General features: G+C 42.3%; 2 protein-coding genes across 3 annotated transcripts; one reads left to right on the top strand and one right to left on the bottom strand.

The window, feature by feature from the left end:
- The first annotated feature begins 16,217 nt into the window (after positions 1 to 16,217).
- Positions 16,218 to 71,492, top strand: LOC121281122 (olfactomedin-like protein 2A). Of its 2 annotated transcripts, none has more exons than XM_041193829.1 (8): positions 16,218 to 16,709; positions 40,789 to 41,052; positions 44,312 to 44,413; positions 48,740 to 48,919; positions 50,350 to 50,623; positions 59,770 to 60,006; positions 60,913 to 61,098; positions 68,818 to 71,492. In XM_041193829.1, exons 1-8 carry the CDS (start codon positions 16,626 to 16,628, stop codon positions 69,417 to 69,419), a joined length of 1,929 nt encoding a protein of 642 aa, XP_041049763.1. In that variant the 5' UTR covers positions 16,218 to 16,625; the 3' UTR covers positions 69,420 to 71,492. The 2 variants fall into 2 exon arrangements, with proteins under 2 accessions (XP_041049763.1, XP_041049762.1); XM_041193828.1 differs by having other exon boundaries at positions 16,222 to 16,709; positions 44,306 to 44,413.
- Positions 22,677 to 23,037, bottom strand: LOC121281124 (60S ribosomal protein L36a-like). The gene has a single exon (XM_041193830.1). It carries the CDS (start codon positions 23,021 to 23,023, stop codon positions 22,703 to 22,705), a length of 321 nt encoding a protein of 106 aa, XP_041049764.1. The 5' UTR covers positions 23,024 to 23,037; the 3' UTR covers positions 22,677 to 22,702.
- Positions 71,493 to 72,089: the final 597 nt, after the last annotated feature.

Below are 72,089 nucleotides of genomic sequence, written 5' to 3'. Positions count from 1 at the left end.
CACTCATTCAAAGGAGCTTCCAGTAGGCTTCCAAAGTTCCCATTCCATATCATTAAAAAACTGCAGACACATCATTGCTCAGACCACATGAACCCCTCCTGACATCCTCTTGGACCTACATCTCCACCGAAAAATACTTTTGTCATGCTCAATTACTTTTTGGAATTGAGTTGCAGGCATCCAACTTTCATGCCACTCATAGCACAAGAAGAACATGTAATATGAAATATCAATTTATCAAGGGGACATAGAACAACAAAACACAAGTTACATAGCTAAATATATCACCCATGATTGCCCTTCTGCGTTTAGTAAGATTTCTTAAACTGTTTATGCGTGCTTCGTCTTGGTGCTCCCCCATTTCTGGCAGCTGCATTGGAGGCAGACTGCTGACTCAGGTGCCCCTTTGGCCTGGATGACCTTGGCAGTCACCCTCTATTTACCAGAATCTGTGAGGGTGCCAACTGTGTGGGAGAGTCCTGCACAGTGGCAGGACATTTCTCAGTCATCGCAGAATCCTGAGGCAATACTGTCACTGGCAGAGGGGCGGAGGAGCTGCTGTTGCTATCAAGAGTGCCTTGAGAGGACCCCCCAGATGCAGAAAGCTGCCACTCATCCGCTAACAAGAGGCTTGCTTGGACTTCCCTGCTCACCATAGATGGACATGAAGCTAGCAGAAACATCAGGCACCTCATCCATATCTCACACTGGCAATGCCCTGTTGGGGTCACTGCCAGTGTGTAAGCTTACAGTTCTGAATGCAACCCCAGAAACCCTGGACTGAGCTGCTAGAGTTGGCTTTCCATGAGAATCGTCAATCTCTTGATGGAAGATGCTGTGCATTCAGAGGAGAGGGTGACCACAGTGCTCATGCCATGGATGGACTCCTCCATTTTACAGACCAGGACACACATATCCTCTGGAAGCGCTGCCAGATCTCCATGTACTTCCTGCTGGACTTCCAGCATTTGCCGCCTGATGGACAACTCCAGAGAGTTATCGTCTGACTGGGGCTCAGCATCTTCCTGGTCTCCAACATTCCCCGGACTGTCATAACACTCAAGCTCTGATAGCTGATCAAGCGATTGTGAAGTGCTGCACCCAGTCAGTGCTGCTGTCTGGATGGATGTGCTCAAACCCACCGAGGTGCCGGTATTGGAGGTGGTGCAAGGTGCGGGGTGAGAATGTGATGCGGCAGTATCTCAGGGACCCTCCTCTTCTGATGTTAATGGTGGACTGTCTAGATTCTGGTTTGATCTGGATGATGATCCACCTGATGGATGAAAACAGCAGTGAGTATACATGAGCATTAAGGAGGCAGACTAAGTAGCTGTTGCAGCTTCCTACATATAGGCATGGCACACTTCACGAATATAAGATACAGGATATCAAAAGACCAATCACCATCAGCTTGCATTCCCTGTCCCTGAGTCCCTCAAATCTAATGCCCCCCCACCCCTCAACGTGTATCCCCTTCACTCTCATCTTCCTCAAAGATCCCTGCCTCTCCTCAACCAGCAGATCTTGCCCTCTGCTCATATGCTAATTCTAGAATGTCCTCATCCATCGGCGTCAGTACTACCAGATTTGAAACTCCACCACCTGTACAGTTGTGTTCCTGAGCATTGTGCTTCCTCTTCTCCTGTGAAGGCCCATAACTATGTACATATATGCAGGGTATAGCCCAAGCTATGAGCTAACTCCATGCTTGCTTCTACACAGTTGTCTGTCAAGTTCACAACAGACCCTAGTATCAGGTGATGTGTCTCTTTACATCACACTGTGGGCGGTACTGTTTCCTATTCCCACATTAATCCTTGCAATGCCAGATACCCTTATACTACACCTCCCTCAAGTTTTTACCCAATGTATTTACATTACAATCATGCTACCTCTTCTCCTCCCTTCAAGTCTTTGAATTTATAAATTCAGGTGGTCTGGAGGCTTGGCCAGGTTTGTTCAGGTCACATTTGGAGGATTGGTCGGCTCTGTTAATTGGGCAACATTTGTTGATTTGGAGTTTGAGTTGTAGTCAGTGTTTCTTGCACTTGGTTGTCTTCTTCTAATTCGATCAATTGTATAGTAGAAGGTTCGCCTCAAGGGATGGAGAGGAGGTTCTTCCTGTTCATCCTGATTGTATCTTCTGGTGTATGGATGAGGAATGACCTTGGCTGGTCATTGTCTCTCCAGACAATGATGCCCTCTCTTTCAAGGTCCTTGATCCACACCCTGTCCCCTTTGTGTAACTGGGGCAGCTTTCTAGTGCGGTACCTTCTATTGTAGGCGGAAACCAATCACTGCCTGTAGGACTGTTCTCAGTCCTGAATGTTTTGGTAGTCCTTGACTGCCAAGCCTGCGATTAGTTTCTTTGGCAGAATTGGGAGTTGGATGTGGAGTTTTCTGCCCATCAGGAACTCTGATGGGTCTAATTGACATTGCAGCGGGGTGGATCTATAAGTTAAAAGCACCATAGAGAAGTCATCGTTCTTTCTCAGAAGTGAAATGATATGGACTCCCCTTTCCACCTCATTGTTCGATTGTGGATAACCTGGGAAGCTACACGGTGTTGAAAGCCGTAGCCAATGGCAAATTGGGTGAGGTATTCATTTGTGAATTGCGGGCTAATATCGGACACCACCTGGTCCGGGATCCCTTGGCTCGCAAACCTTTTCTTCAAAGGTCTCCCGACCGCCTCGGTGGTCGTCGTGTGTAATTGATTCACCGCGATTCATCAGGAGAAGTAGTAAACTGCGATGAGAAAGGACTTGTCATTAAAGACAAGTAGATCGATTCCCAAATGTTCCCATGGCCTGGTAGGGAACTGTGTGGGGATTAGGGGTTCTCTCTGATCCGGCTTGTGCAGTGCATACAACTGGCAGGTTTGCGATCATTTCTTCAATGGCCCTTGATATGCCCGGCCACTATACCACAGATTGGGCACACGCTGTGCACTTTGTAATGCCCAGGTGGCCTTGGTGAATTTTTTGGAGAATCTCCAGCTGAAGGAGAACAGGAATGACCAACCACTCATTGTTTACGAGCAGATCATCTATCAGGGTGAAGTGTTTCAGCTGTTCAAACCAAATTTTCATGATGCTGCCGCCTGGTCTCTGCTGTGACCGGCCTTGTTGACAGGATTGGTGGATGGGGAAACACTCGTCTTGTATCTGCTCCTGGAGGATTAGCTGAAGTTTCCGAGCTAGCTGGCAGTTGTCTCCTCACCAATTGGGACTGTGACTTGAGCTCCTCAACCAGGTTGACATCATGTGTCGCAGGAAGGTCAACCGTGGTCCTCGATAGCGTAGCTGCAGTTGCTTGATGTTTCCCTTGAACATACACCGTCTCATATGCAAATTTCATGAGATGCAAATAGAATCTCTGAATTCTGGAAGGGGGATTTTTGCATGTTCCTTCTCAGCTAGCAGTGACCGGTGGTCTATGATCTGTTTCAACCCTGACTTTCAGGCCAATAATGTAGTCAGAAAACTCCTCACAAGCCCACATGACTGTGAGAGCTTCTCTTTCGAGAATGGCATACTGTACCGCCGTGCCTGACCTCAAGATGCATAATATACTGGTCAGCGACATCCATCCAGATGTTACTGAAATAAAACTGCCCCTAGGCCTGTGGACAAGGCATCTGCTGCTACAGTTGTGGGCAGGGATAGATCATAATGAGCCAGGATATCGGGTGAGAGCAGTGTGGCTTTGAAGTGTCCAAATGCTTGCTCCTGGTGCACATCCCAGCACCAAGCCTGGCCTTTTTGAGAAGGTATCGTAGGGGCTCTGTGAACTGGGCCAGGTTGGGTAGAAATTTCGCCAACTGGTTCACCATGCCCAGAAATCTCTGTAGGTCTGGAATAGATGAAGGGGTTGGGAACACTCTGGTAGATTTTGTTTTTTTGTGATCCAGCTAGCTGCCTTTGCTTCTGACAATGTGCCCTAAGAACCGAATAGAGGTCTTGAAGAAATCCCATTTCTTGTTTAGTGTCAGCACTGCTTCCTGCAAACATTCTAAGACAGCCACGAGCCTCCTGTCGTGTTCCTCCACAGTTGTGCTGTGGACCAAAAGGTCATCCACCCAGCAGATGACACCCTCCAGGCCTTGCAAGACGGCCAACATCGTGCGTTCAAAAATCTCAGGTGCCAAGGCGATGCTGAATGGCAAGCAGTTGAAACAGGATCTGCCAAAAGGGGTGATAAATGTAGTTATCAAACTGGATTTCTTGTCTTGTGGAAGTTGCCAGAGCTGCTGTTAGCACCGAGCTTTGAAAACAATGTGCTTTTGGGGAGCTTGGTCAGGCTGTCGTCTACTGAGGGCACTGGCTGGACACCTCGCGCCACTGCCTTTTTGAGTTGTGTCAGGTCGACACAGAAACGGATAGACTTGTTTGGCTTTGGAACTGGGGCCATCCCAGAACACCGTTTGGTTGTCTGAGTGATGAGGGAGATGGCCCCCATTTTGGTCATGTCGTCCAGTTATTGCTGCACTTGCTTTATGAGTGGGCATGGTATTTTTTGTGGTGTGAACACACACAAGGGCTTGCCATCCTCCCTTAATGTAATACTGTATGCGGTCCTCAGTCACCCCAACCCAGTGTAGAGTTTGGGATACTTGTTTTCAAATTTGGAACCAGACCCTTGCTGGTTGACCTCATCAATTTTCTTAAGGAGGTTGAGGTCAAAACAGGCCTTTCTGCTTAGAAAGGAAAATCCTTGATTGTGGACTACAAATAATGTCTTCCTTATCGTTTATTTTTGTGCTGGAGTGTCGCCTGCAATATACATTTAACTGGGAGCTTGATGCCAACTGCTTTATATGGTTGTGTTGTGGGTGGCATCAGGCATTGTGTCACCAGCCACACTTCCCTGTCCGAGACCAGCGTAACACTGGCACTTGCACACAATTTGAAGTTGGCGAGGGTTCACTGAGTTTACTGAGATGTCCACATTCCAAAAAGAGAATCCAGGATCCTTGACCTCACCTAAGAAGCACGGTTGTGTCTCTTCCTGGTGTGGTGTCTCAATCTCATGGATTGTCTTGGGATCCTCTGCCCATCTCGGGTGTCTTATCTTTGTATAGCTTTCCGAAGTCTCCCAAGCGGCTGCAGTTGAAACACTGCACTGAGATTATTGGACATTGCTGTCGCCTTTGAGGTTGTCATCCATGAGGATGACATGGTTGCCCACTCTCCTGTGGTCAGTTTGGGTATTGACTACCCAGGCCTAGAATCTCTCTTCCCTTTATTGCTTTACAAGCTGGATAGTTTGGGTTGCTCTGTACTATGGCTTGCTTTCATCCTGTAAATAAGATCAGTGCTGACGGATTTCAGAGTGCCTACTTGGATGGCCTTTTCTAGAGTCAAATCTTCCTTGGCCTGTTTTGTCTAAAAGGGCATTGTCAGCCACTCCAACAACATTTCTGTCCCTTATGCATTCTGACTTAAGGTCACCATACTCACAGCCTTCAGCCAAACTGTATAATTCATTTATAGAAGAGTCAACCGGTTCTCCAGGCTGTTGGACATGTTTGTTGAATTTTGGTCTCTCTAAAATTTTGTTGCTTCTTAGATTAAAATATGTATTGAATTATTTTAAAATTTAATCAAATTTACCTGAGGATTTGTTTATTCCTTACCTTGTAATAATATCATTGGCTATCGGACCTACTGAATAAAGCAATGCATTCACTTGTTCACTTATTCACTTGTTCAGCTTCTGTCTTTTTATCTAATCCTGAAGTTCTCATGTACCTTAAGAATCTTTTCCAACAAGCCCCCAATTTTGTGCTTGGTCTGGCCCTTGGATCAGGCCAAATTGGTTTGGTCATGTTGATTTGTCTATGGTTGCTTTAAAGGTCAGGGAAGCACATCTTTAAATGATGTGTAGGTTTTAAAAGTGGCACCATAGTAACCATTTTTTCAAAGAGTCTTCCCGCGCTTGTCACGTTTTGGTGGGCTTCCATGGCGATTGTGGTCCTGACCGCTTTGTCTTTAGTTTTGTGCAGCGATTTACCCAGTCACTATCCTGAGCCTTCCCTGCGATATTGGAGGATTTTCCAGTGTTTTTACAATCGATTCCCAGCTTTGGCTGAGGTTTTTAAACTGCCACTTCTTTCTTAACCCCTTCAACAAGCTCGGCCCATGGTGTGGGGCCGATTCTGAACCTGGCTGGCCGCGATGCTTTTGGAAAAGGACTGTAGGTGTAAGGTCAGTAGGTCTCATGAAGAGGTTTTGAGTCTTGTACGGTTGAACATTAAGTGTTTACTGGTAACACAATAACCATGTATGTATACACAGGCTGTAACCCAAGCCATGAGCTAACTCCATGCTTGCTTCTACACTGGTCTCTGTCCAGTCCACAGATAACCCTAAGATAAAAGCAAAAAACTGCGGATGTTAGAAATCCAAAACAAAAATAAAAATACCTGGAAAAACTCAGCAGGTCTGGCAGCATCTGCGGAGAGGGGCACAGTTACCATTTCGAGTCCATATGGCTCTTCAACAGACCTAGGTAAAAATAGAAAAGAGGTGAAATATAAGCTGGTTTAAGGGGAGGGGGTGGGACAGGTGGAGCTGGATAGAGGGCCAGTGATAGGTGGAGATAGCCAAAAGACGTCATAGACAAAAGGACAAAGAGGTGTTGAAGGTAGTGATATTATCTAAGGAATGTGCTAATTAAGGGTAGAAAGCAGGACAAGCAAGGTACAGATAGCCCTAGTGGGGGTGGAGTGGGGTGAAGGGAAGGGATCGAAATAGGCTAAAAGTAGAGATAAAACAATGGATGGAAATACATTTAAAAATAATGGAAATAGGTGGGAAAAGAAAAAATATATAAATTATTGGGAAAGAAAAAGAAGGGGGTTTCAGAAAGGGGGTGGGGATGGAGGAGAGAGTTCATGATCTAAAATTGTTGAACTCAATATTCAGTCCGGAAGGCTGTAAAGTGCCTAGTCGGAAGATGAGGTGCTGTTCCTCCAGTCTGCATTGTTTCAGTGAATAATTTATATATATTTTTCTTTTCCCACCTATTTCCATTATTTTTAAATACATTTCCATCCATTGTTTTATCTCTACCTTTTAGCCTATTTTGATCCCTTCCCTTCACCCCACCCCCACTAGGGTTATCTGTACCTTGCTTGTCCTGCTTTCTACCTTTAATTAGCACATTCCTTAGATAATATCACCACCTTCAACACCTCTTTGTAATTTTGTCTATGACATCTTTTGGCTATCTCCACCTATCACTGGCCCTCTATCCAGCTCTACCTGTCCCAACCCCCATTCCCCCCCCCACCTTAAACCAGCTTATATTTCACCTCTTTTCTATTTTTCCTTAGTTCTGCTGAAGAGTCATACGGACTCGAAACGTTAACTGTGTTTCTCTCCGCAGATGCTGGCAGACCTGCTGAGTTTTTCCAGGTATTTTTATTTTTGTCACAGATGACCCTAGTCTCTACATCGGTACTGTTTCCCAATCCCACATTAACCCTTGCTATGTCAGATACCCTTATCCTACAGAGGCAGAACTCTGGGAAAGTGGAAATTCAATGAAAGGTATTGTAAGATTGAAATAACAAGAATGGAGATCATAGACAAAGATTTGGAAGGAGAAATAAAGGTAAGAAGGGGGATATGGAGGAAGTGAGAGGAAGTAGAAAAATAAGTAATTGGAAATGAAAACAAAAAATGGGTAAAGGACGAACAGAACAGAAAAAATATACAGATGAGGTGAATTTTTGTGATTAGTTTCATACACGATCATCACTGAACATAAATTCAACTAAGCTTGAGGGAAGGGAATGGAAGACCAGTAGTTGGAGGGAAGACAATAGGTGATCAGGAAAGTGAGGGAGGGGAGTGTCAGTCTAAAAGCTTAAAACAATGGTGCAGTGGGCTGGAAACCTGAGAGAGTGTAGCAGCAGACTAGGAGCTGAGAGAGGGGAGTGGTACACCGGCATTAAGTGAGCAGGAGCTCGGTGCCACAGAAATAGCGATAATAGCCCAATAAAGCACGAGCATACATTGGGACGTGAGAAAACTTGAATCAAGAAAAGATTATTTGGTCCATCAAGAGACAAATTTTATGAAAGATTTGTGAAAGATCTCTTTCACAATTAAAAGTTCATGCAACTAACTCATTCAGTTCTGAAGAAGAGTCACATTCAACTCAAAACAAGACACGTTCCTCTCTCCACAGATGCTGCCTGACCTGCTGAGTGTTTCCAGCATTTTCTGTCTTTTTTCAAATAAACCTCAGTGCAAGTTTGAATTTTTTTGCGAACATGTTATTCTTCTCTCCCTTTATGTGTTCCCAAGGCATACATGATCCACTGGTGACGTGGGAAACAATGCTTCAGTTAGTCACCAGATGATGCACTAGGATGCGTTGGGCTGACACTCCTCTGATTTTTCAATTCCTTCTTACAGCCATGTTGTTCACTGCTCGGTGGCTCCCCCTTGTGACACAACTGCAATCAGGAACACATCTTATGTGGGATTGTGTCTATGAATCTATGTCCTCCAATTTTGTTGAATGTGCTGCGCCACAGAATTAGAATGATTTGGAATTGCTGTAAACAATGTTTACAGTTTAAAACATTATATCACCATCCAGAAAGTCATTCTCATCCTTTTAGCATTCAAAAATAAAACAAATTGTCTCATTTGTCGATACAAATGATTTCTGGACATGTTATTAAAGTGTTGGTTATTATTAATTTATATTACACATGATAAACAATGAATCATACAGGCAAGATCATTTCAAGGTCTTTTGGGATTTGTGTGTGAATATCCACTTAATGCTGCCACATAATTACTTTGGCACATGATCCCACATAAATAATTAGGTATAGCATATTAAAATTTAATACCTCCACTGAATAACTGAAATAACAAGCTTGTATTATTTTCTAATAGAGTTGAAAAATCGTCAAATTGTTCATCATTAAGTTATCCATTATTAAACATTAGCAATCAAAAACTTTAAATGAACTACCTTACATTAGCGCTTAATCAAAATTATGATATGCAGATGATTTGTTTTATTTGTTTATTGCAAATAATTTTTCCTTTAATTATATTTCAATTTGTAGTAATCCATTGTTTATCTAGAGGATGCACATCAATAACAATCATGTACAGAGGATGCATAATTTACTCCAGGTACAGCGGAGACCTCATAGCAGATCAGTGGGGAACACAATACTGAGTTATGAAGAGCTTACTCATTGGTGTTAATGCTTAATTAGTGTCATATTCTTTCCCACTGCTTATTCAGTTTATGCCATCAATAAATACTAAACTCATTATGTGGCCCAAGAAATCAGTTAAGATGTTCTTTATGGTTAGACTGTGTAACACAGTGTCATCACACTCTGGTTTACATCTGGTCTCACCTAAGATAAAGTATGGAGACAATCAAACTGTTCCCAGAATTTTCTTGGGCATTCTAATGTTTTTGTGCATGCAGAAAGAATATTGATGTAAAGTTCAATGTTCGTTTTATTCATTCATGGGATAAGGGTGTTGCTTGGCTAGGCCAGCATTTATGGCCCTTCCATAATTTCCCTTGAGAAGGTGGTGGTGAGCTGGCTTCCTGAACTGCTGCAGTTCATGTGGTGTAGGGACACCCACAGTGCAGTTAGGGAGGGAGTTCCGTGTAGTGGTGTACTCATGTGTCTGCTGTCCTTGTTCTTCTAGATGGTAGTGGTCATGGGTTTGGAAGGCGCTATCTAAGGAGCCTTGGTGAGTTCCTGCAGTGCATCATGTAGATTGTACACACTGCTGCCGCTGTTTGTCGGTGGTGGAGGGAGGGAATGGGATGCCAAATAAGCGGGCTGCTTTGTCCTGGAAGGTGTCAAGCTTCTTGAGTGTTGTGGGAGCTGCACTCATCCAGCCAAGTGGGGAGTATTCCATCACATTCCTGACTTGTGCCCTGTAAATGGTGGACAGGTTTTGGGGAGTCAGGAGCTGAATTACTCACCACAGGATTCCTAGCTCTTGTAGCCATAGTATTTAGATGGCTAGTCCAGTTCAGTTTCTGGTCAATGGTAACCCCCAGGATGTTGATAGTGGGGGATGCAGCGATGGTAATGCCATTGAATGTCAAGTGGCGATGGTTAGATTCTGTCTTGTTGGAGATGGTCATTGCCTGGTACTTGTGTGGCACAAATGTTACTTGCCACTTGGATATTGTCCAGGTCTTGCTGCATTTGGACGTGGATTCCTTCAGTATCTGAGGAGTCACGAATGTTGTTGAACATTGTGCAATCATCAGCGAACAGCCCCACTCCTGACCTTATGATGGAAAGAAGATCATTGATGAAGCAGCTAAAGATTGTTGGGCCTAGGACACTACCCTGAGGAACTTGTGCGGTGAACTGCTTTGCCCTGGATGGTGTCAAGCTTCTGTCCTGGAACTGAAATGGTTGACCTCCTACAACTACAACCAGCTTCCTTTGTGCTCGGTATGACTCCAAGCAGCGATAAGTTTTCCCCCTGATTTCCATTGACTTACTAGTTCTTTCTCTCTCTCTGATTTTCTGTGTTTTTACTATTTTTCATTTTACTTTTTTGATTTAATTTCATGTTCTTTTTATTCCACTCTCATTGCCCATTATTTAGTTATTCTCTTACCCCTTTCTTTCTATTTCCTCTCCACCAAGTCACAAGAGATGACCAATCATTGCACACATCAAGGTCCACATCAAACGGAAAACATTAATTGAAAAGAAAATATGAAAGTTAGTTAACTGCAGGGTAGCCTCTCACCTGCTGGGTTTGTCATCAATCCACATGCACACTGCTTGAAACCTCCAAACCCAGCTATATATACATTGTTCCTCAAGATGGAATAATAGTTTTGGCACATTCATGCAGCAGACCCAATGCTTACTTGGTCAATTGGGTACCTCAGCTATATAATCTAGCTTGTTGTGCTATTCCATCATTGTAACTTTCAAACACATTCAATGGGATTTGCACAATATTTCCAGAACAATTATAAGCAGCAACAGCTTTGAGGAAATACCTGGCCTTAATCTCTATGATGGCATCAGACAGACGGTTTAATTTGAAACATGATAGACTGAGAAGTAATTTCCAAATTTCATTGGAAATTTCAATATATAGTTCTTAAGCTCAAATAAAGTTGCCAATAACACTGTCCAACACTGCACGTGTATTTGAATTGAATGGCTTGGGCCTTTCCCTTGAATGTTTTTGGATCTTTTGTCATTTGTTGTACTGGAATGAGGGCTGGTCAAAAGATCTCCTTGTTGATCTGCTCCTGAACCTGACCAAAACAGGTCCAAGATACATGAGATCCATGGTGGATGTCGTTCTGATGGACTGCCTCTCTTTTTTTGAATGCTGTCAGACCTGCTGAGTTTTTCCAGCATTTTCTGTTTCTATCTCTTTCTCAGTCTTGTCCATGCCTGGGTGGTCTCAGAGAAGGACCATGAGATGCCCACCAGTACACCTGAGGCCCTCCTCAACTGGAGGGGCACCCCTTGGGTATTAAATGTCTTATTGATTATGATGATGAGAATGTAACATAGTTTTAGTTTGATCTTCTAGTTTGATTGGACCAGTTGTAAAACTGCTGCCTCCAGATTGAGGAGACACTTACGTTGTTTTCTGCTTTATCCCTCCATCTCTGGCCTGTACATTTCCCACACCCTTCCTTTAATTTACCATCAGTAGCAGCAGTATCAGCTGTCTTGCCCTAAACTCAGAGGGTAGAATTTAATCCAGGCGAGGAGGGCCTTGCCTGTTGATAGAGAGCTGTCAAGAACCCTGTGTTGCTTCCTTTGGGGAAGGCCCACTGTATTAAGCACCAGTCAGGCGCTTAAGTGGCCAGTGGCCAGTTTTCCCCAGGATCAAGGATCCCAGAGGAAGAAATCCCTCCCCCCTGGTTAATCTGAGGCCAGCAGCTCCTCTTTGCTGTCAGTGCCGGTGGGGGAGCAGTGGTGGTTGCCAGAAGACCAGGATTGAGGGGCCCATGCCACAGGTGAGTGAGGGTAGGATGGGGGGGGTGGCGGCGAGGGAACCACTGGCTAGAGGGCAGCGGGGGGGGTGGGGGAGTGGGGATCGGAAGAAAGGAAAGGGGAATGGCTCTCAACAGTGGCTCTCAATGACTCCCTTCCCAATGCTGGGTCCCTTGACCAAGCACTGAGTGTTCCCCACATGGCGACTGCCCCACCTGCCACTGTTTGAATCCCAGTGGAGACGGGATGAGGCCCTCAAGTGGGCATTAGTGGGGCATCCATGAGCCTTCCTGCTTCAGATGTAATTAGGGCTGAAGGGGAAAGGTGCCATGATCCCCAACTGGGCATCCTCCTGCCTGATTACATGCCCCCCACCCCCTCCCCCCCCACCCCCCTTCCCACCCCCCACCCCCACCCCCCACGACCCGCTTCCAAACCTACCTCAGGGTTGGGCTTCAAACTCCGCACATAGAGTCAGAGTCTTAGCTATTATGGTACAGATGGAGGCCATTTGGCCCTTCAAGTCCAAGCCAGCTCTCTGTAGAAGAACGTAGTGAGTCTCATTCCCGAGCTCTATCTATATAGCCCTGCAAGTTTATTTCCCTCAAATGCACATCCAATTTCCTTTGAAGTCATGGATCACCTTCGCTTCCACCACCCTCATAGGGAGTTAGTTCCAGGTCATTGCCACTCACTGTGGTAAACATGTTCTTCCTCACATCACCCCTGCACATCTTTCCCAAAACCTTAAATCTGTGTCCCCTAGTCCTTGTACCACCAACTAACGGGAACAGCTTTTCTCTGGCGACTTTATCTAAACCTATTATAATTTTGTACACCTCTATATCTCCTCTCAATCTCCTTTGTTCCAAGGGAAACAACCCTAGCTTCTACCAACCTAACCCTGTGGCTAAAATCCCCCATCCCTGAAGCTACTCTAGTAAATCTCCTTTTCACCCTCTCAAGGACCCTTTCATCCTTCCTAAAGTGTGGTGACCGGAACTGGAAACAATTCTCTAGTTGTGGCCTAAATGGAGCTCTATAAAGGATCAGCATAGCCTCCCTGCTTTTGTATTCAATACCTCTATTTATGAAGTTTGATCTGATATGTTTTGCTAACAACACTTTCAATATGTCCTACCATATTTAAAGATCTATGCACCTGACCCCTCTCTTCCTGCGCACACTTTACAATGGTGCCATTAAGTATGTGATGCCTCAATCCCTGTCTTTTCTGTCAAAATTTATCATCTCACACTTCTCTGTATGAAATTCCACCTGCCCCATGTCTGCCCATTCTGCTAGTCTACCTATTTGCAATTGATTGGTGTCATCTTCACTGTCCACCACACTTCCAAGCTTGATGTGATCAGCAAATTCTGAAATTTTATTCTGTACCCCAATATCCAAGTAATTAATTTTATGGCTGTGTTTGCTGCCGACATCATGCATGCTCAGTTGTACAGGCTGCCACCATCTATATGGAAGGTAATGTGCAGCAGGGTGCATGTGTGGCTGCCATCTTTATAGGGGCAATGCACAACATGTACCCAGTTTATTTACTTTCAAGCACTATGTACCATGAAGCAAAATAAAGTGGCTGTTAGTACTTTGCAAAATCATATTTAGTTCTGCAACGGCATTAATTCATTGACCCTGCTTAAACTGAAGAGATTTGAGAACGTGACTAAATATGCAAGCATTTTAAGGCTGGATTCTGACCCTTCGCTAAAACGCTAGAATTAGTGAGCTCAGTACAACATTGCAAGTTTTCTTTCCTGTCTTGACTGAATCTTCCTGATCACTGAACACTTAGCAACATACGTTCACAGTGCCTATAAGTTACGAGATGGCAGAAGTAATTAAAACGAGTTGAAGCATCGGCACTCAGTAACGTTTCAATACTGTAACACTTTCTCCAAGTGTCAATAAAATGCTGGTGAGCTACATATTCCGAGCAACCTGCCAAAAACTAAGTGATGTGTAGGATCCACGGAACCCACAAACTAAGAGCATATTACAATAACTGAGTTAGAAAACAAAATGAGTTGGTGGTGTACTGGGTAAACTGATGCGCGCACATCATTGGGTTTCTGTGCATACGTGGACCAGTGCACACATGCAGAAGGGTATTGGTGGCCATCTTGCGTTGGCAGGAGACACAGTATGTATAGACATTTTTAAAAAGTGGTCTGAGCTCTGAACCTTGGGGAACACCACTGTTCACCACTTCTCATTCTGAAAAACAACCATTCACCATGACTTTCTGTTTTCTGACCATAAGTCAATTTTTAATCCAAGCTGACATTGACCCTCCCATTCCATTAGCCTCAGTTTTGGTAACCAGCCTTTTTTGTGGTACTTAGTTAAACATTTTCTTAAAATCCATATGGACAACAGATCTGCTGAGTATTTCCAACACTTTCTGTTTTATTCCATTTCATTCCCATCATCAGTCTTCTCTGTTACTTCACCAAAAAATTCAATTAGATTAGTCAAGCATGATCTGCCTTTTACAAATCCTTGTTGGCTCTCCTTAATTAACTCAAAGCTCTCCAAGTGCCTGCTGATCTTTTCCCTGATTATAGTTTTGAAAACCTTATCCACTACTGCTGGTAAGTTGACTGGCCTATTGACTGGCCTATAGTTGCTACGAATGTCCTTACCCTCTTTCTTGAATAAAAGTGTCATATTTGCAACTTTCCAATCATCTGGCACCTTCCCTGCTACTGCCCCACACAAAAAAAAAATTGGAAGATTCTGGCAAGCCCTTCTGCTATGTCCACTCCCACCTCCTATAAGAAACAGTCCATGTCCAAATGCAGCAAGATTTGGACAATATCTAGGCTTGGGCTGACAAGTGGCAAGTAACATTCACGCCACACAAGTGCCAGGTAATGACCATCTCCAACAAGAGAGAATCTAACCATCACCCCTTGACATTCAATGGCATTACCATCACTGAATCCCCCACTATCAATATCCTGGCTGTTACCATTGACCAGAAATTGAACTGAGGTAAATATAAATACTGTGGCTACAAGAGCAGGTCAGAAGCTAGGAATTCTGCAATGAGTAACTCACCTCATGTCTCTTCAAAGCTTGTCTACCATCTACAAGGCACAAATCAGCAGTGTGAAGGAATATTCTCCTCTTGCCTGGATGAGTGCAGCTCCAACAGCACCCAAGAAGCTTGACACCATCCAGGACAAAGCAGCCCCACTTGATTGACACCCCATCCACAAATAATCACTCCCTCCACCACCTATGCACAGTAGCAGCAGTGTGTACCATTTACAAGATGCACTGCAGGAACTCACCAAGGCTCCTTAGACAGCACCTTCCAAGCCCACAACCACTACCATCTAGAAGAACAGATAGATGGGAACAACAGCACCACCTGGAAGTTCCCCTCCAAGCCACTCACCATCCTGACTTGGAAACATATCGCTGTTCATTCACTGTCACTGGGTCAAAATCCTGGAACTCCCTCCCTAACAGCACTCTGGATGCACCTACACCACAGGAATCCAAGAAGGCAGCTCACCAAGACCTTCTCAAGAACGATTAGGGAAGGGCAATTAGGGATGGGCAATAAATACTGGCCCAGCCAGCGATGCCCACATTCCGTAAATGAACAAAAGATAAACCGGACGCAAGACATCCGGATCAGGTGATGCATCCATTCCACCGCATTTCTTTCGCCCCATCTTCAAACACCTTTTGTAAACCAATCTTGCCTTTAGTCACCTCTTGACACTCTGTAAATGATTAACGGGGTCATTATTTCCAATGTTGTGTCCCTGAACCATGCAGTTTCAGCAGCCCACAACAGCCTAAAGAAGGCATAACTGTTATCCCCCGCTGAGAATGTAAGCATTTTTTTTTAAAAAAAGACACCTTCTTGAAATGTAAATTTAACAATTGAAATGGGGGATCCAGTAATAATTTAGTTCCAAAGCGTAAATATATTCTCACTTCGGCCCATCTCCAGGCCGGTGGGTGGTGGGTGGCGATGGGGATTCTCGCCATCAGATGGCGCAGTCACATCAGAAAACAAATACAGGAACATTGGTTAGATTGGACAGCATTGATAAATTAGGAAGTGGACACATACACGTGCTGTTTCACCGTTTTAAACCCCTCCCTTTGACTCCATGTAGCACACTGAAATGAACGGGCAAACCAATAATATCAGTCATTTCTACATTCAGATGAAACACTTCTTTATGTTACGTATATTTTCCGATAAATTGCCTTTTGGAGACTTGAACGCCAATGATTTCGCGGCTGATCGCTCGTCCTCTTTGCGTGGACACAGGGTTGGCACGATCTGCAGTTGGTAGTCATTATTGACCCTCCCTCGCATTCAATACACAGTGGGAATTTAAAAAAAAAGTTATTCCTGCAAGTAAACCGAAAGCTGCACTGCACAGCCGCGGTTGTCCCAGTTTCAGAGGAGGAGTTGTATGAAGATCATGCAAAGTGCAAGCCTGTGTAGAGAACCAAAGACATTTCTTGTTAAAGGATTGATGCAGTGACTTTGGTACTCATTGTCACCGAATTCCTGCTGAAGTTCCAGCATTTCTGCTCAGCTTGTCTTCTCCAAGCACCGAGGAGATAGGAGGCATTTATGCACTCAATCAACATGTGGAGGCTTCCCAAATTTATTATTTCTCTTTTTATCCTATCACGAGCAGTTAATGCAACTAGTAAGGTAAGTTTTTCATGATCTTTTGAATAATTGTTGATAGGTTAAACGCTTTAAAATTAAACTTTTGTGTGAAATAATTTCTCCCCACATTCAAATAATCACCAAGTTTACCAAACTTCTGTTATGGAGCTGGCCATTTTCTTGAAGTGTTTCGGAATGTCACAGGGCTTCAATACAAAGCGGGTCCCTTGATTGTCAGGTTTCCGTTGCAAGCCTTGTATGAGTTTTATCCCCCAAAAATACTTTATTCGTAAAATTTATAGAAGTACATTACATGACTGTTGACATTACATAAAATACAAAACTACTCAGTTTCTTCCAATACTGCATGTTACTTACTACATTTCAAATTACAGTCAATATTTACCTTATTCATTACATGTCAAACATACAGCCTGAGGGATTTTTCAGTTTCCAACCTCTCAGTCTGCTATGGCTGAAGGGCCTTCTTCGCCAGTGGCCTTTCCCCATTCTGTGCTCAATCACAGAACTCAACCTTGTGTTGTTATGAACAAATTTTGAGAGTTTCCCCCTGAACATCTGGATTGGATTCAGTAGTCACAGCAGGTGGGTCAGAATAACTGTTCAGTGCTGTTTCCTGACACATGGCTTTTTCATGATCTTTGTTTACTGCTAATATACCCCAAGTGCCCCAATTGCATTTGCTTTGATAGTTGAAGTAAAGTAGTTGCCTTTTCTTTCTGTAGCACAAATCGAACATGTGTCTGTGGTGCCGATTCTTGAAAACTTCAGGACAGAATCTGCTGTTGTGTTGAAACTATTTGAATTAGGACAACTGCGATTTCCAGTTGCCTCCTAAAAACAGAAAATGATACAAATGCCTCAAATCCCTCAACACCGGAATAAGTGTGTTATTTTGAGTGTAATCTGTTTTTTTCCAGATGCTGACTAGTCGGTTGTTCTCAGCATTTTCTAATTTTTAGATTTTCAGCATTCACAAATTTATTTTTGACTCAGACAAAATCCTACTCAAATAAATATAGTTAGCATAAGATTTTAAGTCAGGTCAGCCAAGGACTTGTAACTGTTATATGATTTTCATCAGAAGATTTTTCTGTAATGATTCACAGTGTTCTGTCGCACTCATTTATTGTTTGTATGTTGTTTTGGACATATTTCCAAGGGGGGGGGGGGGGGTGGGGGGGAGGGTTGATCACAAATTCCAAAACCTGCAATATTTGAATAAGTATGACAGCTTCCACGGTTTCACATTAATTGTCAAGACTCATGTATTTCACATATCGGCACACCATTGCCCAGTGAAATTATCAGGATAAAAATTACACCCTGCTTTACCATTGTTATGTAAGAAGTGGGAGCAGGAGTAAGCCATATGACCCCTCGAGTCTGCATTCAGTAGGATGGCTGATCTTTGACCTCAAATCCACTTTGCTGCCTGATCCCCAAATCCATGGATTCCCTTACAATCCGAAAAATCTATTGATTTCAGCCTTGAACATACTCGACGAAAGAAGACTATGGTAAAGAATTCCAAAGATTCACAAGCCTCTAGTGAAGAAATTTCTCCTCATCACAGTCCTAAATGGCTGACCCTTTATACTGAGTTTATGACCACTAGTTCTAGACTTTCTAGCCAAGGAAAATAGCCTCTCAGCATCTTCCCAGTCACTCAAGCCTTCTCAGTGTTCAACAAGATCAATCTTATTCTGCTCAACTCCAGAGAATATAGGCCCATTCTATTTGATTTGTCTTCATAAGACAGCCCCTCTCATACCAGAAATCAATCTAGTGAACCTTTGTTCCACCACCCCTAAGGCAATATGTCCTTAGGTGCGGGGACCACAGCTTTACAAATAAAACTGTTTTTCTCAAATGAAGAAAATACTGTATCAGCTGGTTTCTTCAATACAATTCCTTTCCATCTGCCTAAAGCAAGGTGAATGATAGTACTGGGAGTTACAGCATAGGTGATATAGTGTAGTGAGCACTGGGTAAAATTAAATGCATTTCTGATAATGATTCATCATAAACATGCCTCCATTTAATGAACCTGCTACTTTGCTCTAGGTAATGAACATTTTGGAAATCTGCCTCTGCTTGGTATTAATCTAGAATGATGTTTCAATCACATTTCTTTGAGGGAGACTTTCTCAATTGTTTGGTATCTGGTCAGTTTTATCAATGTTGGATGTCAGATTGAAAAATATAAATAGGAAATTCATTAGTTTTGATAATATTAGAAACAATCAGATGATGCAGAGTGTTCATCTTCTGATAAATAGACTAAGCTTCTATCCCCTTGAGTATAGTATATTGAGGGTGATTTAATGGAGGTATTTAAAATGGTTAAAGAATTTGATAAGGTGGATAGAGTGAGGCTATCTCCTATGATGGGGGGAATGCAGAACAAGGTTGCATAACCTTAAAATTCGAGGCAGATAGAGGTGACATCAGGAAGCTCTTTTCATACAAAGGCCAATGGAAATCTAAAACTGCCTCCTCCAGAAAGCTGTTGAAGCCAGATCAGTTGGAAACTTAGAATCATTGAATGGTTACTGCATAGAAGGAAGCCATTCAGTCTGTCATTATCCATGTTGGCCCTTGCAAGAGCAACCTGAGCTCGACTCCTCTTTCACTGTAGCCCAGCATTTTATTTTTCTCTTCAGGTGCTTATCCAATGTAATTTTGAGAGCTATAATTGAATTTGCCTTCGTTCCAGATCCTAACCACTCACTGATTTAAAAAGTTTTTCCTCGTATTCTGTTGCTTCTTTTGCTCATCACCTTAAACCAGTGTCCACTGGTTCTCGACCCCGCTGTTAATGGGAACAGTTTCTCCCATCTACTCTGTCTGGACCCCTCATGATCTCGAATACCTCTATCAAATCTCCTCTCACCCTTTTCTTCTTTAAGGGAAACAACTTCACCATCTCTGGTTTATCCTTGTAACTGAAGCCTCTCATCACTGGAACAATGCTTGTAAACCTTTTTTGCACTCTCTCCTTCCCAGTGCCCAGAATTAGCCTCAATACTGCAGTGAGGGCCAAACTGGTGTTTTATAAAAGTTCATCATCATCAAATGTAGAACTATAGCTGATAGACTTTTGTTAGGCAAGGGTTTTAAGGGAGCTAAGGAGTTTATATGGAGTTAAGATACAGAACAGCCATGATCTAATTCAATGATGGAACAGGCTCGAGGGGCTGAATCACCCAGTTCTGTTCTTATGTTCTAATGGGAAGGGGTGCAATAGGAAAGGTTTTGTACCTTTTGATTCCTCAGAGAATCTCTGAAGGATGAGATGCAAAGCAGAGGCTAGTCATTGGCCACCAGGAATATTTGAGAGTGAATCACTTAGGCTGGTCTTGTTGATCTTCCAGCAGTTAGTGATGCTGCAGGATTTATGCAAGGTTTGGAGCAGTATACCTGCCCATCCATTTAGTTATGACAATCATAAAGAGGAAAGAATGATCAAAATGTGCCCTGGTCTGCTATTATTTCAGCTGCACAAAATGTGAAGATCAGTGCAGATTTAAAAGATAGATTGTATTTTAATAATGTTGTTTTTAAACCAACAGCATGCTTGAAGCTTGGAGGCTGAGGGATTACTTTTAAGTGCAAAACAAAAATCCATAATTTTATTTTTCTGTCACAAGTAAAACATCAGCTAAGCAATTTAATCTTCAAAGGCTTGCATTACTGAGCATTTAGCATTTCACAATTTTCACAACATATTACGTAATACATTACAAAAACAGTTCATAGGAACCCAGACTGTTCCTTAGAAGGTATCACTGTTGCCTGGACTTCTTAACCCGCTTTGGATTGTTAGCATCTGGGTAAGGCTTTCTAAATAAACATGTTCTACAGATTGGCAGTGGTACAGACTATCATTCCAGTAGCAAAACCAAATGATTACAGTTTACAACCATCAGCACTACAGGAAGATTTTATTTGACTTTCTGTGCACAAAATGCCGGGGACTGAAAAAAAATGTTGCCATGCAGCGTTTTAAGCTTTCTGGGATCTCATTTGACTTTCACTTTTATATTTATATATTTATCTATATTTATATATACATTTAAAGAATAAAAATCTAATGGAAATCTAAAATAAAAACAAATTATTAGAAAAGCACAGCAGGTGGATGAAATCAAAAGGTGTAACTGTGAGCCATCATCAGAATTGTAATGGGATTAATTCTACTGTTTCAATATCTTCATTTATATCATTAACATTCAAAATTGGAGTGTGAAACCTTCCAAGTTCCTGCACCACAGGAAGGGTATTCCAGGCAGTGGGTGGCAAATCAAAAAATCTTGAGTGTATTGGAAATGATTTTTCATCTAGCAATTTAATTCTAAAATTGCTGACAGTTCACCCACCATTTTCTGAAAAGCCGTTTACTTTATACAAAGTCCTTTTGGTACCACAGGGTCTTGGGAAATGCCACGCAGCATGTTGCCATTAACATTTTTTAAATAAAGCTCAGTCCTCAGAAACTTCATAAGAACATAGACAGGCTGGTGGAATGGGCAGACAAATGGCAGATGAACGTTAATGCAGAGAAATGTGAAATGATTCATTTTGGTGGGAATAACGTGAAGAGACAATATAAGTAAAGGGTACATTTCCAAATGGGGTACAGGAGCAGAAGAACCTGAATATATATGTGCATAAATCATTGAAGGTGGTAGGACAGGTTGAGAAAGCAGTTAATAAAGCTTACAGATCCTGGGATTTATGAATAGGGGCATAGAGTACAAAAGCAAGGAAGTTATGTTAAACATGCATAAAACACTGGTTCGGCTTCAACTGAAGTATTGTGTCCAGTTCTGGGCACCAAGCTTTAGGAAGGATGTGAAGGTATTAGAAGGGAGCAGAAAAAATTTACAAAGAATAGTTCCAGAGATGAGGAACATCAATTACATAGATGGATCGAAGGAGTTAGGACTGTTCTCCTTGAAGAAGAGAAGGTTGAAAGGAGATTTGATAGAGGTATTCAAAATCACGAGGGGTCTGGATCGAGTTGAAAGGGGGAAACTTCCTATTAGTGGAAGCATCGAGAACCAGATGGCACAGATTTAAGATAATCAGCCAAAGAAGCAACGGCGACATGAAGAAAAACTTATTTTATGCAGCAAGTGGCTAGGATCTGGAATGCACTGTCTGAGATTATGGTGGAGGCAGGTTCGATTAAGGCATTCAAGAGGAAATTGGATTATTATCTGAAAAGGAAGAATACACAGGGCAATGGGGAGAAGGCTGGATGTGGCATTAGATGAATTGCTCATTTGGAAAGCTGGCGCTGTCGTGACAGGCTGAGTGGCCACCTTCTGTGCTGTAACCATTCTGTGGCTCGGTGTTTCTATGAATGGAGGACTGGCTTGGCAGAATTAATGATCATTGTACTATAGGGAAGCTGGATTAAAATCAAAGAGTTTTTGTCATTAACCCAGAAGCATTTCTAAAGACCAGGAGAAGACCAATAGGGCCTTTGCTCTTTCTCAACACAATCCAAAAGGACTGAGTCTAGTCTGAAGTTGAAATCTGTCTTTTGGATGAGATGAGATGAGTTAATAGAATACATAGCGCAGGAACATGGCATTTGTCCCTACAAGTCCATGCTGGTGTTCATCTCCATTCGAGCTTCCTTCTATCTTGTTTCATCTAAGTCTACTATTGCAACCATCCATTCCCTCCTCATATGCTTATCTAATTTCCCTTTAACTGTACCATTTACTTCAAACACTCCCTGTGGTAGCGAGTTCTACATTCTCATCTCTCTCCGGGTAAAGAAGTTTCTTTTGAATTCTGAATTGGATTTCTTAGTGACTATCTTATATTGATGGTTTCTGGTTATGTGCTTCCTCCCAAGAGGAAACATTCTGTATCCACTCTATTAAAACATTTTGTAATTTTAAAGATCTCTATTAGGCTACCTCTCAGGCTTTTTTTTTAAACTTTAATTAATTTTATTGTGAATGTGTACTCCAAAAAAAATCAAAGGATGCAGCTTAGAACTGGATGACTTGGCCCTTCCTCTTCTTGTCTCCACCCAGCTCAAAGTGCTTGCACCTCTTGATGGCCAACATTCTCTTTGATCGACAGTTGGGCTCCACACACTCCAGTCTCAGCACAATCTTCTTTGTGGTCTTAGCCTTTTTCCGAAATATAGGCTTTGTCTGTCTACCATAACCACTCTGCTTTCTGTCATAACGCCTCTTACCCTGTGCGTATAAGGAATCCTTTCCCTTCTTATATTGGGTAACCTTATGGGACTGGTGCCTACAACCTTTCTTGCAGTATGTCCTCCGGGTCTTTGGTACGTTAACCATTTTCCCAACCCCGGCAGTGAGTGGAGAGAGAGCTCAGGCTTCTTTTTCAAGAGCAAACAGACCCAGCCTGTCAATCTTTTCCTGATCTGTATACCCACACATTTCTGGTATCACTTTTGCAAATCTTCTCTGCACCCTTTCCAGTGCCTTTGTATCCTTTTCATAATATGGTGACCAGGTCTCCATGCAGTACTCTAAGTGTAATGTAACCAAGATTCAACACAGGCTTATCATAACTTCCCTACTTTTCAATTCTATCTCTCTAGACATTAAGCTGAGTGCTTGGTTTGCTTTTTTTATGGACTTGCTAACCTGTGGCACAACCCCTGGTGGTTAATGTAATTGTATCCTTTGTTGTAGCATGTTGGATACTGTTCAGTAGGTCTTAATGACGCCTTTTAGTCTTAAGTAGGTAACTATGTGCATTTATTAACTACAGGAACTGTGTGTGTATATATATATATATCCCTCCCCCAAGTCTTTATCCAATGTATTTCAAGTTATTCTGGTTTACCCCTTGTATTTACATTGTTATTACTACCCCATCTCCCTCCTTCAAGTCTCTGAATTCATAGGTTAAGGTGGTTTGGAGGCCTTATAACCTTTCCATATCTTGTTCGTACTACTATCGGAAAAGTGGTAGGCTCTGTCATTGCAGGTAAATTCTGTTGATTTGGATGTTGTTCAGGCATCTGGGTGTCTTCTTATCCTCTTTTTCCATTCCTTGGTATTGAACCACTTTTGTTGATTCAGCAGTTGTGGTGATAGGTGATGGTTGTTCCATCCTGTTTCATGTGGGGTGAATGAACATTGTGCTCACCTCCATGTCATTTTTTCCTCTTCTTCCTTTATCGCGTGGGTCACGTGATACCCTCTGTGATGGAAGATGTCCATCCTTGTTATTAGGATGTGTTTTATTTTAGGAAGCTCACCTTTGCGTTTGGCTGTGTGGTGTACTGTCAGGAATGGACTGCTGCTACTCACTTGCAGCATCGTCCGTGGCACTGTCATGCTGGCCAGGAGTTGCAGCATTTGCTTTGTGGCCACAGTGTTGACCTCACCAATAGTTGTCAGACCCGGAGGTTGATGTTCTTCTGGTGTGGTTAGGGTATTGTTTCCCTTGGCCTGGAGTGTCCCTGTTTCTGTCCTGTTTAAGTAACTGAACTGTGGGGTTTCCTTTGTACCACAGTTTACTTTCACCTCTTAAAATAGACCTGAGTTCAGACTGCCTACCAATCAGGATAGTTTTCTCAAGGGTTAGATCTTCTTTCACTTGTAGCATGTCTGAGAGTGCATCATCTGCTATTCCTACAACTATCCTATCCCTGATAAGTTCAAATTTAGGTCTCAGTATTCGCAGCCTTCAGCCAACAATATGGTGGCAGCGAATGGGAAAGCCCTAAACCTCACAAAAAATGCAGTGAACCACAAACTTGCAAGACTAAAAAAAAATACCGTTAATGAATGAATCAACAGGTTCTCCTGGTTGCTGGACATGCTTATTAAATTTAGCTCTTTCAAGGATTTTGTTACTTCCTAGGTTAAAATAACCATTGAATGATTTCATTACTTCTTCAAATTTAGCAGGTGATTCCTTGTCTAGAAATAATGTTGTCCATATTGGGCCTACTGAATAAAGAGTGTGTTGACTTATTCAGCTTCCCCCTTTTTATCCAGACCTGAAGCAATCATGTAGCTAAGGAATCTTTTCTCCAAAGTTCCCAATTATGTGATTGATCTGGGCCTTGGATAAGTCCAAAATGATCTGGAAGAGTGGATTTTTGATCCATGGTTAAAAGATTTTTAGGTGTAGGTTCAGTTTTAAGGAGTTGCTGAAATTCAAGATGGCACCACTGATTGTTTGCAGACTTCTCCATTTCGGAGCTATGCTTTCGGGTCACGAGAGCATCAAATCCTGGCCTTCACTGCTCTTTAGTCACAATTCCTCCAAATTAATTAATTATATAATTCCATTTTTTGGGAGCGAGCTGGGATGCCACTTCTTCCACCTCCGACTTGGGAATCTGTTTTTTCCCAACTGAGTTTTTAAACAGAAATTCCTGACCACTGAGCTATTTAAAAGTTTATCAGGACTTGCTTTGTGTTGGAATTTAAAAGTTTTTAGCTCAGTCTACTAGGCCTGCCTCCTTTGCACTCTGGGAATTGAAGCTGGACTTCCAAAAGATCCTATGGATATTTCTGCTGCCGTGAGGAATTTTTAACATCTGCCTTCAGCTTCTAAGTTTTTCTCTGGAGCTTTTGCTTGGCGATTTTCCTGCTTTGTGTCTGCTTCTTGAGCTTTTCTTCAGGTTAGAATGCTGCTTCGTATTTTTTTTTTAGTTTGTGTTTCACTGCATTTTTTGTGAGGTTTCGGGCTTTCCCATTCGCTGCCACCATGTTGTTGGGCGGGTTTGTCCAACCTTTTCACTCGGGGAGGGGCACATTTTCAATTTTCTCCTCACTCAAGGGGCTGTTGAGCAAATTTTAGAAAGATAAAGTTTGGCACAACAACAAACTGAATTTCAAAAAGAAAAAGAGGTATTAAGAAAGGAAACAATTACTGAGCAAAAGTAAAGCAACGTCATAACAATAAATTGTTAAATTAAAAAAAGAGTAATTAATAAAAATGACCAGAGTCTGTGTGTGTGTCCGCCTCATTGCTCACACACTCACCCTCAACCATAGTGAGTGTGAGGTGGTGAGAGTGAGTGAGAAACCCGAGACTGGGAGTAAGGCAGACACCCACTTTCCACTGTGCCCCTCCCACCAACAAACACACACACACTCTCACTGCCGCCCCTCCCCTCCCACAGACACACACTCTCTCACTGCCGCCCCTCCCCTCCCACAGACACACACTCTCTCACTGCCGCCCCTCCCCTCCCACAGACACACACTCTTTCACTGCCGCCCCTCCCCTCCCACAGACACACACTCTCACTGCCACCCCTCCCCTCCCACAGACACACACTCTCTCACTGCTGCATCCCACACACACGCACTCTTTCACTGCCTCCCCCCTCTCTCTCTCTCTCTCACACACACACACACACACACACACTCTCTCACTACCCCACACACACACACTTTCTCTCACTCTCACTCCCCACACACACACTCTCTGTCACTGCCTCCCCACCCAAACATGTACTCTCTCTCTCACTGTTCGCTACACACACACACACTCTCTCTCTCAGTCCCCACCCCACATACACACACACTCCCCCTCTCTCGCTGCTCACCCCTTACACACGTTCTCTTAGTGCCCACCACACACACACACACACACTCCCCCTCTCTCGCTGCTCACCCCCTACACACACTCTCTCTCACTGCATCCCCCACACAGATACTCTCTGTCACTGCCCCCCCCTCACAAACACATACTCTATCTCTCACTGTCCCCCATGCACACGCATGCACATACCGGCACACTGTCTCTCACTGCACCTCCCCCCCGCTACCACCCCCCTCCACAACACACACATATATACTGGCAGGCAGACATGTGCCCGACACGATCAGGCATAAAATAATGTGAGAGGACATCAGGTGAGCGTCCTGACATCATCCTGCACGCACGCAACCTTCCGTTCGGTGGGTGCGCGTGGTTTTGGAGCCATGCCTGTCATCAATTAAGAGGCCACTTTAGGCTATTAAAAACCCAATTGAACCTGATTTTTACGTTACCCACGAGACTTTGCGCTCATTGCATGGGCAAAATGGGCAGACAGGCAGCCCATATTTTGCAAAACCTCATCCAAAGGTGGGATAAAAAGGGTCAGCAGCATTGCCAGTGTGATTAGCGTGGAGTTTTGGAGATTGGTTGCTTATTTGAACATGTCAGCTTCATCTCTGTTCTGACCTTCATTCTTAGCATTTCCAGGCTTCACTTCAGGACTCATTGGTGTCTCCAAGGCCCCCAAAGGATTTTGACTGTGTGGACCCTTCCAGGTATCAGACAACCTTTCTGTTACCCTGATAACGGGGATTGTGGTCTCCGCTGGAGGAACCTCCCCTGAGGAAGAAGAGAGGGGCAGAAGGGAGAGAAGGCCACATGTCCCAATGCAGCTTCCAGGAGCGGGACCTGAGGCTCAATGGGTGTGGGGCCAGCAGGTAATCCAAAGCGGAAGGGGCCGCAGAAGATGCCACTATCCTGCTGCCAGGGTTTACAGACAGTGGTGCAGCTACCTCAGTATGTCTGAGGTGCAATGCCAAAGGAAGCTCCGCCTCTCAAGGGAGACTGTGACCTCCATTTGTCAGATTATTAGCTAAATGCCTTTTCTCATGATCTCATTTGGTACATTATTCTGATCCTTCCAGCAGTAACATTTGTCTTTGGATGCTGTCTTCCTTTCATTGAAATGTGGAGGGAGGGGGATTTTAATAAGTAGGGTTTGGATTGAGCAGGGCAAGCAACAAAATTGAGGCCCAGGAATCAGGGGAGCAGTGAAGGCAGTAACAATGATTGTTAATGTAGAGGAGCTTTGTCTAACTTTTGAAGGAGGGAACTGAGAATGTCACCAGAAGTAGATTTATTTCAGATTTCCAGCATCCACAGTATTTTGCTTTTGCATGTCACCAGTAGTGCTGTGCTACCAACTGATCCATGGCACCTCTGACTGCAAGGCATTGTTAAAGCTCTCCTCCTTCTGCATCCAACTTGTCTTCACCTAAGTCTTTCCCATTAGATGATAACAGTTGCTGTCCCTTTGCCTCCTCCAAATGCAATACCCTCTGTATGGCAAGATTGTGCGACGTGCAATCAACGGAAGCCACTGACCTGAGCCTTTGCTTAAGAGCCCTGTAATGTGTTCAGAGATTTTCCTGCTGGTTTTATGGCTGTGGTCATACCTAAGCTGTCTGCCATGGTGAGGTTGTGTAGGAGTTTCAGCAGCCAAGGTAGCCCGTCTCCCCAACCAGCCATCCTCTAATTTTACTTGTCGGGTGGGTTATTGGAGGTTGGTTGGCTGTCAAATAATAGGGTGTTATAACAGCTGGCTGTGAAACTGGCACAGACTTGTATAATTCTTTTTGTGTTGATCACAGACCAGTTGGAAATTAATGGAGTGAAAGATCTTTCTTTTGATGAATGCTGCTGCCTGGTCCTCACTTGCCTTCATTTATACATGAGTGCAGTCTATAACCTCCTGGGCACGAGGGAAGTCAATCACTGCATCAAGTATTTTCTGTTATTCATTGGCTTAGAATTGAAGCTAGAATAATGATGCATTATATCTCTGCACTATTAGGAACTCCAGACGCTAGCTGTGGAGAATGAATAGCAGAGTAATATTTCAGTATTTTCTACAAGATTTTTTTTCCTCTACAGACCAAACTCAATTAGCACCTTTGCAATGATGGACCACAGTTCTGGTGTAGAATGTGAGTGTACACTGTCCACATCTGCGAAATCTGGAAGCAATTTGTTTTGCAGGTTAAAATTTTAATTACTGTGCCTTGCTCAGTTGGTAGTTCTGCAACCTTTTAATGACTTAAAAATTAAAAAAAAAAAAACTGTAGATTCTTTCAAAACTGTATACAAAGAATCTGTGCCTGATTTTTGGTATAAAAATCATATGCAGGGTCCAATTTCTTTGTATGTGCTCACACACTGGGTATACCCCCTGGAAAAATGGCAGCTGCCAATAGAATTCTGAGTGCCTGGGTTGGCCACTTAAAGCACACATTAGACCAAATTTGACAAAAAAAAAACTGGGATCAGGTTCTGTCAGTTTTTCTGGGTCTAAAGTGGTCTAATCAGTGATCCTTTAAGCTGCTGCTAGAGACCATCGAAGTGTGGCAAGTAGTTGCTTTTTCATGCTTGCTTTTTACACTGTCTGAACTCAATGTGCTTCTGACACTGGGTGCAGGGCGCTGGCTTTCTAAACTGGAAGTTTTTGCATCCATTTCGCACCCAGTCCAATTTCAGCCCTAACAATATTGTTTTCCCATTTTTAGATATAATTATTGTTGGGGTCTCAGCTACTATTTGCATGGAAAGTCTGTTATTAAAGCAGGTGATATACAGTACAGTACAATACAAGAAGGGCAAAGAGCTGAAGGGAGCAGGTCAGGACCGTGAATATTCATGGCAAAGAATGAAGATGTTAGCTTACCTCTGAATTTCATTTAAGTTTCCAGTAGGTGAAAATCCACTGCACAATTCACCTGTAAAGCTGTAATTTCATTCAGAGAGGACAGCACTTATTATTGGGAATGGAAATACAGCATTGGACTGGTGAACTAAGGAAGCTTCATTCTGAAATTGAAGTTAAGCATTGTCATATCACATTTGCAGCAATGAGTAGCAGAAAAAAAATAATTTAAGTAATATGTCATTCACAAGGAAAGTAAAGTCAGAGTTATACATGAGGCAGACATCCATCTGACTGAATTGACATCCTGTAATTATATTGATGTAACACCTCCATATGAGGATAAAACATATAACAGATAAAAAGTAATAGTTACCTGTGCCCAAAATAGCCCTTGTCTAATGTCAAATTTATGAAGAGGGGAATATCATTTCAATACTTAGGTGATAGCAGTCTGAGACTGCCTCCAGAATTTACAGATGCCTACCTCTATGACTGATCATTTCATTTGGAAAGTGCTGTAGCATATTCAATTCTCCTCAAGGAACTTTCACACTAAAATGAGGGGCCTTTGCATTCCAGCTATTACATTCATTAAAAATGAAATATTTTTTACAAATTAGAATGTAAACATGAAAGTCATAAACAAAAGTCATGTTGCTGTTCTTCTGATCATTAATTCTTGAAGAAAATAAAATTACTTAGGGCACAGTTCAGGTTCTGCTCGAAAGGACAGAGGAACATTGATTAGTTCATTCTCTACCTGCAGTGCCATTGCAGCCTGGCCAACCCCAACTGAGGAACACCTCCCAGGGCACATCCAAATTGTGGCCCTCAAGCCGCAAGGCACTCAGTCCAAGCAGCCAGGGCTCACCCCCTTGGCCAGCTCCGGCATCATTGACAGTTGGTCCTCAGACTCTAGCATCCTTGAGGTCCACGAGCTGACAGTCAGACCTTAACAAATCTGGACACTGACCCATGCCAACCCGGTATTCGCCCTTCCTGAACTCAGCAGGTCATTGAAGCGCTTCCGGCACTGCACCCGTGTGCGCCACACCATCTCATGGCTGCTCACCCAGGCTGCCACCTCTCTCCAAGCTGCCTTGGTGAGGTGCGGTGGCCTCCTCCTCCTCCTCCAATCTCCGGGGACAAGGGTGTCCTCCTGGCAGCCACCTCCTCCAGCAGGACCGGGAGGCACTCATGTGAAAAGCAGGGGGCCGAGTGCCCACCTGACCTGTCCTCCCGCCTGGCGCTTGCTGCAGCACTCGAGTGCGTCTTCAGAATGACAGCCAGATGTCTTTCCCTGGCAGCCTTTCTGGGGCTGCCTGGGGCTTCTTTATACCAGCTGACGGGTCGCCCCCACTTGGTCCCTCCTGGCCAGTGATGAGTCGCGTTTCAGGCTGGGCAGTCTTTAATTGGCCTACCAGTGTGAAATCGCAGTTAGGACCCGATTGCAGGTGGTGGTCAGTTTCACAGCCGCTCCTGGGCCTGCCTGACAAGGACAAAATCCAGCCCGTTAAGTTTGAAAAGCAAAACAATATGACGGTGCCTTTGTTTAAAAGTTCGTTGTCCTTATTCAGATGAGCAATTTGTTCTTATAAATATTCAATAAAACATGACTTTCCAAACTTAACTTCAAGCACAACATGTCATCTTCAAGAAGAAAGTCAAAAGTAAGAAATAAGAGCAGATTTTCAATATATTTACTTTCAGCAAGCCAAACCATCAGTAGATTAATGTGAATATCCATTACACCTGTCAGAATTATATCAGAATGTATCATTTTACCTGACAAGAAAATTATGTTTATACAATGAGTGAGATCTAATATAAAACAAGTGGACAGATGTCAAACATTCATGCAGTAACTAGGAGGTTATAAACTTGCATGCCGATGCAAGTCCTTATGAAAAAAGTGATACAGCCAAAACAATGATACTGTATGTAGGAAAAAGAGAGCAAAACAAATTGCAAACTCGTGTACAAGAAAAAAAGAATTAGGCAGATTGCAACAGTTTGTACAGGAAAAGGAGAGTGAGACAAATAGTTAAAACGTATGCAGGGAAGGGAGAGGGAGACAGATTGCAAACTTATTCCAGTAAATTGAAAATTACTAGTTTACCAGTGAAGTACAAATAGGTCATATTTGTGAACAAGGGGACCAGGTCATAAAGGAGCAGGATTTGAATATTCCTTTCATTCTTGTAGGGAAGAACCTGATCTCAATTTGTAGTCTTCCCTGATGATACATATAAGTCCACATATTGTGCATTTTGATCTTACATGAGTCAACGCCCGTGTGTCCTGCTTACTGCACAGCCCAGTCTATTGGAGCATCAGTACAGAGTGCTAAACTAACACCCTACATGTACAATATTAATGTTTTATTTTCTCCTCTTTGTTTCATAACTGATTTATTTATACAGAAAACCACACTCTGTTCAAATAAAAATCAGCTTTATAAAAAAAGGTCAATTTTCTGCATGGCCTTTAACTTGTTTCCGTTTCATGGAAGAAGCACGAGATCCTTTGAGGAGAACCACAGAAAGTATGTTTTTGATGTTTCCACATGATGGCTGTTGATCACCAGATTGAATTCGTGATTTATATCACGTGGACCTATAACAGTTAACCAATACCATTTTGAATTGCAGCTAAACTCTTCACTGGCTTGTTGTGATTACTCAGAAGTAATAATTTTCCTACTCCAAGTTCTAGCTCATGTAAACTTATGTTTCAGTTTGGTGTATACTTACAAAAAAAAGGAATTAAGTCACAATTTTTGGTGCCTGCTTTGTTTGTGGAATATTACATAAATATTATAAGATGTCTTTAAAACCTGTGTTCATAAATACTCTAGCATGAAGCCCTGCCATCACTCTTCAGTTTGTCCTCTGCTTACTCCAGATCCCAGTTAAGTGCTAGGCATATGCAAATATTGCTTTGTAATTGGTTGCCCGATGACTGCTGGAATTTTCCATTAAGTCAAACATGGGTTCAGTCCATTTAGTAACCACATACTTGATTGTCATCACAATGTGTTGCCAGGACACCCTGTACTCCCATTTATTCAATTTGTTCCCTATTCTTGTTTTGGTGGTGTGTTACAGTTCACTCAGGGAGCCCGAGTTGCTGTGCCAAAATGCACTTAATTTACATGCTTGTTGTAGTCCGGAGCTATGGATGGTGATGGTAGAAGCTCCAGCATTCTTTCCATCACATGGCTGAACAGGAATCTCTACCGCTCTTACCACCTACCATTGATGTATGTTGGAAGGATTTGCAGGTTGATACTCAACCTGTTTAGCCATGTAATGAATGCAGCTTCCTTGGCCACCAAGTTCTGGGCTGGGACTTGAAACCGGAACTTCTGGCTCACAGGCAAGGATGCTGTCCACTGCCCCACGAGACCTCCATTCTTGTTTTAGACATCCCCTTTTCTTGTTTTAGATGTCTCCTATTCTTGTTTTAGATTTGGTGCTTATCATTCTTAGATAAGTTTGCTGAATTACTCTTATCAGATATGCGTGTATACCTTCATTCTCCCATATAAGTACTGAAACTAGTACAGTGCTTATGGTGTTTCATACTTAGTGTTTTAAGGAAGTTTGGTTCAAATATTTTGATAAATTGGACTCCAAAATGAAGTCTCCTAATGTATTGAGCTGAGAAGCATACTGTGTAAGGAGACTGGAGGTTATGCAGAGATGAACATTTAACCTTATTTGGGGTTTAGTTTGAAAAGACACACATAATTGGAAATTTACAAAGGCTGAAGCCAAAGAAACCTTTCCTGAACTTCATGAATTGGGCGTGTTCACCCCAGCAAACTGTTAGAAACTGACGGGCCATCATTACAGTAGTAGATAAAACAAAAGTGAGTTAACAGCTATTTAGCTTAGGTTCTAGTGCTGCATCCAGCATTGTTGAACATTCTCTATCATGACATAAGGAAACTAATGTTGACACCCATTCACAATCAGACAATCAGTTTCTACTGGAGTCACAGTAGAGTTATTAATTTTTAAAAAAAAGACAAGCACACATGAACACCGAGGGTTCAAATATGGCTATTCACAAATAAATCCCAATTAGATCAATTTGTTTGAGCTTGTTTCAGGGTCTGACATGTAACTTGAAAACAAAATAAATCATGATTTTCAGAATACCTACAGACAATGGGCATCCTTTGGCATCATTCACTTATTCAGGTTTTGAAAACAAGCAATCAGCTGATAGCGCTCTTTCTAAACTCTTGTCATGAGTGTCTTCATTTTCTTCTCTCTCACAATCGCATAACAAAGAAATAACTTATATTTATATTGCATCTTCTCATATCCTTGGGATGTACCAGCTTTACAGACAATGGATTGTTTTTTTTAAATGTAGACATGAATGTTATGCAGACAAACATGCCTTCTTGTTCATCTATTAGCTCACAATATAGCTACAAATTACCAAATTAGTCACCATACCAGCAATTTATTTGCACTCAAACACCTGTTTTGTATGAAAACACACTTTTTAAAATATGGATTTTGGGCCAGTTCAAATGCACTATGACTGACTAAGTAGACACAAGCTGGTATCTTGGCATACAGCTGGAATGTTGATTGACCTGCTACCTCTGCTAATCAACCTTACTAAGACTGTTATTAAGTGCATGTAGTACTCTCTAAGTCGCTTATTCGCAACTTATTGTTTTATTGGAACAGGAACGGTTATAAACACAGGTCCTTCCATTAGAATCGAATATGATGGACCGCTCAGACATTTTTGTGACCATGTTCCTTGGTTTTCAGTTTATTCTTCCTATCATTTTTATTTTGAGTTATGAAATTGGTTTATGAAATTACAAAATACCATTTGAATTAATTGTGATTACTGTAGGACCCTATAAATGCAGCCAAATTACTACTAATCAATAACATTTGAGTAATCTCCTTGTATAAAAGTATAAGTTCATCAGATATATATTTCACAAAATTAAAATAAGTCATTAATAAAACAGAGGGAACTCTGTTTGGGAATCTGATACCAGGAATACAAAAAGATAACTCCTATTAGTCAGGTATCATTGTAGTCTCCAAGGCAGTTTTTCTGTGACTGATGAGAAGCTTTTTTTTTTGAAACAACTGCAAACATGCTTAGCTTTCTATAAGATATTTTTCCAACCCTCAATTTGCCATGCAGCTGCAATCCTGAAGTTAAAATAATTAGTATATAGGCTTTTATTATTTAGATTTTGAGATGGCAAAAAAGCCTAAATTTAGGAAGCCTGAAGTCTGCCAGCTCATATTGGAGAAGAACTTCCCAATATTAGTAATTATCTTTGAAAGTTTTGGTTGAGTTTCATTGCTATCAGATTCAACTTGGAAAATAAGAGTAAGGTGTACAGAGTCTCATTGTGTGAAAAATTGGCTAAGTTTGTTGACGGGGGATCACAATACACAGTTGTCCCATGACTGATGGAAGTGATATCTGCAGCACACAAACTTTGTGCTGCCTTCTCCTCTCCATGATTGTGGCATGCAGCCCAGCACTAAATGCACAGCTGTGTGCAGGTCTGTGCAAAGCTAGGATCAACTAAAGCTAGCCTGCACTTTTTAAAGCCAGTCTGCACCTCTTAAAGGGGAAGCGGTATGAAAGAGTTTCTGAATAGGGAGAAATAGAAGTAATGGAGCACTGGGTCAGAAAGAGGACTTCCAGGTTCTCAGCACTGGAGGTCTTAGTGCAGGAGATAAGAGAGGAGAGAGGTCCTCTTTCTGCAGAGGGCCAGGTTGCCCTCCAGACAAGCATTCAGAAGGGAATGAGAGCAGATAGCAACGGAGGTCAATGCCAGGAATCTCACCTGAGGGTCTAGCTATAGTGCCGGAAAAAGTTCAATGACCTCACACGACCTCACATCTTCAAATACCATCTCCTACCGACCGCACCACCAACCTCAGTAGGAAGAACGTGTGAGAAAATTGGGTTGTCACTGTCTTACGTGACCTAACTACCCTACCGCCACCATAAAAATGGCCCTTTAAAGTAGTGTGTTCAGTCCTAGGGGCAGAATTGCCTCAGATTTGCACTTAGTGTGGTAGCAGGCGGGAAAAATGAATCTTTACCCGCTGGCCACAATGGTGGTTTTTCATGCCGTATTGTCCCAAACCTGCTGCATTAATTATGCATTCCCGGGATACATGCTATTTCGAAGGCGGGTGGGCCCCGATTTGCCTGCCACGCCATCACCTCACAGTTTCATCGTACCAGGCACCACGTTTAAAGTACAGCTGCGCACAGTTTTTGCAACCCCTCAGATACTGAAGCAGTCCATGTCTGCATGCAGCAAGAGCTGGACAATGTTCAGACTTGGGGTGATAATTCTCAAGTTACATTCGTGCCACACAAATGTCAAGCAAATGACCTCAAAAATCTCGAACAGGTTTGTCAAGTATGATTCCCTTTCATCAATCTCTGCTGGCTCTGCTTAATCATATTATGCACCTTGTCACCACATCCCTTGCAATAGATTCTAGTATTTTTTTTTTGTCATAGTCATTATGGCACAGAATGAGGTCATTCGGCCACAACAAAAACAAAGTTAAAAAATACCTGGAAAAACTCAGCAGGTCTGACAGCATCTGTGGAGAGGGGCACAGTTAACGTTTCAAGTCCATATGACTCTTCAACAGAACTAAGTAAAAATAGAAAAGAGGTGAAATATAAACTGGTTTAAGGGGGTTGGGACAGGTAGAGCTGGATAGAGTCAGTGATAGGTGGAGATAACCAAAAGATGTCATAGACAAAAGGACAAAGGGGTGTTGATGGTGGTGATATTATCTAAGGAATGTGCTAATAGGTGACATTAAGGGTAGAAAGCAGGATGAGAAAGGTACAGATAGCCCTAGTGGGGGTGGGGTGGGGGGAAGGGATCGAAATAGACTAAAAGGTAGAGATAAAACAATTGATGGAAATACATTTAAAAATAATGGAAATAGGTGGGAAAAGAAAAATCTATATAAATTATTGGAAAAAAGGGGGATCGGAAAGGGGGTGGGGGTGGAGGAGAGAGTTCATGATCTAAAGTTGTTGAACTCAATAGGCCCACTGAGTCCATTCCTTACTACTGATGTTAAGCAAACTGGGCCTATAGTTCCCTATTTTCTCTTTCCCTCCTTTCTTGAGTAGTGAGATTATGTTTGCTACCTTACATTCCATGGGGACTATTTTAAAATTTAGGAAATTCTGGAAGATCAAAACAAGTGCATCCACTCTCTCTGCAGCTACCTCTCCTAAAACCCTAGGATACAGGGCATCAGACCCAGGTGATTTGTCAACTTTAAATTCCATTAACTTCTTCATTTTAAGATACTGATGGAAACCTTGAGGCATTGCAACCTCCATGAAACCTTTTACTTTTTGATATATTGTTATTATTTATATGCACCACTTTAGCAGAAGGGCTTACTGCCCAGGCTTATCTACAACAGCAGAATTTTCCATGGACCCATAAGTCAGGACCTTAGCAGTTTGTTTATAGAGCTGTATCCTTGCTTTAACACATTTGCATACAACTTAAACAGGCCCCTTCCTGCTTCTATTGTTGCATCAGCATCTGAGGCAATGTGACAGCAGGGGCTCCAGGTTTGCTTTGAAAATTATTCAAAAATGATGCAGCTAAACATAATATCAAACAATGAAGCGGAAACTTAATATCTTTGTGACAATTCAAAACAAATTGTAATACGCTGTTAAATGAATTCACAGGTTAAACTGATCAACAGTAGGGTTGCTAACACTCCTGGAGTGGCGTATAGACCTCCCCTGCGCCACTGCTAGCCTGGATGATCTTTGCATTTAAATTCTTTGCCTTGCTGGCTGTCAATGCACAGGCGCCTCCAGCTCGATGATGTCAGCCTCCCCACCACTGCAGGGAGTGGGGGCCAACTGATTTGCCAGTTATAGGAGTGGCAATTAGGAGGGCTTAGCAGACGGAGGGGGAGTCAGGAGGGCTTGTGTGTTGGAAAGTAGGGTTGTCAACTCTGGTTGGACATATTTCTGGAGGTTTGGTGATACAACATTTGAGCATATTTCGATGATGTGATGTGATATGATGCCTGATCTTGCCTTCAGTTTGCAAATGACATTGTATCTACCTTATAAAGGAGGGATCTGTTATGGTTGACTGTCTTTGCTTGTGATTTTGCAGTAGCAGCTGTCACGCAAGAAGTTCCGGGAACTGGGAAGCCAGATGTAAGTAGGTGAAGGAAGTGCACAGCTGCAAAGCTGCACTGGTGGCTGGGAGACTCCTGGACAATCCTGAAGGGTTGACAACTCTAGAATAAAATGCCATAAGGCTCATGTCACTTAGAAGACAACCGGCTGAATTTGTGGAGCCCTCTGGACTGGGCTTGATGGCCAGGGTTCAGGAGAATTGGTGGGAGTACCTGCACCTGATTCCCGGTGTTAGGATGGGAAGCTCTCGACGCTGGAATCCTGCCGCTGGTATAGGGATGTGAATTAGGCTCATAAACGAGCCACAATACCAAGTATCCCTGAGCCTGCCAGATTTAATGGTGGCTCAGGGATTTAATGGGACTTGCATTTCCAGTGGCTCCTGAAAGCTGCCCAGCAAATGCAGTCGGATTTGCTTGTGGCCTTGTAGTGGGTGCAGTCTCTTGTTAACAGGCACTCAGTGCCCGATCGAGGGGCCTTTTACTGGTTGAGGGCACTGAAAGCCATCCCCCTGTGCTTATACCTGAAATTCCTTCCACCCATTGCTGACAGCCTCTCCCTTGACCCTCATCCCGCTCCACTGACCTGTCTCCGGGGACCCAGCATTGATCCTCTGTGAACAATACCGGCTACTCCCTGTGGCTCTACCGATAATGGGGAGCTGATTGTCCTGCAGCTCTCGGGGGTGGGATTTCCGCCTACTGGGGGCCTTAATCCTGAGTGCTCTTAATTTTCGCTGGGTCTCCCACACAGAAGCAACACGGGGCTCCCACCAATTCTCTAACCGGCGGGCGGGGGGTGGGGGGGCCTGCATTGCTGGGACTAAATTTCACCCACTGAATCCTAGGCCTGAATCTTCTGGTCAGGGTGGGGGGGATGGGCCCCACTCGCTAACATGTAAAATGACACGTGTTGATGTCAGGCGTGTGTCCCAAGTCACCGCACATCGTTCAGATCTTCAGTTCGGCAGGCGCGCACCGGAGTCGGCTGCACACCCGCCAAACTGTCAAAGGCCTATTAAGGCTATTTAAATAGCAATTAAAATAATTAACGGAGTTGCCCGTCCGACCTTATGGTTGGCGGGGGGGGAGGTGGGGCAGGCGAAGAGTCCAGGCGGCCTTCGCATTTTTCATGGAATCTCATCCACGGGGCGGGATGAGGTTTCATGAAGGTTTTTAATAAAAATTTTCAATAAAATTCATAGACATGTCCCAGCTCACATCACATGAGGGGACGTGTCCCAATGATTTTAAAAAATCTTTCATTGACTTTTTCACAATGAAATTAAACTCCCTGCGGCAGCTCATAATATAATATGGCGGCACCCAGCCGATCACAGGCAACAATCGGCTGCGTGCCTGCCCATGCCTGCTTCCACTCAGCCCCACCGCTGAGAGACAGTTCTCTCCCTAAAATCTACCAGGAACAACACCCACCAATGTACTGGTGTTAAACAATGCACCTTCAGAAATGAAAGAAGACTTTCCAGGCCATTCCTTAGAAGGACTTTCCATCCTCATAGAACAATATGGACTAGAGAAATATTGCTGAGCATAAAACTATTAAATTCAGAGAGATGATACTACAACATGCAGCTATCCATAGGGCAGAAGAATGTTACTCTAAATACCTAGCAAATTAGGTTTATTTAATTTAATGATCAACCCAAGAACTTGTTTTTCCATTTCCCTGACTTATGTCTGTTTGACTCTGGTGGTTTCATTTATGAAATTAGCTCTCCTTCCTGTTCCCTTAGGATCCAACAAAGGACACTTAAGATTCAGGCAATTTCTAACATTTGCATACTTTCCTGGGTAAACTCCAGCAGGGAAGCAGATCCCTATTCAACTCAATACGCGATTGGAACATTTCACCATGAAAAAATATTTTGGACTCACCTCTTATTTCCCACGGCCTAAGCAAAGACTTTCTGCATTTCTTTAACAAACCAATTGTCAGACCAAGGCAAGGAACGAAGTAAGCAATTGCAAACCACAGGTGCACAGCTCTACTTTTCTCCCGGGTTTCCAGCAGCAATTCCCAGAAATTAATCTTCCGTTTCAGAAAACTCCTGGAAATTGGGAGAGTTGGTGAGCCTATCTGGTTGGGCTTCATCCCCACCAGCCCCCAACGCCCCCAACCCCAATTCAAACCCTCCCAAACTCCCACCCAACTGCCTGCCAGAGTGCTGAGGGCCCCAGGAGCAGCTTCCTGTTGTCCAATATCCTTTTGTACCCACCAGCGAGCTGCTGCTTCCCATCATCTTAGAGCAGGAGACTGACCAGGCCCGTGTAGTTGAACTGTGGGAGTTAAACCTCACAATGCTGAGGCCCATATGACGTGTCACGCACCTTTGCCCTCTCCTGCACTACTTCTTCTACCCTGAGTTAAAATTGGGATGAATTCCTACCTTCAAAGTGGTACTTGTAGGCTTGAGTTATACTGCACTCTTTCTGAACATAAATTGGTGTTATGGAGGGTGCTGAAAGATAGATATCTTGCATCTCTTAGGGATGTCCTCTCAGTTGCTCTTTACATTGATGTGGATCCAAAACCATTTTGGATCAAGGTGAAAGTGGCAGTCTAATTATCCCTTTAATTAAGTTTACTTTTGACATCTCTTTGTTCTCCAGAAATGAATGCCAATATTGTTGCTTAAATACAGATTTTCGATTACCTTCTTAAAACGTTGAATGTAGTACAATACCACTGTTCCTGTAAAGTTATGTCCATTTAAATAAAACATCACATTTGTTAATTTTTGTTATATTGAGGTTTGTTCAAGGTGTCTGCTGTAACTGGTGGTAGCACTTTTTTTTCTAAGTTAAACGATTGTGTGTGCAAGCAGCAGTTCAAAGACATAGGCCGGAATTTTAAGGCCCTGTTGTGGCAGGGACGAGGGCATAAAATGCAGCAAGCCATTCTCAACTCCATTGACTACGGCGAGACTGTAAAATCCCACTGGCGTAAAATTCCACCCATAATCCGGTCTGACACTTTAGTGCAGTACTGTCGGATGCTGCATTGTTGGAGGGTAGCGTCTTTTGGATGTGAGATTAAACTGAGGACTCCTCAGTCCTCTCAGGTTTACACCCGACTATTTTGAAGAAGAGTAGGGGAGTTTTATGTGTGTCCTGTCCAATATTTATCCCTTAATCAGCACCATCATCTGGTCATTTATTTCACTGTTGCATGTGGACCTGGCTGTGTGTAAATCAGATGCTGCATTCTTGCATTATAACAGTGAACACATTTCAAGAAATAGTTAATTAGCTGTGAAATGCATTGGGACATGCCAAAATGTGAGAGGCACTAAATAAATTCAAGTTCTTTCTTTTATATACCATCCTTATAGTGCCATGAAGACAGACTTGTAGAAAGCACTGAACTTCATTGAATTTGGCTTGTATGTTCTTGCTAAACCAATTATTTTTACTTCAACAGTTGTTTGGGGAAAATGACCGAGTTCAGATGATTTCTGAGGGCTCAGACTGCCGTTGTAAGTGCATCATGAGGCCTCTGACAAAGGATGCGTGCAGTCGCATCAGAAATGGGAGCCTACGTTTTGAAGACTTCTACACAGTTGAAACTGTTAGCTCTGGGACAGACTGCAAGTGTTCCTGTACAGCTCCCCCATCATCTCTTAACCCTTGTGAAAATGAGTGGAGAATGGAAAAGCTCAAAAAGCAGGCTCCAGAATTCTTTAAGGTATCCCAGAAATACAATGTCAAGTGAATACCTGAAAATTGTGAAAATCCAAAACCAGTTGCTTTTGACGCCTCTTAGATTTATTACAATTAATTTTTATTGTGTATGGTAAGTCTGTTAAATTAATACTATATAGGTTAGATTATCTACAAGAAAGATTATGCCACATAAGATGTAGCTTTACAAATAGTCATTTTGGTGTACAGAACTTGAGTATTGCTAAAAAAGAGATGCTGTTGAAGCTTTCCATCTTGCACTTATCAGGACAATTCTCAAGATAAACCAACAGTCGAGAGAACAACAATTTATACTGCATGAAAAGAGAGTGCTGATTGGTTGGCAAGTGGGCTGTGATTGGTAGAGATGTTGCCATGGAGGATGCAGCACAGAACAGTTAACTGTTCGCTGCCAAGCTTTTGTTTCAAATTTAAACCGGACCGGTTGACTCTGGTCAAGGCATTGCCATGGGCAATGGACTACGGAATAGCTGTCCCCAAGCTTTTGATTATTTGGAAAAGGCATAATGCATGGACATGATCCTTCTGTCTGCAAAGAACAAGGCCCTGTGTGTGAATATATGTGACTTCTAGCATGTGTAAGAGAGCCATACTTCGTGTCTGACTGATAATTTTAAATTAGCTTCACATAGTTTATTACCTGGTTGAGCAATCTTGTGTGGCTTAGCTGCCTAAGCCTTAAAGTCAGGATTTAATGGCATTTACCATGTTACAATCTAAAGCAATATAAATCCAGTTATAACAACAGCTTATATTTATAAAGTGTCTTTAATGTTGTAGAACATCTCAAGGTGCTCCTCAGAGCATTATAAAACGAAATATGACTGAGCCACATAAACACATATTTGGTCAGATGACCAAAAGCTTAATCAAAGAGGTAGGTTTTAAGGAGTGTCTTAAAGCGGGAGAGCAAGGTGGAGAGGTGTAGGGAGGGAAATTCAGACTGAGGGCTTAGGCAGCCAAAGGCATGGCCACAAATGGTAGAACGACTAAAATTGAAGACGCTCAAAAGGCTAGGATTAGATGATGGAATATGAGGTTGGAAGCTCATAACAGGATCAAAAATGACACCAAGGTTATGAACAGACTGGTTTAGTCTCAGACTATGGCCTGGGAGAGGATTTTTTAAAAATATTCTTTCGTGGGCTGTGGGCAGTGCTGGCAAAGCCAGCATTTATTGCTCATCCCGAATTGCCCCTGAACTGAACATTTCAGAGGACAGTTAAGAGTCAACCACATTGCTGTGAACCTGGAGTCACATTTAGACCAGACCAGGTAAGGATGGCAGGTTTCCTTCTCTAAAGGGCATTAGTGAACCAGAAGGGTCTTTACATAAATCTCTGATAGTATCATGGTCACCAATACTGAGACTAGTTTTATATTCCAGACTTTATTAATTGAATTTAAATGTCACCAGCTATCATTTGAGCCCATGTCCCCAGAGCATTAGCCTGGGTTTCTGGATTACTAGTCCAGTGACACTACCACTATGCTACCATCTCCCAGTAGGTTAGTCGGGATAGGGAATGGAGTTTGGAGTGGGGGCTGAAAATAATGGCTTCAGTCTTCCCAATATTTAATTGGGAGAAATTTCTGTTCATCCAATCTGATAATTTAGCAACAGTGGAGGAGTCGAGAGAGGTGGTAGTTCAATTAAAGTTATCTTAGAAATTATAAAAAGAAAGAATGACATTTTCCAATGAACTCCTAGTAACATCCGCAGCAAATAGGAAATGGTTGGGTGATACTTACCTCTGAATGTAAATGTTCTGAAAGGATCTATCACATTTCAAGAAAGCAAAACATCACAGCTGAACAACTGAAAGGTTGTAGGTTATTTGCTGTTGGTAGGGAACTTTGTAAATTAGCCTAGGGTTAAAAATTTGCAAATTCTTGGCAAACTGTGACTTTTCCTCAGCAACAACAGTTATACTCTAATTTATTTCAGGCTTCTGCAAATTTACAATAGCCACGTGGACTTAAAGGCGTGGAATTTTTATCTAAGCAATCAGCCCGGTTTTGGTCGGCTGGGTTGGTGGGTGGGCTAGGGAGGCTGGTGGGTTAAAGTCTTAAATTCCCGATTCCTGACCTAAACCCACCCACATCCCACTTCAATTGTGGCCGGAAGATGGGCGGGCAACCAGCCTGCCTCAAGGAGACGGTCAGTACTTTAACTACAAAATGAGGCTGGGAGCCTCATTGTATTTCATCTTTTCAATGTTCGCTCTGGGCAGCCGGTTTTCCCCAGTCACAGGGAATCGGCAGATACGTCCAGGTGAGGGCTCGGCAGATTCAGGAGAAGATTGCCTTTATGCCTACTTCCTGAATCCAGCATGCCCACCCAAAGAACCTCTACGATTGGATACCCTTTCTGACCTTCTCCACGAGGTCTTCAATCCCACCTTGACCCAGGCAACTAATCCCCGCACCAGGGCACTCATCAGCCCCCTCCAGGCCTCCAATCCCACAGACCTTAACCTTCTACACCCACTTCAGGCCTCTGAGCTCCACCCTACCTGGTATCCGAGTTTTTCCTCCAAGCCCCTGACCTTCCTTCCCAGGCCTCCATTCCCTTTTCCCCTTGCCATCCAATGGCTCGCAATGTCCCCATCAAGCCTCAGAGCAGCCCTATCCAATCAGACCTCCAATCTACTCCTCAGGCCTCCAATCTTCCCCCCGCCCCCGCTCCCCAACTGGGAGCCTGTGTTTGGCAACCCACCTGAGTGAATTTTCTTGTTTGATTCCCAGCCTCTGTTAAGTTATCCAATATCATCTGGGGTTGCCTTGATTACCCTCAGCAGCCTGATTTAGGGAGGAAAAATTAGCTCTGGTTCCACCTCTGACCATTACCTAGGAGCCTATTTTAGAAAGTTTGCACATTTGAGCATCAGCTGAGGACAGGATTTGGCTTGGCTATGAAACCCCTGACAGTAGAACAGCCTGCTGACACCACAATCTCATCTTATGCATGAAGAATGGCTTGTTCAGCAGCATACTGCAGGATATTCAGCCTCGTGAACCTGCACCCCAACAGAGAAAATGCGACTTCGGGAGAAGAAGAGAGAATGATGGTAAAAGAAATTTTAGATGAACTGCTCTCCAAGATTATTATGGATTTTAAACTCTACAATTTCTGAAAGTGACATCCATTGCAGAAGAAAGTTTAAAAAAATTGATCCTTTGTAAAACTAAATGCTTCACATTGTCTAACCTAGTATTTTATGGTCTTATTCTAGTTGCAGTCACTGGTTGACCTGCTGGAAGGAACCTTGTATAGTATCGATATGATGAAAGTTCACTCATATATACGAAAAGTGGCAACACAGATGAACAACCTTGAGGAGGTGATGTAACACAAATTCACTATAGTATTAGTCACTATCTACAATCTTAGTACTAGTGACACCATGGTAATTTCTTCACTTAACAATTTGGCAATGCTCAACTTCATGCTTATTGCTTCTCTCACAGTAATAGAGATAACTTTAAAGAAGAATCAAGACTGTTTCAAACAAAGTAAAACTTCCTAATAATCATTAAGATTTAAATTGCCCTATATTTTTCAAAATTTATGAGTAACGTGGTGTATTGGCATTGCAAATTTTGATTTCACATTATAACAAATACAAAATCAATTTGGAGAGAAAGTCAACATCTATCAAGAAAAAGTCGACTGTTTGCAAGCAAAATACACAATGAAATGAATGATAAAGTGATGGATCATCATTAGTGATTAAAAAATGGCAGTTTGTCTAATCATGGGGTTCAAAACACATTGAGAAACACAAGAGTGAAATTTGGATGATACATATTTGTCATTCGAGTCTCCAAGATTGGATCATTGTCTTAAATTAATTATTATTTATGCTCTGGACCAGAAACTGAATTTTTAAAATTTTTGCCATGGCACTAGTCCCTTTCTTTGATGGGAAGGTTTTGAGATATCATTTGAGAAATTAGTTAGTGATGTTGGACAGAGGTAGTGAGTGATTCCCTAGAAAAGCGATGAAGGTGTTTGGAGTCATGTGATTAATATGTGATTGTTGTATTAATAGCTTTTTTCACAGCAGATTCAGAAATGACACTGCAGCCTCAGTTGATACATGGTGGAAAAACAATGAATACACACTAGCTTCAGACCAGTGGGGACTCTGCATATCTGTATAATCCATGAAAAGCTTTGAGACTGTAAACTTATCTTTTGCTTTCACCCTGTGTTGTTTAAATATGACCGTTGTATACATAACAGCGAGGAGGCTAAAAATTGGGCAAGAACAAAAAATCTTAAAGGTGCAGCGTTACAGAGAACAGATACAGAACTTATTTTAATGTTGTTTTTCTCATTTTTCAATCTCCTGCTGATGAACCATAGGCTCATTACATTGTTTCCATGGGTGTAAGCTCTTGATTTTCCCAATTCACTAGTCAATGAAGCACCTGATCTGGAAGTCTGACCAGTATTCAATTGCTATTAAGGCAGTTGCTGGTGAAGTGCTATGACGATACTTTTTGTTCTCCTTCCCAGGTTTTGTGCCCAATTACCAAGCAACAGTCACCAAAGTAGAACTTAAGATAAGTTCCCAGCATCCTTATGAAAGAAAGTAATATTACTTTCAATTCAGGATGCATTGCATGAGTGTGCTTTCACCCCCATGGACCCACCACTGCAAGCCATCTGTTATTTGGAAACACTAAATATAAATACCATAAGCGATCATCTCATGATCATGAGCAATGAGCAATTTTATTGAAAATAGTTTATCTTGATTATCTGCTGCTTATTGGTACCTAAGTATAGTGAACAATAAAAGGAATCAGGTGTATATTTTTGTAACATGATTTAATATAAACTTTTGATATTATATTTTCAAAACTGTCGCTATTGCATTCAGTCAGATCCCAATCCAAAATCTTAGATCTGTTGATGTGGGGAACAACTGTCATGCAGCTCAGGGTTTTATTTATGTAGAACACCCTGATAATAAGATGACTCAACTCATTTTGTCATTCGCTAACATAGTCAGTGATAGAGACAATGGGTGGAATTTTCCCGTGTGGAATGGTGGATGGGAAAGTGGTGTGATTCCCACTGGGTGGTGGGGCAGATGAACACACACAATCTTCTGTTTTTCAACTTATTAATTATGCATTTGCAAGGAGCTTGGCAAATTTCATGGTGGGGTGGGCAGGGAGTTGCACACCCCACCGTTAACTCGTGGGTTTAAAGGACCTGGCACCATATTTAAAGGGCACCCAGACTGACATTTATCCATTGCAGGCCAGGGGCTCCACATTACTCCTCCAGAATCCTTGCAACCGCAGATTGTGTTGGAGAAGCTTGCAGATGTGAACAACTGCATCTCAGGACATAACAAGGGTACCTCCAGCATCGCCTCTTGCTCATCTCTAGATAAGAACACTGCCGGCGATACACCCATGATCAGGCCAATGCTTGTAGTGGTCCATGTTCGCCAGCATCTTGACCTTATAGAAGCCACGTTGCCCCTTGCTACCCAGGCCCTTGCTCCTCAAGGTTCTGTGCCAAACGGCAACAGTCCCTCTATCTCCTCATCCGGATGAAAGTCATTACCAAGGCAGGGGCACCTGCAGCCTGCAACATCAATGCCTCAGTGGATGTGTAAATAAACTGAAATGATATATTAAGTGATCATGTCGTTTATGGGTTTCCCACAATCTCAAAGGCAGCAGGGGAGTGCTGCACTTCACCTGGCCTTCGCCTAGACATGGCATCCCCACCCCTTCCAGGTAAAGGACATCCTGGACAATGAGAGATAGGTGTGTTCCTCCCATTCACCAATGAATACGTATGGAGACATTGCTCTTTGACCAGGGTGATGAGAGCCATGTGCAAGAAGCCTCACATGGACACTTTTCCACTTGTCTCCACTGCCTTTGAGACTCTATAGAAAGACTGTTGCCTTGGCAGCATAGACGACTAACCACTTGATCCTTTGTCAGCCATGACCATTCACTGGGGAAGATGGAGGTTTGGAGTTATGAGTTGGCTGCCCTCCACCATCCATGCCCCTTAGAGGCATCCACATCTCTCTCACCCTCCCTTCATCCCTATCCCTGATTGTAGCTGATGGCAAATGGCACAAAATAAATGGCAGCTCCACACATGCTGGGATATTGATGTTATGAGAGCCATGAGTCAGGAACAAACCTGCTGCAATCTGGGCTTCACCATAAAGAGGAGAATACAACTGACACCCAGTTGCCTCTTAATTATTAGTGTGTCCCTTTAGTCAGCCCCTTGTGTTAACCTTGAACTCCATCCACCTGAAAAGACCCTCCTCCAACTTCGAGAATTCACACTTCTAGAGCAACTGGGTTGTCAAGAACAGTCTTGAGAAAATGATGGGCACAACTTTTCAGATACACTCCATCACCTTCTACCCTCCCCCTGTCACCCACCAACATCCACCCATCACCATAGACCCACTGAGTATCACCGTACCTCTCCCTTCTGTCACCCTTGAACCTCCCCCTTTACCTTGCACCCTATAATAATCCAGCTCCACATGCCTTTCCTCCCCCCAGAGCCAACACCCATTACTATTCCCATGCCCACCCTGACCCTGCCCCCTACCTGTTATCCGGGCCCTGTTTTGTCTCCCTGTATTACCTACCTGATGAGACCTTCAGCTACCAGACTCTCATCTTGGACCTGCCACCCTACTGCATCCCACTTCCCCCTTTGACTGCTCCCTCCTACCACCAGTACCCTGAGTTATCCCCGAGGACCTCACTGTCGACGCCACCGACCCTGCCCTCTAAGACACACCCCCTCCCTTCCCCGGACATTCCCCTCCCCCTCCTTGGACACCCACCCAACCCTTCCCTGGACAGTGAAACCGCCCCCCACCCCCCATCTTCCTCCATAAGCCTATGTCCCCTGTCTACCTTGGCACAGCTTGTGATATAAGGACCCAACATCCTACAGCACTGCTCTTAAATGTGGGCGAAAGCAGCCTGCAGATGAGCTGAAGCTCACCAGGGGCACGCCACTTATGTACAGTTGGGGGGCAGACTGTCTAATAATCTGCTGGCGGGGCACTTAATTTGGAGGGGGAGCGTAATTCTGATGAGTGGGCCTTTTAATGAGCATTCGTGAGATGCAAATGAATGCAAATATGATTTCTGACATAGATCAGCGGGAAACTCAAGCCGCCTTCAACCCACCATCAAAGTCAGGGAAACAAAATTCCGAAGTAATTCCCCGCAGGCGGGAAACTGACTTTTTCCATCAGGCCAAATTTAGGGCCCTTGGCCCCCTTTGATTCCCTCCACTGGTGGGAGAAGAAAACTCCGTCCAATATTTCCATTCAATTTCACTTTTGGAGGGTGTTGTAAACATGTAATTGATTTAAAAAGTTATATTTTTCAAATTATTATGAATCATGTTTAAAATATTGTAACATCTGATTCTCAATTTATGCGCCAAGAAAGTGGTAATTAATGGGAAATGAAAGTGATGTGCCTCAGTTTAATCTGAGATCATTCTTCCTCAGTAAACTTGGGTCAAGCAATGAAAGCTGTTCTTCCGACGCAGCTGTTGATGTGATTGCAACTCTGAAGCTGGATTAATTTGATTTCTGAGTACTGAATGTGACAGACAGACATTAAAATGTTACTTGGTATTTCAGACCATCAAATCAAATCTGACCAGAGAGAATGACTTCATGAAAGAAAGTGTGAAAACCCTCTCTGACCAAATGAAGCGGTATGAAAACTACTCCGATATTATTCTGAGTGTAAAGAAGGAAATTTCAAAACTGGGCCTGCAGCTGCTACAGAAAGATGCAGCCGTGGAAGATAAACAGCAGGTAGTGCTTTTTTAAAACTGGAAACTATTGAGTCAATATTTTACAAGGAGTCTTTTAAAAGGCCATTTATGGTTAACTCACCAAACATTATTATGCAACCATACAATGATGGACTTTTTATCCTTCCTTTGCTAAACAGTGACTGTAAAATTATAGTACCATTTAAAATAAACAGGAAACCACTGAATTTTAGTATGGTGTGGGGGAAGTCCTTGTTTATGTAAACTTCACTATTATAGTTATGGATGATTTACTGTGAATTACAAGGCAGCAATTTGGTCAAATGATTCTGATAATGTAATATAATTGACTACAAATTAAAAACTGAGCATTTTGTGAATCAAATTGCTGTTCGTTGTCAGCTGTGTTATTCCTTGGCATATATGATGCACAATTAAAACATAAATTTTTAAACGTCCTTATCATTTTGTGCTGGATGTGTTGAGCAGTGGCCCAGTTTCAGCATTGAGTATGCCCGGGTCAACCTTAGTTAATGTTAATGTACGATGAAGTAGATTGCTTTTGTATCTGCAGGATGAACTTGCTGATAGAATTTGCACATTTGCACAACTCTGTGCACGGTTGTAGTTAAACCAGCAGATTCAAATTTTTCATGCTTCAGGGAACCATGATAGCTAATTTGACTGGATCATGGAAAATTTGGAGCAGCTGATTTAACTGCAACTGTGGGCATGTAGGCCACTGGCCAGCAACTAGTGTCCCATCAAACAAAGTAAAGGCAATCGTCTGATGACCTCAGAATGTGAGATAATTCCAGTTGAAGAATTAACATCGGCAAGGGCATGATGGATGAATAGCCTCAGTATTAATAAATTCTGGAATTCTTAGAGGATCCACCTACTACATCAACACGATATTTCCAAGATACAGCCATTGCCCAGACAGTCAAGATTAACATGGAGCCAAAGTAAGTTGGAATGGCCCCACATATTCTGAAATTTTAACACTGGTTCCAAGATGTTTGGATCTTTTAGAGTAGGAAAAGCTGGTCATGAAGACTGGAGGAAGGAGGGGCATGGGCAGGTTGAAGCTAATATGGAATATCAACTGCAGGAAATTAGGATTTAAAAGAAAGAGTACCCGAAGGGCTGAAAGGAAATAAAGGAGATGGAGGCAGAATCACCAAGCTGAGTTCAGGAAAGTGGGGACCGAGGAAGAGAGAGTCTGTGAGTTGCCAACAAACACAAGGTCAGAACTGGGTCAGGGATACAGCAGGGAAGAATATCTACCAGGATGCAGGGATGAAAGCCCTGACTGGTAGGTGTCAGAGACCCTGAGTCCTGTGTGTGTTAGAGGCACAGAGAAGCGCTGCGAGAAAAGAAAGCACCTGCAAAGAGCCCTCCCTGGCTTAAATCAAAGGCTCTGTGAAGTTTTTAAGTTATAACCAAATGTTTGACACTTATTTTCAGGACACCTCTGGAGCAACAGCCAAGGTCGTAAAGAAGTATTCAAATCAGGCAGAGAACAAGAAAAAAGCAGCAGCTCGAAAACTCCCTCCCAAAGTACTGAAAGACAAAGGAATTAAAACAAAGAAGCCAGCTACCAAAACAAAACAGGCTGCATCACCAAAATTACCACAGCCCACCATCAAGACCAAGCCTGGTATCCATCAGCCAGGTATTGTAAAAAGTGTTACCTACTACAAATCAGGAAGACTTGAAGACATGGGAAATGGTGGCAAGAGTAAGTATCAAATAAGCTAAATTCTCCAGATTTTTATACTGCTCTTGTTAGTCTAGAAATTGTGTAATTTTCCAAATGTAATGGATGAACTTCAATTAAACCAAGAAGTTGATTTAGCAAGATGCACAGGTAAGTCACACTTTACTCTTGTGATGTAAAACTCACAATTTTTTTTTATTCATTTACGGGATGTGGGCATCGCTGGCTGGGCCAGAATTTATTGCTCATCCCTAGTTGCCCTTGAGAAGGTGGTGGTGAGCTGCCTTCTTGAACTGCTGCAGTCCATGTGGTGTAGGTACACCCAGAGTGCTGTTAAGGAGGGACTTCCAGGATTTTGACTCCGTAACAGTGAAGGAATGGCAATACATTTCCAGGTCAGGATGGTGAGTGGCTTGGAGGGGAACTTCCAGGTGGTGGTGTTCTCATCTATCTGCTGCCCTTGTCCTTCTGGGTGGTAGTGGTCAAGGGTTTGGCTTGGTGGGATTCTGCAGTGCATCTTGTAGATGGTACACACTACTGCCATTGTTCGTAGGTGTTGGAGGGAGTGTATGTTTGTGGATGTGGTGCCAATCAAGTGGGCTGCTTTGTCCTGGATGATGTCAAGCTATTTGAGTGTTGTGGGAGCTGCACTCATGCAGGCAAGTGGCGAGTATCCATCACAATCCTGATTTGTGCCTTGTAGATGGTGAACAGGCTTTGGGAAGTCAGGAGGTGAGTTACTCACTGCAGGATTCCTAGCATCTGACCTGCTCTTGTAACCACAGTATTTACATGGCTAGTCCAGTTCAGTTTCTGGTTAATGGTAATCTTCAGGATGCTGATAGTGGGAGATTCAGTGATGGTAATGCCATTGAATGTCATGGGGTGATGGTAAGATTCTCTCTTGTTGGAGATGTTCATTGCTTGAAACTTGTGGGCTGCAAATGTTACTTGCCACTTGTCAGCCCAAGCCGGGGTGTTGTCCAGGTCTTGCTGCATTTGGACATGGACTGCTTCAGTATCTGAGGAGTCGCGAATGGTGCTGAACATTTTGCAATCGTCAGCGAACATCCCCACTTCTGACCTTATGATGAAAGGAAGATCATTGATGAAGCAGCTGAAGATGGTTGGGCCTAGGACACTACCCTGAGGAACTCCTGCAATGATGTCCTGGAGCTGAGATAACTGACCTCCAATAACCGCAATCATCTTCCTTTGTGCTCGGTATGAATCTAACCAGCGGAGAGTTTTTCCCCTGATTCCCATTGACTCCAGTTTTATTAGGGCTCCTTGATGCCACATTTGGTCAAATGCTGTGTTGATATTAAGAGCAGTCACTCTTGCCTCTGGGGTTCAGCTGTTTTGTCTATGTTTGACCCAAGGCTGTAATGAGGTCAGAAGCTGAATGACCCTGCCAGAACCCTAACCGTTTAACTAATTTTAACCTAACCTGCTGGACAAGAAACCCACGTCAGTGAGCAGGTTATTGCTAAGCAAGTGCCGCTTGATAGCACTATTGATAACCCCTTCCATCACTTTACTAATGATGGAGAGTAGACTAATGGGGCAGTAATTGGCCAGGTTGGATTTGTGCTGCTTTTTGTGTACGGGACATACCTGGGCAATTTTCCGCAATGGCAGGTAGATACCTGCATTGTAGCTGTACTGGAATGGCTTGGTTAGGGGTGTGGCAGGTTATGGAGCACAAGCCTTCAGTACTATTGTTGGAATATTGTCAGGGCCCATGAAATTGTATTGGGCTACCTCTACTGATGTAACAGAAGGAAGATAATTCATTTTATGGGAATAAAATATGAATAGATCTTTGGGCAGATTAACAGTTAACAGCAAAATGTTTACCTAACTCATCCAACAAGAAGCCGATGAGGTCGGGTTCAACGCTAGTTTTACACCCATCCATCTTTACTCTCCATTGAAGTCATTGATGCCATTCAACCTGATTTTGTAGGTTTCTTGTCCAGCAAGTTAGGTTAAAATTATCCCCAATCTTCTATTCATACTGCAAACAAAGGTCACACAAATATGTTTTGTATTTGTACAGTAATATTGCAAGCTATAATTTCTAGGTTATATCATTGAATGGGTAGAAGAGCAATTCATCAATATCACTGACAAGTATATTAACAAATCACACATTATGTACCCTTTATCACCAGGTAAGAAAACAATACAAAAACAGGACAGTGTTTGAGTCTATTGTACTTTATGTATATAAACATTTTCCATGTCTAACATGGTAATCTAGAATCACTATCTCATTAGAACCAGATTAGTTTATTTAATACATTATCTTGCAATCCTATACATTTGTGCCCTTCCTGGGAAATTAGAATTTTGACACAACTTCAAAAATCAACACGAAATCTGATGAAGGAACTTTTTTTTTACTATTGTTGAAACATCTATGCACCTAGCAGCTCTATTGGATGATCACTCTGATCTCATTTTCAACTTTCTAAACTAGAAAATCTGTCACTGGTAATTCTTCATTCTGTCTAAACTTGACTCTTGATTTGCTTTCGAATATGTCTGATGGTCCTTTGAGTTTTTAAAGCAGTTATCTTACGATGAGGTTTTTGATTTTAATTTCTTTACATATCAGACTATGATTGAAGATTAGCAAAGATTGGTATTTTACATTCATGATCCCTTGTGAAACATCTACCCCTCCCCAAATTAGGCTAAGTGCTGTGGTGAATGAAAGTTTGTTTCATAATATGGGGCAGAACCTTCTGCCTGTTGGTTGGGCTGGGAGCTGATCGCCACCCGTGATCAGCGCTACCTGTGCGGGTGGGGGGAGGAGAGAGAGTCGGGGCCTGTGTTCTTTTGCGCACTCGCATGGAATGGCACAGAAATCTCCCTGAGGCGCAGAGCTGCCTCAGGGAGATAAAGTTCACTTTTCAAGTTTGTAAAAAAGGAAAGATAAAAATTATTCTGACATGTCCCCTCATCTGACAATGTCACGTCAGCTGGGACATGTTTATGAAGTGTCAAAAATTTTTTTTATTTATTGAATAAAACCTTCATGAAACCTCATTCCGCCCGTGTATGAGATTTCATGCAAAACACATGTCATTGAACCTCTTACTGCACTTGACCTAGTTCCTCCAGACCACACACTGTCTGCTCCTGGTCTCCATCACCTTGATCCATGCCTGCCTGGTCAGGGAGGGTGGTCTTCTGCCACCCTCCGGAAAGAGACCTCCCTACTCTCCCTCACTGCCCCGGGTTGGGCCTCTATGACAACATGAACAAAGTGAGGGTCAGCCAGCCCCGACCCCAGCCCTCTGCCCCATTTGTAATGTAGCGTAAATCTCTAAAATGGCAGCCCCAGTAATGGTTGCCATGGTGGGTTTAAATCAGGCCTGCTCTCTTTCAGTCCCACCTCCATTCTCACCACTGTAGCTACTAATTGGCCACCTAACTTGCTCTCCTGTCAGTCTGACCCCAGGAAAACCAGGGGCAGGATTAGGACCCAGAAACAGTTTTGACATCATTTCCTGACCCTGAAAGGAAAATCAGACCCTGAAAACCTCTACAAGCTTCTAGGGCTTTTACAAGTCACTGGTCAGATACTACTTGGAGTATTCTGTTTGGTTCTGATCACCACATCACAGTAATGTGTACAAGCATGGGAGAGTGCAGAAAAAGGCAATGAAACCAATGCCAATAGTAAAGGCAATGAGACTTAGAGAAGCTTAAGCCTCTGCCATTGGGAAAGGAGGTAGTTAAGAGAGGATCTCACTAAAGCATACAAATATTGATCGGTATAGATAAAATAAACTCAAAATATTGCTTCATTTTAGGCCAGAAAAGTTTGACCAGAGACATAAAATGAAGTTAGATGGTAGGAAGAACATTCTTAGCCTAAAGTATTAGTATTGTTTGGATTCTGCTAGGTCTGTTAGAAGATGCAAATATACCAGAAACTTGATTCTATAATGGGAGCATTATATACTATGTGGGATCCATCTTCTGTTCTGTGTAGGTGTGCCATGCGATCCACTATGTCCTACTTATTTGAAATTGTCATTGATTACCATTATTTGAACAGTAAGATACAAATTAAGATGCACTTGGTGCATAATCAAAGCTGCAATTCCAGCTCAATACTGACAGTATTGGTAGAAAGATCCTTTTTCAAATGAGATGTTAAGGCAAGAGTCTATCAGCCATTTCAGATGATTTTGAGTCTTATCTTTTCAAAGTAGGACAGTGTGATCCCTCGAGCTTTACGTTTCTCCCTCTAATAAAATCAGCAATATCAGATTCAGTGGTCATTCACCTCATGTCTATTTGAAAGATCTATCTATGCACAAAATGGCCACCACTTTTGCCTACATAACAGTGACTGCATTTCAAAGCAATTCATTATTTTGTGTATTACTAATTTTTATTCTTCTATATTCACTGTGAGCATTTCCTCACAGTCTAATGATGTTCTGTGTGGTTGCAGAGAGGTTTTGCACTTGATTCCTGGTGGTCTAATGCTGAGTGTACATCTGTTTTCTCTATTGTTTTGCAAGGAAAATGTGACCCTCATGATCTAGGGTAGATTTTGTATTGGCAATAAAACCACAACTGTTTTCCATTTTTCCAAGAGCCTAAATTGATCTGCAAAGCCAAATATCGTATTGATCTGGGAATTAGTTTCAGTATTATATACTGCAGTGTTGAGTAATGTTCTTCACAATCCATATAAATGGGTTACTGACATTTCAATAACAGGCCTAGGTCCATAATCATCTTTTGAGCATGTTGCAGATTATATTATTATGCTGTCTATATTTTTTTTTTATTTGTTCATGGGATGTGGCTGTCGCTGGCTAAGGGGGTGGGGGGCGGGGTGGTGGCGGAAATCATCATTGATCAGAAACTCAACTGAAGCAACCACATTATTGAATGGCCACTAGAGCAAGACAGAGGCTGGTTATTCTGTAGCAACTGGCTTACCTTCTGATTTCCCAAAGCCTCTCCAGCTCCCATAATCAGGAATATGATGGAATATTCTCCACTTTACTGAATGTGTGTGACTGCAACAGCACTTAAGAAACCCAATATTGTTCAGGACAAAGCAGTTTATTTGCTTGGCACCTCATGCATTAACCTAAATTTCCACTACTGGTGTACCAGAGCTGTGGTGTATATTATTTCAAAATACACTTTAGCAACTTGTCAAAGCTTCTTCATTAATACCTCACAAACCTGAAAATTCCACTTTCCAGAAGAACAAGGGCAGAGGCTGTGTCAGGACATCAAGCTCCCTTCCAAGTCACACTCCGTCATGACTTGGACATTTATTGTCGTTCCTTCATCATTGTTGGGTCAAAACCCTGGAACATCTCTACCCAACAGCACTGTGGGAGCCCCTTCACCACATCAACAGCAGTGGTTCATTAAGAAGGACCAGTGCCACCTTCTTAGGGTAACTAGGGATGGAAATAAAATGTTGGCCTGGGCAATTAGATCCTGAGAACGAATTTTTTAAAAATGTTATACTTCAAAAGTTTTTGATCGCTCAAGTTGTTTGATTTTTGACCTTCATTTCAATTTATTATAAGTTAATCAGTTTAACAAGAAGTTAAAGTCTGTTCATATAATATGAATATGGGAGTTATTTTAGTCTGTGCTGTCTTAATAAATGGTCTGATGTTAACTGCTAATAAGGTGGCAGCTTCTAACAATAACTCTGTGACCAACATAGGAAACCTTTTTTTTAAACATTACGAAAAAAGCTTGTACTTACTCCTGAAAACCAAAGAAAGTAAAATCCACTCCTTTAGCATGATTTCATTCATGCTCCAGGAAAATGATCTTGAATATTACAATAATTTTGCCCTTAACTAGCTTTGAGCTTGATTTTAGATCGTCCCTATGGATAGGTGTTTTCCATTCCTAAATTAAAACTAGAAGCCATTAAGCCATCAGTGCATACAATGGCATCATACCAAATTGAAAATTGCAGGGAGGGAGTTATAGGGATAATTCAATTTGCAGGTTGAGCTGTTCATAAACCATTCTCATGAGATAAGGCTTTTGAACCTTCCTGTGGAATTGTTGAATTGTAACTCAATCCCCCTGTGTCTACTTTCTATTTCTATCATATTTAAGTTGCCAGCTGGATAGAGATGTAGGCACATGCACAACATACTCTTTTAGTCAGCTGCTCTCATGAGGCAGTGCAATGGCATCTTGTTTCCCTGACCACACACTGAACACTGCAGATGTAGAAGTTGTCAAATAATTGTCACCAATAACACTAGTGAAGTTGCTATAAAATTATTGCACCATACCCAAGATGGCATTTTGCAAGCCCATGAATGCAGCACTTGGATTTTAACATCACAGAAAGGATGTTACAGAATGCAAGGTTTAGTAGCAGTTACAAAGTTAATATACTATTTTCTGACAAGGTGGTACGTTCTCTGAGAGAATATCAGTAGAAATTTAAAATTTCATTCCTGAATGATACTGCAGAGTTAAAGTTCAACATTTAAAAAAGAACTAATACATTATCGGTGAAGTATCTCTTTTATGGTATTACTGCTCTTCTCTTCATTTAATAATAGTGAATATTGTATGTAACAACTGTTCTATTTCTTTGGTCAGAATAAATATATTGATTATATTGTTCTTCAGTTAAATTCAGTTCCTATTACATCAGGGATACTTAAAAGAGAAGAGTGCAGCTGACAACAGTAAATACTGACCTGCAGTAAAATAATTGACTGGTGGTTATCTGCAGGATAAAAGTGCTGCTGTCACCCAGGTGCCATTAAACAGTGAGAATGGAAAAGTATTCAGACAAATTAAATTGTAAGATAGTGGTACAAGTAGAGGATATTCTGAGGACACTTTAAATGACACAGCCCATCAGAAGTTAGTTTTGTTTTGTTACAGGACATAACATTTTATTTTACTTGCTAGTAATTAAGATACAATTGGCAAATGAATAATTTGTACTACTGAAAATACTTGAAAAATAAACGCATGTTCCATAAATTAATATAGCGAATGTACCGAGAGTGAATCTCATTTCTGGGATCGCTAACAATTATTTTGCCACTGGAATCTATTTTTGTTGAAATTCTTAAGTTTAACACCATCATATGGGTGTAGTGCACATTATATGGGATTCAGGAAACAGAAATATTGAGTGTTGGGAGTGTGCCTTTCAGAGTGCCTTACAGAGGAAGCTGGTTCCATGAGTGATTTTTTTTTATTGACTTCCAGTTGCAGTGACAACAAATAGTGTTTGTTGGATCCTTTTAGTTCTGTTGCTATAGCTTTGTCAAGGCTAATTGGCTGGTGAATTGGTGCCAGACTACACTTAGGCTGTGAGCCTGATTTCAGGAAACCAAAAATTAGAATTAGATTAATTAACTAATACATATTATTTCTGCAGCACCAAACTAACCATCAGATAACAAATGGTTTAATTCACATCTACTTAACATTTCAGTGACTTTTCTAAGCTAATGCACCTCCTCACATGATTATCGCACTTTAATGACACTTAGACTGGATCAACCAAAGGAACATTAATTGTGGTTCTTTGTACTCATTTTAAAAATGAGACATGTTCTTGGGATTTTTCTTCTTAATATGTATGCTACTGTTGTCAGGGAGTTCAAATTATCCATTCTATAAGTACCCTTTTAGGAGATTGGATCAGATGTTGGGACATGGAAGAATATGAACTGACACAATTAACTTTGAAAGATTCAAATTTAGTAGATGGTGAGCTAGGAAAGGGGTTTCCAATTGAAAATCTAACAACTAAAAATTAATTAAATTAATTCCAAGCATTTCCTCAGATAAAATATCAAATAAACATGATTCCTTCGGTTTCACAGGCACACACACATTGTTATCAGCCCCACCATAGACATACCCCTCTTCCCAACCCCCCTCCCCCTCCCACTCACACAGCAGCCGCTAATCCACTGTCACCTCCCTGGCCCCTGGCCAAGACTTTGGCCCAGCCAGCACCCCGGTGGTCGAGGCTCAGACCCATCCAGCAGAGGCTCAGACTTTATGGGTGAAAGCTAATGGAGATGAAACTTGACAAAATTCCAACTATGTTAAATCTCCTTTTGATCTGATTTTTTTTTAAATTTAAGAGAACAGGACATGTACATTTCAATAGAATCCCAGAACTCAGCACACAGAATTCTGTGCAATGTGCAGCAATTTCATTGTCCGTGGATTCTTTGGCCCAGCCACTTTATGCTGAATTATGCTCAAATATGCCTACTAAGAATTGGATTGAAACCGTTCCCGCAATTTTCATGTAGCATTTCCACAGAAAAAAGGTGAGGTTTTACATGGGCTTTGGGACCCCAACGTTGGGATAAAAATAAGGTTCCTGGGCCTGCACTTGCTGGCAGTCGGATTAGCTCAGCAATTTCACTCGAGTTGGCCTCTTAATTGGCAGCCTCCAGGCTCACTGTCTCATCATGGCCTCCCACTATTTCCCTGGCCTCCAAGCTTGGCATCCCAGGGATAGGAACATCCTGCCCAAAGGAAAGCTTTAACCCCATTAATATAAGGTAGATTCAAATTCACTAAGGCAGAAGAACACTGTGTATTGTTCTTCACTTTTTGAAAAGTTTTGTTTTTCTTTCTTGATGACTCGACACAAATGATAACCCCTATAGAGTCAGAAATTTGCAAAGCGGATGATTTAAAAACTTATAGTAATGCTTTATGATTCAGAAATAAATAATAACCTAGGCTTTTTTTTATGACTTTCATTGAAAAATGGACAGAATCAGTCCTCAAAAAATTTTCAAAATGACATGTAATAAAAATGGAATTTGACTGAAGTCACTGTAAATCAGTGGCACCGATTGCACTGTCTGGGGTTTTATTTTCTGTGTTCGCCAGCCTGCAATTTTCCACCCATTTACTTTAATAGACAGAAAATCACCCCGATGAATGCGGAAATAGAAAACTTCAGCCTGTATTTTGAGGATTATAAAACAAGGAAAAGTAATTTACTTTGCTAAAAAAAAAATGCCTCTGAACTGTAATGATAGAATAAGGACTAAATGCCCTGTAAATTTCTATAATTCAGTGGGTGACACTTTTCCTTTGCACAGTTCGAAATAGAACCACATTGATATTTTTTAAACCACTTTCAGATAATTCGCTTAAAGGGACTTTACGTTCTGAGGATCCGGAGTCAAGAGCAGCAAACAAGACTCCAGTTTCTCGTGAATCCGAAGTAGGTGGCCGGAGCACAGAGAATGTGACAGCTGCTCCGTCTCCTGTCACCAGCAGCGCCGTGGCAAAAAGTACAGTGACTACAAGCACTGGTACAGTTGAGACTACCACGCTCAGCACCAACACACGCACTCGGTCAGCTGGGCCAAATAAAGGTATATTTATATTGCACACAGTAATTTGTAAACCATTTTGACTTTTCACTGTTTTGAATACGCTCAAAGCTGCTCACAAATATTCTTATGGCAAATCCTTTGTAACGTTTCCCAGGCTGCAGCTGCAGCACTCTCTTGGAAAATAACACCCTTGCAATGAGTAACAATAACTTGCATTTATGCAATGCCTTTAACATAGTAAAATGGCCCAATGTGCTTCGGAAGGGCATAATCAGACAAATAATGACACTAAGCCATATATCAATCATTATATTCTTCACATATTGAGATTTAACGATAGGATGTTTACTTATTCGTTATTTTTGGGGTTTTTTTTATTCTTAAAAACAGCTAGTTTGACCCATTTTCGTTTATAAAATCATTATCTGGAGCTTAGCTTCATTCGTTTATTTTCTTCCTTTCTTGGTCATCATGTACAATGCACCATGCTAAGCCGAGAGGGTGAGAAGACAAAGGACAAGAGTTCAATGTTCTCTTTAAATCAGCTGTTAAGAGGTGGTGAGACTAATGTTGATGGCCCTGCCTCTATTTTCCCTTTCTCCATTTAAAGCAGCAACTGGCTTCTGTTGACCACCTCTTTTTGCCTTCTCCCCACCTCCACTGATGATAGTGTGGCTGAGGTTGGGAACTCAAAATAGGGAATACAGAGGGCAGAATTGGTGTTATGTTGCTCTATAATGCCAAATTTTGTAGCTTCAGTGTGGTCAAATATTTTGTCGTCATTTCTAGATTTAAAGATTTCTACTCTCCGCAGTTATCAAATAGTTAATGATTTACAAGCAGCATAATACAGATATATAGGTACAGCAACCTACTGCACAATGTCGTACTTCCTTTATATCAATAAGTACCTGGTACTCATACTGCTGTTCTTTTTATCTAAAGTCAGAGAAGGGGAGTGTTATGGGACTTTGTCAATGATCGAACCTCCTGAGAAACATCACAGTTACGGCCGTAATGAGGGTGCCTGGATGAAGGATCCCTTAGCAAAGGATGACAGGATCTATGTGACAAACTATTACTATGGAAACAACCTGGTCGAATTCAGGAACCTTGAAAACTTTAAACAAGGTGAGATATAACATGCTTTACAAACCACCCTGATGGGTGTAGCAGGAACGTTCTACTTAGTGACGACCGTTGTGTTTTGCACATACAATTTTAAGACCGTGCTTGTCTATTTGCTACTAGCTGAAGATTGACGTTTTAACTGATTTGAACTGGTGGAAATCTTAGATCACCAGTGGAATTATGATTCAGTCATGCGCCTAACTCTTCTACACATTCCCACATTTGAAATCGAGGCCGGGATTTTCCGTGCCCGCTGGCGTCAGGCGTGTTCGTGGCGTGAGCAGACAATATGGCGTGATCGGTTGTGCGACAATGTGAAACCAGTTTGCGATCATCCGCTCAGCCCACCAAAGGCGTTGAGAACCTCTATGTAATATATCTGCACGTCACTATTAGGCCAGCCCACCGGAATCGTCCCCTCCCGATGGATGGTCCTGCCCATGTTGGCGGGAAAACACACTGACATGTTTCACAACAACGTGTATAAGGCGTGCGCTTGGCGGGTGTTGCACTTTGCTCAGGACTTCAATATTTGTTTGCCAACCTTGCTTCAGTCAGCACTTGCAGTGCCAGGCTTCACAGACAGAACCACACCACTTTTAGGGGGGCTTGTGGGCAGGACTCTATCCACCAGGTCAGCCATTTGTGGGTAACCTTTCAATAGCTGTAGGGCCAGGGCTTGCTTGGGGGAAGGGGGAGAAGTGGCTTCAGGCAAGGGAAGAGGCTGCAGGACGAGGGCTGTACTGGGGAAGGTGGGTATCCCAGGGTGTGTGTGTGTTGGAGCACATGTGGATCTGTGCAAGAGGCCTCAAGATATTGAGGGCTGAGCAGGCAGTCTCCAGAGGAGGTGAGGCCAGATGGACATATGAGGGCATGTGTGTGAGAATGGGTGGTGATGTCCACTCATTCTGAGGAGCCTTGGTGAGTTTCTGCAGTGTATCTTGTAGATGGTAAACACTGTTGCCACTGTACATCGGTGGTGGAGGGAATGATTGTTTGTGGATGGGGTGCCAATAAAGCAGGCTGCTTTGTCCTGGATGGTGTCGAGCTTCTTGAGTGTTGTTGGAACTGCATTCATCCAGGCAAGTGGAGAATATTCCATCACACTCCTGACTTGAGCCTTGTAGATGGTGGACAGGCTTTGGGGAGTCATGAGGTGAGTTACCCACCATAGAATTCCTAGCCTCAGACCTGCTCTTGTAACCCCAGTATTTATATAGTGAGGCCAGTTCAGTTTCTGGTCAATAGTAACCCCCAATATCTTAATAGTGGGGGATTCAATGATGGTAATGCCATTGAATGTCAAGGGGTGATGGTTAGATTCTCTCTGGTTGGGGATGGTCATTGCCTGGCGCTTGTGTGGCACGAATGTTACTTGCCACTTGTCAGCCCAAGCCTGGATGCTGTTCAGGTCTTGCTGCATTTGGACATGGACTGTATCAGTATCTGAGGAGCTGTGAATAGTGGTGAACATTGTGCAAGCATCAGCAAACATCCCCACATCTGACTTTATGACGGTTGGATGGTCAATGATGAAGCAGCTGAAGGTTGTTGGGCTTAGGACACTACCCTGAGGAACTTCTGCAGTGATGTCTTGGAGCTGTGATGACTGACCTAGAACAACTACAACCATCTTCCTTTGTGCTAGGTATGACTCCAACCAGCAGAGAGTTTTTCCCCAATTCCCATTGACTCCAGTTTTGCTAGGGCTCCTTGATGCCACACTCGGTCAAATGCTGCTTGATGTCAAAGGCAGTCACTCTCACCTCACCTCTGGAGTTCAACACTTTTGCCCATGTTTGAACCAAGGCTGTAATGAGGTCAGAAGCTGAGTGACTCTGGTGGAACCCAAATTGAGCATTAGTGAGCAGGTTATTGCTAAGCAATTGCCGCTTGATAGCACTGTTGATGACCCCTTCCATCACTTTACTGATGATTGAGAGTAGACTGATGGGGCCGTAATTGTCCGGTTTGGATTTGTCCTTTTTGTGTACAGGACATACCTGGGCAATTATCTGTATTGCTGGGTCGATGTCAGTGTTGTAGCTGCACTGGACCAGCTTGTCTAGGGGCATGGCAAGTTCTGGAGCAGAAGTCTTCAATACTATTGCCAGAATATTGTCAGGGCTACAGCCTTTGCAGTATCCAGTGCCTTCAGCCATTTCTTGATTTCACATGGAGTGAATTGAATTGGCTGAAGACGGGCATCTGTGATGCTGGGGGCCACTGGAAGAGGCTGAGATGTACCATCCACTTGGCATTTCTGGCTGAAGATTGTAACAAATGCTTCAGCCTTATCTTTTGCACTGTTGTGCTGGGCTCCCTCATCATTGAGGATGGGGATATTTGTGGAGCCTTCTCCTCCAGTGAGTTGTTTAATTGTCCACCACCATTCATGGCTAGATGTGGCAGGACTGATCCTTTGGTTGTGGAATCGCTTAGCTGTGTCTTTCACTTGCTGCTTATGCTTCTTGGTATGCAAGTAGACCTATGTTTTAGCTTCACCAGGTTGACACTTCATTGTTAGGTATTGATCCCTTGGCTTTGTGGTAATGGTAGAATGGGGGATATGCTGGGCCATGAGGTTACAGATTGTGGTTGCGTACAATTCTCCTGCTGCCGATGGCCCACAGCGTCTCATGGCTGCTCAGTCTTGAGTTGCTAGATCTGTTTGAAATCTATTCCATTGAGCATGGTGGTAGCACCACATGACACGATGAAGGGTATCCGCAATGTGAAGATGGGACTTTGTCTCCTCAAGAACGGTATTGTGGTCACCCCTACGGTCATGGACAGATGCATCTGCGACAGGCAGGTTGGTGAGGATGAGGTCAAGTATATTTTTCCCTCTTGTTGGCTCCCTCACTACCTGCCACAGACCCAATCTAGCAGCTATGTCCTTTAGGACTTGACCAGCTTAGTCATCACTCTTGGTAATGGACATTGAAGTCCCCAACTATAGTAATTATGGTTTTGTTAAATGTTGGACTGTACCTTTAAGAATAGTCCTGTGATGTAAGATCACATGATCTGTGTAAACCAATGTGTTAGCAGCTACCTCCACAGTCAGTGTAGAGATAGAGATGGAGTTGAAAGCACACGTGTAGTTGCTGCTGGCTGTATTGTAAATAAACCTAATGTTTCCACTTAGAAAGTTGTCTGCAGGTCAGCTCTATTACAAATAGGTGACAAGGCCACACTTCAACAAACTAGCGATGAGGATGGGATCAAGATAAATCGGAACTGGTACTGTACCTTGCCCAGCAATTGTGAGTATCAATGTCCGTTTAAAATAACAGAAGATATACTCACCCAAAATGCCTCAATTTGGTAGAACTATCCCTTTGAGCCAGCCACAGACGATTGGTCTCGGTATACAAAAGGCCTCGCGTTCTTCTTTCAAGTGAACGAAATCAAAGGGGAAGAGAAGAGGCGAGTGATCCTCTTGAGTACTTGTGGGAGCAAAACTTACAGTTTGATTTGAAGTTTGACAGCACCCAGTGCCCCAGATTCAAAGAATTTCAGAGTATTGGTGGACCTCACGAAGGGGCATTTTCAACCTAAGCCCTCAGTTACGATGCAGCGGTTCCGGTTCAACTCACGAAATAGAACCCCGGATGAGACAATTGTTAGCTAAGTGGCAAATTTGAAGCAACAAACGGAATATTGCGAGTGAGCCCCTGAATGACGTGCTCAGAGATCGTTTGGTGTGTGGTGTGAAAGAAGACACTATTAGAAGATTGCCGGCTGAAGTGAATCTGGATTTTAAGAAGGCATTAGAAATGGTGCTGGCCATGGAAAGCACTGTAAGAAATTCACAAGCAATACAAGGGGCGTGAAATGATGCCATTCTCCAAATTGAGCAGGAACAGTCAGCCGAAAGTGACACGACAACGCGAGACTCTGCCGCGAGGCAGCAAACAGCCCCAGCTGACTGAAAAATAAAATAAAGAAGTAATTTAGCAGCTAAATCGATGACCAACTTTAATTGGTGTGGAAACAATCAGTCTTTTCGTGGTTGGCAGTTTAAAAAGTAGAATGTTACTTTTGCCACAGAAGAATATAATGAGACAGTGCAAAGAGAGATTTAAACAAACTTGCAAACGATAGAAGAAGCCCAATGAAATCTACAGTGTAGAAGAACCTGAAACAACAAATTCTGACATTTATTCATTGGGAAAACAGAACCTATATTGTTACAGTACAAATGAATGGTAAGCCAGTAAAAATGGAAGTAGACACGAGAGCTTCCACTACCATAATTGGAGAACACATTGTCAGATATTTAAATAATGGTGAACATCAATTAAATTTGGAACAAACATTTGCCAAGTTGAAAACGTGCGCAGGCGAAGAAACCAAGTGAAAGGTATCAGCAGAGTAACTGTCCATTATAGAAACCAATCAGCACAGTTACCAGTGATAGATTTGAGAGGCAGAGGACCAAGCCTTCTAGGGTGAAACTGGTTAAGGAAAATCAACCTTGATTGGCCAGTGAGATTTCAAAAGGAAGCTGGAAGAGTTCATGTCTTGAGACAGGAACAAGGCAAAGTATGGCAGAAAGAGTGTGGAGAGTTCAAGGATTGCAACAGGATGAAAAAGGGAGTGTGTAAGGACTCAACAGCATGAAAAAACGCAGTCTATCTCAAACAAAAACATGGAATAACAGCAGAAGAAACGCAAGGAGATCCTGCTGAATGACAGAATTCAAGACTGAGTGAGTAGCTTTTGTAAGGAAAAGGAAAACCTGTTAAAAAACCTTCACACACAGTAAGACTCCCTCAGGTCATAGTTTGTACCTCTGGAACAGTACGAAGAGAAACTGAAAGAATTCAGCCCCTCTCTGAACAAACTGAAGAACCAGTTCACAGAGAAGACACATCAATGTTCAAGTTTCCAGGAGGCAGCCAACAAATACAAAAAAGAGACAGAAGAGCTGAAGAATCAGCTAAATGAAGCCAAAGAAGCTTTGAAAACAAAAGTTAGAGAGCTTTCTAAGAGGCAAACAGATAATGAAGTTTTGGGAGACTCAGCTACTGAATTAAGACAAGTTGAGATTTCACCTGAGAGAAGTCTGGCTGATAGTGAAGTCAAAATGAGGCTAAACTCTGGGGTAGAAAGAAGACGACAAAAAGGAAGGAGGTTCTGAAAAGACAATAAAATGATGGCTGGTAGCACCTATAAATCGAATGAAGCAATAAACAAATTATCGAACTGTGCCTACTTTGATATTATTCCAGTCTCTCATGATGGTTTGCTGGATGTCAATGCTGAAGATAAAAACAAAGCGGTGCAAGTTACTTCCAAGGCCTTATCTGGAAAGAATTCTAGATGTTGTAGGCAAATATGAAGAAGTTAACAGGTGATTCGTTGGAGACCAAGCTTGCACGCTTTTTCACTACAGAACAATCCCCCAGACGACAACAGGAGCAACACCCGCCGAATTGTTGATGAGATGCCATCTTAGGTCAAGACTGAGCCTAATATTTCCAAATTTGGAGGGGAAGGTAGAGAAGAGTCAAGGAATCCAAAAAGCTGCGCATGACTTGCATAATCGCGAGAGACAATTTACTGCTGGAGACACAGTATATGTGAAGAATTTCAGCGGAACACCGAAGTGGTTATTGGGTAAAGTAAATTCAGTGACTGGACCATTTATCATACGACATGCAAGTGGAGGGCCAGATCACCCATAAGCATGTGGACCATTTCAGAAAAAGCGAGATACCACAGCAAGACATGGTTCCATCTGTAACAATTACTGAACCAATGTTTCCTGTTTAAGATTTTCAACCCAGGACTGACATATTTGATGTCTCTAGCAGATTGGAAGACACTGAACTGCAAGCGCCCACTGTGGTGCCTGATGTTCATGCAGTTCCAGAGAGCATGGATCCTGAAAAAGAACCTGAAGTTGTGGAGCTGTGATGTTCCACACGTATCAGGAAACCGCCTGAAACCACCTGAAAGACTGAATTTGTAAATTTCATGACCTGTGTAAATATTATAATGTCATGAGATAAATACACTTGTAAATACAATATGTACCGCAAAGTTAAAAGGGAGGAATGTAGTAATTGTGGTTTTGTTAAATGTTGGACTGTACCTTTAAGAATAGTCCTGTGATGTAAGGTCACATGGTCTGTGTAAACCAATGTGTTAGCAGCCTGGGCTACCTCCACAGTAAGTGTAGAGATAGAGATGGAGTTGAAAGCACACATGTATTTACTGTAAATAAACCTAATGTTTCCACTTAGAAAATTGTTTACGGATCAACTCTATTACAAACAGGTGACAAGGTCACACTACAACACCCACCCAGCATACTTTCTGCACCCTTGCCACCTTCAGTGCTTCCTCCAAGTGGTGTTCAACAGACGAGTACCGATTCATCAGCTGGGGAGGGGGTGGGTAAATCAGCAGGAATTTTCCTTGTCATGTTTGACCTGTTGTCATGAGACTTCATGGGGTCCGGAGTCAATGTTGAGGACTCCTAGGGCAACTCGCTTCTGACTATATACCACTGTGCCAGGACATACCCAGGGATGTTGATGACAGTGCCTGGGACATTGTCTGTAAGGTATGTTTCCATGACTATGGCTATGTCAGTCTGTTGCTTGACTAGTCTGAGACAGCTCTCCCAATTTTGGCACAAGCCTCCAGACGTTAGCCAGGAGAACTTTGCAGGGTCAACAGGGTTGAGTTTGATGTTGTCGTTTCCAGTGCCTAGGTCAATGCCGGGTGGTCCATCTGGTTTCATTCCTTTGAGACTTTTTAGTGGCTTGATACAATTGAATGGCTTGCTAGGCCATTTCAGAGAGTTTTTAAGATTCAACCACATTTCTGTGGGTCTGGAGTCACGTGGAGGCCAGACCAGGTAAGGATGGCAGATTTCCTTCCCTTAAGGGTATTAGTGAACCAGATGGGTTTTTAATGACAATCGTTTCATCATTAGACATTTAGTTCCAGATTTTTAATTGAATTCAAATTTCACCATCTGCCATGGTGGGATTCAAACCCAGGCCCCCAGGCCATTACCCTGGGTCTCTGGAGTACTAGTCCAGCGACAATACCATTACACGACCACCTTCCCCAGCGCAGCATCGGCACTGATCATCACTGCCATCGCCTACCAAGCCAGAGTGGTAATGTTGTTGCCCCTCCTGCAGCCAGAACAGAGGTAGAGGACATTGCAGCAGGCCTCCATGGTGCCTAAAAGGTACTTGAGGGCTGCCATCTTCTTGCCCTTTGGGGCCATGTCTTCTTTGCAGCAGTCCTGGGCTGGGAGCAGAGTGTGGCTGTACTTTAAGTGTGGTGCCTGGTGTGAAGTGGCGAGGTGATGGCGTGGGAGGTGAAACGGCACGTACCCCGGGAATGCATGATCGATGCGGCGGGTTTGGGACGATACGGTGTGAAAAGCCGCCATTGCAGCCGGCGGGTAAAACATCCCACCCACTACTGCACTTAGTGCAAATCTGGGACAATTCCGTCCCAAGTCTATCTATACCTCTTTATGCTAAACTTTCAATGTTCACATTTTCAGGTATGCGTTCTTCAAGGAGCAACACTTCCACATGTCCATGAAACAATGATCTCTCCCCATTTGGCTCCATCCAGCACATTATAGAAGGGATCTGCTTTTTAAAAGCAAATGTAATTTGATTTTGAGTGACTTCACTAAGCAGCAGTTTTAACATTTTGTATCTTCCTTCCTCACAGGGCGCTGGAGCAATCTGTACAAGCTTCCTTATAACTGGATTGGAACAGGCCATGTTGTTTATAATGGGTCATTCTATTACAATAGGGCTTTTACCAGAAACATAATCAAGTATGATATTAAGCAGCGGTATGTGGCAGCCTGGACCCTTCTTCATGATGTGGTATATGAAGACACAACACCATGGAAATGGCGAGGACATTCGGACATTGATTTTGCTGTTGATGAAAGTGGCCTGTGGGTTATTTACCCTGCCCTCTATTATGAGTACTCCCAGCATGAAATCATAGTCATCAGCAAACTGGATCCTATTGATCTTTCAATGAAGAAGGAAACAACTTGGAAAACAGGCCTCAAGCGCAATTCCTATGGCAACTGTTTCATTATTTGTGGTGTTTTATATGCAGTAGATACTTACAATGAAAAAGAAGGCCAAGTGTCTTATGCATATGATACTCACACAAACACTGAAATAAATCCAAAGTTACCCTTCATCAATGAATTCACTTATACTACACAGATTGATTACAATCCTAAAGAGAAAATTCTGTATGCATGGGATAATGGTCATCAAGTCACCTACAAAATTATTTTTGCATTCTGAGTTTATACAGAAGCTCAACCTATCACAAAGCACTTTTAATTTCTCTTATTTTGATCATTTACATAGAATGGGAAATTTGCACTTGGGCTAGTAGAGAGGTTTAAATAGTTGGAATGTCTTTGGCAACTCTTGTCTTATGACTTTACGAATAACTAATAATTTTATAAAATGCATGACAATTTATTACTGATCTTTGTAGACAAGTTCTATGTAAGATACAAGCATAACCACTGTATTTCCTTCCTTTTATTTCATTCCAACATCATCCAGTATTTACTGGCAAATGACAAAAACAACAAAGCTCCTTCCTCTGCATGACTATACCAGATGTCAACAAGGATGAGCTGCATTTCAAATTGTGATCTGAATTACATTAGAACTATCAGATTGGATATACCGCATCCTTGAAGCAACACCAACATGAGGCTGCACTTCCAAAATTGTCTCAGTAACACTTACATCAAGGATCAACAGTTTGATTATATCTGTAGATAATATACAGATGTTTCTTAATGTTTACAACAGTTTAAGAATCAGCTGAAATTTCCCCTATGAGTCTAGGTTAGTATTATACTGTGTGATAACTTGCACTGTTTGTATAATCTTGTCATGCAATTATCTGGATAAAGTGTAAACTAGGGGCTATACCTAAAAGCTTCAAGTACTGTACTCTAGTGCCTTTTGATTAGGAAACATAGAAATCCTGTAAGACTGTAAACCGCCAATGTAAATTATGCAAGTAGACTTTGGATAAAGGAATTATATAGGTCAAAAGCTGTTTCAGTACAAAGTATAGATATTATAGTAGTGCAGGAAATACATAAATGTACCTTTTATCAAGGTTATTTCAGAATACTTCTAACAGTATTATTTTGGAACACAGTCAGGCCTAAGCATTGCTACAACCTGTCTGGAAATAAATAAGTACAAGCAGGACATTTTGCAGGTCAAAGTACTATTGCTTAGTCTAGAATTTTAGATAATAAAATTGATATGAATGACTGCAAGTCTGGCATTCTGCCTTAACTATCACTCAAACCACTTCACTCACAATTCATTAGCTTATACCAGCTATTTTAATTCAGAACTGCAACTCAGTTGAAAGCTTTTTGTTTTAGCCTTAAACAAATATTGTAGAATAATATAGTACTTTGTAAAATGCTTATGTTTATACCACAGCTCATTTTTGTCAAATGTTTTTGCATCGTATGGTGATAAAATCATATTTGAAAACAGATGGCGCCGACAGAAAGCATTTCATTAATGACGCCATTCGAACCAGAGCTCAATCTGCACATTTGGTTATTCCGAAATATTTGAAAAGAAACATGACCAGGTTGCCATGAGTTTTTGTCTCCTGTGGATTAAGAACACTTACTTTGCAAGTAACTTTGATCAAAGATTTAAAATTAATTTTAATTTTTATATGAATTGGAATTTTTACTTAATGTGTGGTGTAAACACAATTCATGATGAATTGTGGGATATGATTTTATTCCACTTGTGGTCCTGATCATACTTGTGACTTTGTCCCTGATTTATAGGCCATCTTTGTTATACAAATCTCATCTTACAGAACCCTCTATGCATTATCTTTGAATTATCACATACACCTCAAATAAGTGTCAAATCGCTGCGAGCATTAAATTATCAAATTGATTTTAATATATAGCTTTTCACAAGTACAATGAATAAGTCACAGTAAATCAGATGACTAGTCAATGGCAGCGACAAAGTATTGTGGAATAGTGGTTGGTTCATCGTTTGCATGGTAATTGTCTGACTGTTTAAAGTGGACCAAATCACATGAACCTATGCAATAAACTACAGTAATGTTTGCCAACTATTGTTGCCAAGTATCTGTCATTAGTATTTTAGTGACTTTTTTGATCTGAGAATGTTTAAAGCTTTTGGCTGTAATTAAATGTTCTTTTAAGATGTCACTAAAAGGAAGATGAGGTGCCTTTTAAAGAGAATATTCGTGATAATTCTGTTCAATTTGTCTGTTGAAGCTATAGTGGAACCTGTGAGCTTACTACTTACTTTCAAACAATAAAACACTGAAGTGAAAAATGTTTCCTAAAAATCCCAAATATTAACATCATGGTTTGTACACGTTTACAGATTTGGAACTTTATTGAATCATTAAGTGGATTTTGGTTATTTACAACTGTTTGAAACAAAACATAGAAATTCAACTTTACAATCTCCTATGAATTCAGAACATTGGGAGGGCAACTGGACTTGCTGTTGAGCTTCAGAATTGGTTCTATCTTTAATTAATACCAAAAAGGCAGGCATCCAGCGCTACCCATGCTGTTCATTGGCAGCTTGCCTAATCAGGGATATGAATATGACCAGTGTTGATGCTATTTAAGGCAACCTGTACCTCTCAAAGGGAAGGTGCACTTTTCTGTACTTCATAGATGCCAGGAACATTTGAGATTCTCAGATGCTGAATCGGGAGTCCAAGTGGAGGCTGTTTCCCCTGGGTGGGGTGGGGGCAAAGGTTTTCTGAGGTAATAGTGGAGGACAATGCAAGGAACACACATGCTGCCATCCTGAGAAAGTATAGCATATGCCTCTCCCATGGTGCACTGACAGTGTCATGGGACTGGGGATGAGGCTCAACATTCCATCTGTTGTGCATGAGAATAGGGTGGTGAAGTG

Source organism: Carcharodon carcharias, chromosome 8, assembly GCF_017639515.1.
Source record: "Carcharodon carcharias isolate sCarCar2 chromosome 8, sCarCar2.pri, whole genome shotgun sequence".
Taxonomy (NCBI): Eukaryota; Metazoa; Chordata; class Chondrichthyes; order Lamniformes; family Lamnidae; genus Carcharodon; species Carcharodon carcharias.
This window is presented reverse-complemented; position numbering and strand designations above follow the sequence as displayed.

Coding starts and splice junctions, on each gene's coding strand:
- LOC121281124 (XM_041193830.1), bottom strand. CDS start 23,023: ATGGTTAACGTACCAAAGACCCGGAGGACATACTGCAAGAAAGGTTGT.
- LOC121281122 (XM_041193828.1), top strand. CDS start 16,626: ATGCACTCAATCAACATGTGGAGGCTTCCCAAATTTATTATTTCTCTT. Junction 16,710..40,788: donor CAGTTAATGCAACTAGTAAG/GTAAGTTTTTCA, acceptor TTACTTCAACAG/TTGTTTGGGGAAAATGACCG. Junction 60,007..60,912: donor GTCAGCTGGGCCAAATAAAG/GTATATTTATAT, acceptor TTTTATCTAAAG/TCAGAGAAGGGGAGTGTTAT.